This window comes from Palaemon carinicauda, chromosome 25 (genome assembly GCF_036898095.1).
Source record: "Palaemon carinicauda isolate YSFRI2023 chromosome 25, ASM3689809v2, whole genome shotgun sequence".
Classification (NCBI taxonomy): Eukaryota; Metazoa; Arthropoda; class Malacostraca; order Decapoda; family Palaemonidae; genus Palaemon; species Palaemon carinicauda.
The window spans coordinates 103,174,932-103,247,020 of record NC_090749.1 but is presented as its reverse complement, the minus strand read 5'-3'; the positions used below and the strand labels follow the sequence as shown (position 1 = coordinate 103,247,020).

General features: G+C 41.6%; 2 protein-coding genes across 7 annotated transcripts in view; both read left to right on the top strand.

The window, feature by feature from the left end:
• Positions 1 to 23,647: 23,647 nt before the first annotated feature.
• LOC137618777 (zinc finger protein 675-like) lies at positions 23,648 to 51,953 on the top strand. 3 transcript variants are annotated; one of them, XM_068348970.1, is made up of 4 exons: positions 23,648 to 23,807; positions 25,363 to 25,510; positions 44,249 to 44,391; positions 46,567 to 51,953. In XM_068348970.1, the coding sequence occupies exon 4, from the start codon at positions 46,740 to 46,742 to the stop codon at positions 48,126 to 48,128; it is 1,389 nt and encodes a 462-aa protein (XP_068205071.1). In that variant the 5' UTR covers positions 23,648 to 23,807; positions 25,363 to 25,510; positions 44,249 to 44,391; positions 46,567 to 46,739; the 3' UTR covers positions 48,129 to 51,953. The 3 variants fall into 3 exon arrangements, with proteins under 3 accessions (XP_068205071.1, XP_068205072.1, XP_068205073.1); XM_068348971.1 differs by having other exon boundaries at positions 25,363 to 25,522; XM_068348972.1 differs by lacking the exon at positions 23,648 to 23,807 and adding an exon at positions 24,495 to 24,633.
• An 8,836-nt stretch (positions 51,954 to 60,789) lies between these two features.
• LOC137618776 (zinc finger protein 25-like) overlaps positions 60,790 to 72,089 on the top strand; it is a 25,112-nt gene continuing 13,812 nt past the window's right edge. The window contains exons 1-3 of one of the 4 annotated variants that reach the window (XM_068348966.1): positions 60,790 to 60,906; positions 63,537 to 63,666; positions 68,405 to 68,535. The gene's annotated coding sequence lies outside the window, so the exon portion shown is untranslated. Of the gene's footprint in view, positions 60,907 to 63,536; positions 63,679 to 68,404; positions 68,536 to 72,089 lie in introns of all 4 variants that reach the window. The other 3 variants (XM_068348967.1, XM_068348968.1, XM_068348969.1) reach the window with 3 other exon arrangements.

Sequence of the window (72,089 nt, the reverse complement as noted above, 5' to 3'; positions counted from 1 at the left end):
AGATTGCGAGCGACTAAAAAACCCCTGTTTTCTGACTTCCCGCCAGACAAGATCATTGTTTACATTTCGTCGACTCTTCATCTTCGCTCGAGTTTGATTCAGGAATGGTGGGCTTCTGTGTGCCACGCTATCACACATTCTATCCTTTAATATCTGCAAGAAAAATACGTCTTGTATTGAGGTCTTCGTGTTGAAGAGAACGAGCGACCCACAGACAGGCAATCATATAAAAAAAAGATGATGGAATTTTCATCTTTTATGACTTGAACAAAGATTAATATACAAAACATTAATTGGAATTCTACTCGTAAAGCTTACAGGTTTGATTACATGTATATGAACTAGAGGAAAAGAGAGACTAGCTCTCTCTCTCTCTCTCTCTCTCTCTCTCTCTCTCTCTCTCTCTCTCTCTCTCTCTCTCTCCTCTCTCTCTCTCTCTCTCTCTCTCGAAAACCAATTTGAATAGTAGATTTACCTTCTTGCCAGCTAACCAATTAAGCATTTGAGACACCAAGTGGTTAAAAGCGAGCATACAGGGTCATCAGCTAGTCATGTCCTCCACACGCAAACCATTTCTTCTTTTTTTTTACGTAATATTTCCTAAATATTAAGGAGAGGGTGAGGTGGCAGAGTGGGCTACTAAATATTCTGTCATAGTGGGTTATCATGCAAAGTCCCGTGGGACCCGGCTGAAGTATAAAAACAAGGGTGAAGTGACCACACACACATTTACCTCTCTCTCTCTCTCTCTCTCTCTCTCTCTCTCTCTCTCTCTCTCTCTCCTCTCTCTCTCTCTCTCTCTCTCTCTCTCTCTCCGTAAACACCGATATAATTTGCAAAATCATTTTAAAGACGTTTTTCTTTGCGTGTTGCAAATATAGTCGTAAATATTGCAAAAAGGCGGTTTGAGTCATTTACCCTAGTGAGAGAGAGAGAGAGAGAGAGAGAGAGAGAGAGAGAGAGAGAGGAGAGAGAGAGAGAGAGAGAGAGAGATTGTACTCTTTTTCATATTTCCCATACGGATGATTTCTCATAAAAAAACTCAAAATAAACAACAACAACAACAACAATAATGATAATAATAATAATAATTAATATTATTATTTATAATTATAATTATTATTCATTCCGTTACTATAGTCAATTCTTTTTAGTGAGACAGATTTGCACCAACTCGCAGGGGTGCCCTTTTAGCTCGGAAAAGTTTCTTGATCGCTGATTAGTTGGACAAGATAATTCTAACCAATCAGATAGCAGGAAACCTTTCCGAGCTAAAAGGGCACCGCTGCAAGTCAGTGCAAATACGCCTCATTAAAAAAAATTGAGTGTAGCCCACTGCAGAACAAAGGCCTCAGACACGTCCTTCCACTTGTATCTGTTTATGGTCTTTCTATGCCAGTCAACATCCATGAATTTTCTTAGTCCGTCGTTCCAATCGTCTTCTCTTTCTTCCCCTGCTTCTTTTGCAATCTCTAGGGACCCATTCTGTTACTCTTAATGTCCATCTATTGTCCTTTCATTCTCGTTATATGTCCTGTCCATGTATATATATATATATATATATATATATATATATATATATATATATATATATATATATATATATATATTTTATTTTATATATTATATATATATATGTATATATATATTTTATATTTATACATATATATGTATATATATGTGTATATATATATAATATATAATATATATATATATATTTATATTATATATAATATATGTATATATATATTTATATATATATATATATAATATATATACACATACATATAATTTTTCGTTTTATTGAAATTAACCAAAATTAAATGAATTACCCGCACATCAATCGATGTATTTTTCAACCAAGGTCATCTCCGTGACCTCCCTTTGACCCGTGACCTTTAAATGAGGTTAAGAAACACACTGAAGTATATAAAAAACAGGCCAATTAAAAAAGATATTCCTTTTTAACTCTGCGATTACCTTGAGCTGACAAGATAAGAATCTATAGAAGGACTTAGATAAGGAGAGATAAAGGATGAATGGAGGAGAGAGGGTGATAAGAGATAAGAAACAATGAAATGGGAGAATTAGGATAAGAAAACAGAAGAGGGTTTGACATAGACTGGTGGAATGAAACGCAGCCATAACCGCTCAATAGATGGCGCTGATAGTCTATGTAAACAAACCCTTTCTCTAAGATACCATTATCTAAAATAAGATATCCACAAACACTAAGAAAAATGCGTCTAAAATACCGCGTCTCCATTTCGTCTTTTAGAACAACTTAAATTGTTTTCTCAGCCTCCATAAAGAAAATATTTAAGGAAATAATTCTCTTCCGAGAGTTTCTGTCTGTATCATTTCTCTTCCTTTCTCTCTATCTCTCGTCACGCTATCATTTAGCCAGTCATTAATCTCTCTCTCTCTCTCTCTCTCTCTCTCTGGTGGGTCCTTCCCATAATACCCCCAAAACTGTCAACAGTTGCCCAGTGCCCGGAAGACGCACTTCAATCCCTTACGTCATTTTAACTCTTTTGGGAGAAGGTGGGTCTCTCCTTTCAGAGAGAGAAGAGAGAGAGAGAGAGAGAGAGAGAGAGAGAGAGAGAGAGAGATTAACTCGTCGATGGTAAACCTATTACTCTTCTCTCTCTCTCTCTCTCTCTCTCTCTCTCTCTCTCTCTCTCTCTCTCTCTCTCTCTCTCCAAAACCGACTTATCGGGTATTCTTCTATTTCCTATCATTCCGTTCACTCTCTATCTATCTACGTATCTATCTAAGAGAGAGATAGATGGATTAAATGCCTTTCCTTTCTCTCTCTCTCTCTCTCTCTCTCTCTCTCTCTCTCTCTCTCTCTCTCTCTCTCTCTCTCTCTCTCTCTCTCTCTCCCCACCCAACTTCTAAGTATTTTTCTACCTGCTACCCACCCATATACCATCTATCTATTTATCTATCTCTCTATCTATCGAGTAAATCATGCGTGACTTCTAGCAATATCTAATTCCCTGACAATTCTCTACATACGCCAAATAGCAACATAAATTGCTCTCCAACATATGCAGGGCCGTGATTTACATAGATGAGATTATAGAACGAGGTTTATATATAGTTCTAGGACAGGAATTTTCTATTATCTGTTGATAGGTTAAGTCTTTTAAGGTCAATAAATGGATTTCTAGCAAAACTAACTCATAGAACTGAACGACTTAGAAAAGACAATGTTAGGATTATATAGGATCATATATATGTATATATTTCTTTCCTGACACGCTCAGGGAAGGCATACATATGATACATTTTGCACACTGTTAATGGAACCTCAGTTTATTAGACCAGGGTTCGATTCCCCGGCCGACCAGAAGCTATTATCTTTGAGTTGATTCCCCCCTTGGGTCTCTGGTCCCGAGGTAGAGAGAGAATCCAGATATTAGGAGGAGTATAATATATGGCTTATATATATATATATATATATATATATATATATATATATATATATATATATATATATATATATATATATATATATATATATATATATATATATATATATATATATATATATACAGTGAAGAACAAAATATGCATAGATTTATTGATTTGTACATATATAGATAATAATACATTCCAATTTCGACTTTTCAAGCCATTCATTAAAAATTAAATAATTATATAACAAATGACTTATTTATAATTTATCAATAAAATTATTTAGATATTGACAAAAAGGCTTAAGAATTAAGTCTTTGGAAAATTTCAAATTAGTCTCTGACGATTTTGAAATTAAATAGAAATTAGAAAATTAAATTTTTTTTCATCCTCATGAAATTCTTGTAAGTTTTCAAATGCTTCAGATATTCAGATATATAAATATAAATATATATATATATATATATATATATATATATATATATATATATGTGTGTGTGTGTGTGTGTGTGTATATATATAAATGAACTAAATATATGTATATATATATATGTGTGTGTGTGTGTATATATATGTGTGTGTGCATGTGTGTATATCTATAAATGAACTAAATATGTATGCATATATATATATATATATATATAATTTATATATGTATATATATACACAGTATATGCATATGCTACTGTATTTATGTATATATCTATGTATTTATATAAACTCTTATACACACAAACACATATATGCTGTATATATCCCATCTTCCCCTAACAGCACCCCCTTTTTATCCCTTCACTCTACCTGCCCCCACAAGGCTGCCACACCTCACAACTTTATAGAATAATCATCAATGATTTTATTTAATATGTTCATTCAATTATTCTAATTAATATTAATTATTATATAGTTTATTATATATATAAAATTAACCCATTAATTAACCAATAAATATAAAAAAATTAACTTAAAAAAAAACAAATGAATTTCTCGAAGCGCAAAGTTCAGACGATTGCATAAAAACGCTTTAGATAATAACCTCCTGGGGCTAGGGGGGGTGTGTAGGGGGAAGGGGGCAGCGCCCCCTTCCTGCCCTCTGCTTTAACCCCCCCGAGTAAATAATAATGAAGGGCCCAAGCTCAAGAAGGCGTCCTTACAGGTCCCAAAGCAATTGGAGCCCCTCGTCCTTATCTCAATTACTTCTTCTTCTTCAGCTACTCCCCCCTCGACGTCTCGAATTATATATAGATATATACTCCGACGGGAAGCGAAGACCCCCGGTTAAATGACTGTGATTAGCATTATTTGTGGCCAGATCATTTTGTAGTCTCTGGGTGTTATGATGAGAGAGAGAGAGAGAGAGAGAGAGACTTGCTTGCCTCCTTGCTTATTTCGTCTTAATTTCCCCTTGGCTCTAATTTCATTAAGCTAGCTTGGCCCCCCTCTTCTCTCTCTCTCTCTCTCTCTCTCTCTCTCTCTCTCTCTCTCTCTCTCTCTCTCTCTCTCTCTCTCTGTGGCAAAGGTTGAGAGTTTGTAGTAATTTGATTAACAAAATCTTTGAGAAAATCCTTTTAAAACTGGGTTCTTTCAATTTACAGATTTTGTGTAGGTGGTTACATGTTTTCATTTAATATGTATATATATATATATTTATATATATGCGTGTGTGTGTTTGTGTCTGTATATATGTATATATGCACACACGTTCAATTATCAAATTACTAATATTTTATAATATCGATTTTACTCTGTACTGAGAATATTATAAATGACTAGTTTTTTTTTTTTTTTTTTTTTTACCTAGGCTAGGATTCGAACCCATCCTATTTGAATCAATATAAAACTATCCCTATGCCATTGGTTCGAATCCTGACCTGAGGAGATGTGTGTGTGTTTGTGTGTTATCTTGTTGGTCATTTACGCTGAGTTCAGTCAAAACTATTTCTTCAAGAAATGATGTAAAAATCTATATACAAGATACCTGTCGCATCTTTTGTAGCAAATATAATTATTCTATTTGCGGTTTCAGTACCACTCTCGTATATAAGAAAATGAATGGGATTTTTTCCCTCCAGTTATAGTCCAACCTGGAGCTATTCAAAGGCCTTAATAATTCCTTAAACGTATCTTTTCAGCGAATTTACAGTTCTGACTGCAAGTGTTCCTCCTGGCATACTTTCCAACAAATATCTACAATACTATTTATATTTCCGCTAGATAACTTTGCGCATGTTTCCTACTTCTATAGATTCATCAGTTCATAGTATCCTATATTTCTAGAATATCTGATCTTGTAGAACATTCCCAATTCTTTGTAGCAGCTGGACGTTTTGATAAACGGAAATCCATCCTTGTACAGTTTGTCTCCCGTTTTATTATTGTGGATAGACATTTTATTATTATTATTAAATGCCAAGCTACAAGCTAGTTGGAAAAGCAGGATGCTATAAGCCCAGGGGCCCCAATAGGGAAAATACCCCAGTGAGGAAAAGAAATAAAGAAAAATAAAATATATTAGTATAGTAACAACATTGAAATGAATATTTCCTATAAAATTTATAAAAACTTTAACAACACAAGAGGAAGAGAAACTAGATAGAAATGTGCCAGAGTGTACCCTCAAGCAAGAGAACACTAACACAAGACAGTGGAATACCATGGTACAGAGGCTATGGCACTACCCAAGACTAGATTTTGAAACTAACAACATAGCAATGTATTGGTGCGATACTGTAACTACTTTGAAAATTTAAACTATTTACTAGATAGCATGGTAATCAGTTATGTAAGGGATTTCTAGTCGACTGCAGGACAGAGGCCTCAGACATGTCCATGGTCATGTATGGGGTTAGGCCATTTTCATCACCACGCTGGCCAGTACGGATTGGTGATGGTGGGAGACTTTAACTCACAACAAACCCACCTAGTATGGGTGGGTTTGTACAGCTTTGCTGATCATGGCAATACACAAACCCTCTCACCACGTTAAGGTATCACCTCTAAGGAAGGGATATATATATATATATATATATATATATATATATATATATATATATATATATATATATATATATATATATATATTTATATATATATATACCAAGGCACTTCCCCCAATTTTTTTTTGGGGGGGGGGGTTGCCGACATCAAACAAATGAAACAAAATAGGGGACCTCTCTTCTCTATATTCCTCCAAGCCTGACAAGGGACTCAACCGAGTTTGGCTGGTACTGCTAGGGGTGCCACAGCCCACCCTCCCCCGTTATCCACCACAGATGAAGCTTCATAACGCTGAATCCCCTACTGCTGCTACCTCCGCGGTCATCCAAGGCACCGTAGGAAGCAGCAGGGCCTACCAAAAACTGCGTCACAATCGCTCGCCATTCATTCCTATTTCTAGCACACTCTCTTGCCTCTCTTGCATCTATCCTCCTATCACCCAGAGCTTTCTTAACTCCATCCATCCACCCTTACCTTGGCCTTCCTCTTGTACTTCTCCCATTAACTCTTGCATTCATCACCTTCTTTAGCAGACAGCCATTTGCCATTCTTTCAACATGGCAAAACCACCTCAACACATTCATATCCACTCTAGCTGCTAACTCATTTCTTTCACCCGTTCTCACCCTCACTACTTCGTTCCTAACCCTATCTACTCGAGATACACCAGCCGTACTCCTTAGACACTTCATCTCAAACACACTCAATTTCTGTCTCTCCGTCACTTTCATTCCCCACAACTCCGATCCATACATCACAGTTGGTACAATCACTTTCTCATACAGAACTCTCTTTACATTCATGCCCAACCCTCTATTTTCTACTACTCCCTTAACTGCCCCCAACACTTTGCATCCTTCATTCACTCTCTGACATACATCTGCTTCCACTCCACCATTTGCTGCAACAACAGACCTCAAGTACTTAAACTGATCCACCTCCTCAAGTAACTCTCCATTCAACATGACATTCAACCTCGCACCTCCTTCCCTTCTCGTACATCTCATAACCTTACTCTTACCTACATTAACTCACAACTTCCTTCTCTCACACACCCTTCCAAATTCTGTCACTAATCGGCCAAGCTTCTCTTCCGTGTCTGCAACCAATGCAGTATCATCTGCAAACAACAACTGATTTACCTCCCATTCATGGTCATTCTCGTCTACCAGTTTCAATCCTCGTCCAAGCACTCGAGCATTCACCTCTCTCACCACTCCATCAACATACAATCTAAACAGCCATGGCGACATCACACATCCCTGTCTTAGCCCCACTCTCACCGGAAACCAATCGCTCACTTCATTTCCTATCTTAACACATGCTTTACTACCTTTGTAGAAACTTTTCACTGCTTGCAACAACCTTCCACCAACTCCATATAACCTCATCACATTCCACATTGCTTCCCTATCAACTCTATCATACGCTTTCTCCAGATCCATAAACGCAACACACCCCTCCTTACCTTTTGCTAAATATTTCTCGCATATCTGCCTAACTGTAAAAATCTGATTCATACAACCCCTACCTCTTCTAAAATCACCCTGTACTTCTAAGATTGCATTCTCTGTGTTATCCTTAATCCTATGAATCAGTACTCTACCATACACTTTTCCAACTACACTCAACAAACTAATACCCCTTGAATTACAATACTCACGCACATCTCCCTTACCTTTATATAGTGGTACAATACACGCACAAACCCAATCTACTGATACCGTTGACAACACAAAACACACATTAAACAATCTCACCAACCATTCAAGTACAGTCACACCCCCTTCCTTCAACATCTCAGCTCTCACACCATCCATACCAGACGCTTTTCCTACTCTCGTTTCATCTAGTGCTCTCCTCACTTGCTCTCTTTTAATCTCTCTCTCATTCTCATCTCCCATCACCGGCACCTCAACACCTGCAACAGCAATTATATCTGCCTCCCTATTATCCTCAACATTCAGTAAAATTTCAAAATATTCCGCCCACCTTTTCCTTGCCTATTCTCCTTTTAACAACCTTCCATTTCCATCTTTCACTGTCTCTTCAATTCTTGCGCCAGCCTTCCTTACTCTCTTCACTTCTTTCCAAAACTTCTTATTCTCTTCATATGAATGACCCAATCCCTATAGAGGGCCTGTTGATTTGAACTGGACTGGTTACAGTCAGCCTTCCCACCACTCCGCCCAACTATAAATATTTACCAACATCTACGGAGGTGAAGGAGAAAATGTTTGGCCTGCAACTTCACTCTAAATGACTATTGAGTAACTTTGGCACCTTCCTGAGGGGATATTTCATAACTTACTCCATTCCCCTCCCCCTAATTCCATGTGGTGTCTTGGTAAATGCAAGAATCTCAAAAATAGCAGCCAACCGTGGTGTTTGGGATGCCAGATTGGTTGTTTAGACTTCTCGATAACATACAGAAAGTTGGTATAAGCTGCCTGCTACTAGCAACTGTCTATAAAATGCGACCAGTAGGCCTGGTAAGGTCTCATTCGATTAGAGGAAGAAACTGCAAGGTATAGAATTAGATGGAGATAGTTGAGGCATCCGGCCGACCCTGCTATATAGCGGGACTGATAAGGTTGGTAGGAAGTCTGTTTTGAATCAGCTTGACCAATCCTAGGCGATGAATAAGGTGAGGGGAAGCTAAGTCACGAGAGGGTCCAACAGTCGATGTACGATCAAGAGTTTGGGTCATCGCGCGTTTGTTTTTCCTCGCCTGACTCAAACAGTGAATCCGTTTCCATCACAAAGTGATTTAGCAAAAGATTATAAAAACACAAATTGCTATGACTCATAATTTGTGAACTTAGGGGAATTTCACTGCCTCGGTATATTGTCTTTTTTTTATAAAAGACCGCTCATGAATGGCAGAGGCAATGGACAGTGACATTGCCCTATCAAGCAGGACAATGCCCTAGAGACTGACCATATATGCATATGATCAGCGCTCAAGCCAACTCTGCACCCAAGCTAGGACGAAGGAGGGTCAGGTAATGGGTGCTGATGACTCAGGAGATAGATCTATGTGGTCACCGAAACGCCCCATCCTTAGCTCACAAGGACGGTGAGGTTGCAGCGAGACTCAAACCCCAGTCTGGCGATCACCAGTCATGGACGTTACCACATTGGCCACCACAACCCTTCATTGAGATCTGACTGTTTTGATATGATGTCTCTGAGGAGAGAACAACCTTCATGAAAAACTGGATCAAGTGGCATAGATCTTTGGTTGGATATCTTGGCAAATGTCCCAAGGACTCCTACTCCAATTCAGCCTCACTTAAAACCCTCTCGTACCAATTCTTAGACTTCTGGTCAGAGATGAACAGGTTAACAATAAGGTCGCTTCCCTGAAGCACGATAGCACATCTAATCTGACTCTAGAAAGGTTGCGGTGTCTTGCCACGGAGAAAGTACCCACGGCCCTAAATTGTCGACAAGGAATGATTTGGTGAGCCATATCGTGACACATCAAGCAGAAGTAGCAGCACCACATTTGAATTCTTATCATACTCCTGGCGACATCAAATATCATCAATTACGATGTTCTGCGTTGAATATGTAATGCATCTCTCAAGGGAATTGAACTATTGTTGTTATTGTTATTGTTACTTGCTAAGTTAAAACCCTAGTTGGAAAAGCAGGTGTTATAAGCCCTATAAGGGCTCCAACAGGGAAAATACCCTAGTGAAGAAAGTAAATTAGGAACACCTAAAAGAGAAGTTTAAGAACAATAATAACATTAAAGTAAATCTTTCCTGTATAAACTATAAAAACTTGAAAATAACAAAAGGAAGAGAAACAAGATAGAATAGTGTGCCCGAGTGTACCCTCAAGTAAGAGAACTCTAACCCAAGACAGTTGATGACCATGGTACAGAGGCTATAGCACTAACCAATTAAGACTGGAGAACAATGGTTTGATTGTTGGGTGTCTTTCTCCTAGAAGAGCTGCTTACCATAGCTAAAAAGTCCCTTCTACCCTTACCCTTAAGAGGAAAGTAGCCACTGAACAATGGCAGTGCAGTAGTTAACCACTTGCTTGTTATCTTCGGATGATGCAGTAGTTTCTGGTATTGACTGGCGGGTTTGGTATTACGCATTTGTGAGAGGATTCTGTCTATTACATCCACTGGGGACAAGGAAGAGAGTAGACCACTTATAACCCTCTGCAGCCTTCAACTGTATTTAATTCAAGAAAGACGTCCGAATCTCCCATCGTAGGTGGTTCTACAAATCTAATACATAGTTTTCTCTACTTCTGAAGAAAGTAACTTTTTATAATTTATCTTTCGGTTACAACACTGTGACTTGGTATTCAATGACTCCTGTCATTTCTGTGAGCAAATGCTATAAAGTTCTATCAAGATTGAAAATGCCCGTGAAGCATTATATATATTTCTGAGGACACTTTCCAGCCTCAAGACATACTATGCACACCCTGGTCAGCCAAGATGGCTTTCAGAACAATATGTCCGTGTGAATTCTTCCAAATTATTAAAAAAGATTATCGGATATAAAGCCTTTGTAACTTTACTCATTTCAAGCATTTCGTAATACGGTTAATATGCCAACCTTTCCCACCATCGTTCCAGATTTAGAAGCATAAGATCAACAGTCATGAATAATTCTGGCCATCTTCCTCATTCGGAGGTTCTGAGGAATCCTGAGAAGTTATTCTTCCTGATATCAAGAGGCTTTTTATATCACCTGACGCAAGGCTCCGTTAACCGAACTCCACCGTTGGGGTTTCCTCAGTGTGAACAAATGCGAAAGATCCATTCTTCTCTCTGGTAGTTGCTGTCAGTAAAGGATTCATACACTCCCTTCTGATTCTTCCATCAGTGACCTACAAATCATCTGGTCTTATCCGTTCGTATGCAGATGATTCTGCTCGTCAAAAATCAACCGTTGACTCCTCCAGAAATCCAGACATACACACACAACATCATATTTCGAAGCAGATCGCTCGTCAATCCCTTACACACGCTGCATAACACAACTGCGCCATTTCTGTGCTCCCACACTTTTCGCGCCTCTTCTGCCAATGCTGACGACGTTACCCCAGTCTTCCTCTTCTCCATTCTCTCCAAATGACCAAGCCATCTTAAAGCACCATGATCCATTTTTTGCCTAAGTTTATGCAAGCCTTTAAACACATTTTTCGTAACCGTCCAAATCTCTACCTCCCATTCGTTAACCACCACTCGAAATCGCCTCTTCTGCCAATGCTGACGACGTTACCCCAGTCTTCCTCTTCTCCATTCTCTCCAAATGACCAAGCCATCTTTAAGCACAATGATCCATCTTTGCCTGAGTTTATGCAAGCCTTTAAACACATTTTTTGTAACCGTCATAATCTCAACCTCCCATTCGTTAACCACCATAGGCTGCTCGAAATACACATCTTAACTGTTATAAGCATTTTTCTCCCATTTTTTATTCATTATCTATGTTTTATTTGTATAAAGGAGTACTGACTCAACCATCCTTTCATTCACTCGAACCTTTCTTTTTCTTTCATAGTAATGATGTTTTACTTAATATGTTTTCTTCAACTTTTTGATGAAGGTAGTAACGATGAATGTTTCCGATCAGGCTGCCTCCCTTGCTACATCTAGTCTATACCATTGTTCATTAAGCTTTACTCAAATACTAGTACAAAACATCATTCATGAAGATATATACTTCATCGTATGCTTTGATTTTACCCAATTACCTAATACTTGGTAACTATATACAATGAGCTCCTTCTTGAGAACACTTTCAGATTCTTTTACCAGTCACTGGAACTTTGCCTTACTGTCATCAGTAATGCTGTCCTATCTGAAAACATTAATGGACTTCTGAGCAGGCATAATAGTTTCCCAGTTGTACTTTTATGCCAAACGAGTCACTCACATTCCTCCAACTCGAGCTTTGCTTTTGTCATATCACTGATTGTTCTCAAAAAAATTACTTTCTGCTTATATATTATCAACATACTCAATGTTTCGTGTCTATCAGTTCAATCATAAGCCCTACGTAGGTCTGCGTACACCACATAAATTTCCTGTTTGTAGTGCTCTCGAACCACATACAAAGGTTTTTCATGACAACCGTTTGATATACGCACTCTCTCTCTTTTGCAAATCAAAATCCTCACGCCAATTCTCTTGTTACAAATGTTACTTTAGAATAAGGGATGTGAATGTCGAGAGAGTAGCTGAAGGGAAGACAGAACCTGATAAAGAAATACTGGATAATGCGTTAGTTTAAATTTGGAAATGCCTGCACGGGTGAAAGTTGAGAGCGTGATGCGGGCGATTTAGAAGAGTCAAAGAACAGAGAGCTATATGGTGTTGGCAGCAATATAGATAGGAATACAATTGAGATTCTGCTGAAAAGTGGCTATAGGGCGATTGATTGACTGACCAGGATGTGTATAATACGTCCCAAGGCTGGAAAGTGTCCTGCGCAATATACACACATTACTTCTAAAAGCAGTAACATCATATCCTCGATCCTAATTGGTTACAAGTAGTAAAACTAAACAATGTCAAGTCGTGTTTGCACAAGGATGATTTACCCACATGTAATGACCCTTCTTGTGCCCATTAGAGAGGAGAGGACAACGCCTCCAAAAGTATAGATGGAACGAATCTATAAGCGAACGGCACATCCCAATGTTCAGTACATACCCGCACATAGTCGTACATACGTGTTTGCGCGCGCCTCATTCGTGTGCATCCACGACGCACGTACCCGTGGTCGATTGTACGTACACGTAGATACACGTGTAGGATTGTAAGTACTGTACGTGTTTACACGCACCTCATTTATGAACATTCACGACATAGGAACACGCGCATAATCGTACGTACGTGTCTGTACACACCTCATTTATGCGCATTCACTGCCCGTAAGTACTCTCATTGACGAATGGCTCCCGACATCAATCACATTAGAAGCGCTTAAATAAAAAATGACGAATTGGCAACCTAAGAGATGCCATTCGTCACCTGACATTTCTCGACTGCCATTAAAGGAAGGTTATAGGTTTGAAGGACATTTATTAATAAGCTTCTCCCTAAATGTCGGCCATTAGGGAGCTATTCTGACAGCGTAAAAGGCTTTGGACGTTCTCAAATAATGATGATTCGAAAGTAAACAGGACATTTTTGTAAATATTATACCTCTGTGTAGGTCATCTATTATTATTGTTATTGTTGGTGTTGTTATTATTATTATTATTGTTGTTGTTATTATTTTTGTTATAATTTTAATTAATGATAATAGTAATAATAATGATATTGATAATGATATTTATGTTTTATAATAAATAAAATTGGTATTATCTTAATAAATTATTATTATCACTTTTATTTTTATTATCATTATTAATATTATTATTATTATCATTATTATTATTATCATTTTAATTTTATCATTACAAATATTTTAGTATCGTTATTATTTTTATTAATAACAATAGAAATAATAATAATAATAATAATAATAATAATAATAATAATAATAATAATAATAACAACAATAATAATAATCATAATAATAATAATAATAATAATAATCATAATGATAATAATAATAATGATTGTAAAATATAAATATCATTGATGGAAATCATTATTATTATTATAATTACTTTTATTATTATTATTATTATTATTATTATTATTATTTTCATTGATAATAACAGAAATAATAATGATAAGAATGATGATAATAATAATAATAATAATAATAATGATTTCCATCAATGATATTTATATCTTACAATCATTATTATTAATATTATCATTATGATTATTATTATGATTCTTATTATTATTATTATTATTATTATTATTATTATTATTATTATTATTATTATTATTATTATTATTATTATTATTATTTGGAAAAAGTGTGAAAGCTCCTGCTATTTTTAAATATAAAACGAATATAATTGTGGGTTTTAATACCCCGAGATCAACAGTTATTATTATTATTATTATTATTAGTAGTAGTAGTAGTAGTAGTAGTAGTAGTAGTAGTAGTATTGTTATTAATGAAAATAATTACGATAATGAAATACTTGTAATAATAAGATTAAAATAATAATAATAATAATAATAATAATAATTATAATATTCTTATAATTTCCATCAGTAATATTCATATTTTATAATCATTATCATTATTATCAACACAAGTTAATACCTACGTTATTAACCCGATGACAAAATGACGTATAGAAGTTAATGATCCAGAAAATTAACCTGAACAAAAGTTAATGAATCTCGGGTTAATGACACACGAAATCTCAATCGAGGCAAAGGTTAATGACAGAATAATTATAGATTAACGGACGAGTGTCAAGGCGTTAATGACAGATTGAATCAATGCAAAGGTTAATGAACCCCACTAATGACATTGTTAATGCATGACCTTCATGGTTAATTGTAATCACAAATTAGAATATAACTGGTTAATGATTGTGACAGAGGTTAAGGATCGTTTAGGTTAATTAGTGACCTTTTAAGGTCATGTTATTAACCGTAGTTGCAATTATGGTAAATACCCGATTTAGTTAATGACTTTGATTGAATGGTGAAAAATTTAAATGAAGAAATATTAACTCAAATGATTTTTCTTAGTAAAAAATAAAAAATTATCACCTTTTCATGACTAAATTTAAAATAGTGGTCGCTGTTTAGGGCTATATAGCCAGGTGTTGGTGCCTTGGGAGGCCAATCAAACCGTTTTATGAACGTAAATAAAAGTAATTACAATAATAATAATTTGAATCAAATAGTCATAAAAACAATATTAATAATGACTGACTTTCTGTTTTCTCAGTCTGAAAATCACTTCTATGTCATAAACACTTATCACAAGACGCACTAATCGCGGAGTTACAGCTCGGTTGAGCCAACTCCTCCGCTATGGAAACGAGTATGAAGCTGAAAGAGTTAATCCGGTCACCCTCCAAAAGTGTTTATTTACTTAAGAGCTAAAAGCTGGAAGGAAGGGGGGAGGAGGAGGGGTTGTATGAACCCCCCACTGAGAGGTAGGGGATCTGGGGGGGAGGAGGGGCTAATGGTCGTGGGGGAGGGGTTCCTCTAAGGGACTACGTACCTCTGGGCAGGCGCCTGGCGACGGACTTCACCCTCATCTCCTCCGGAGGTGGATATCCCCAGATGACGAGGAAGAGAGAGAGAGAGGGGGGAAGAGAGTGAGTGAGGGGGTAGCAGCAGCGGCAGTAGCAGCAGCAGCAGCAGCAGCGTCGGCGGAGAGAGGGAGAGTGTGAGAGTGAGAGGGGGGCCAGACAGAGACACAGAGAGAGAGAGGGAGACACACACACACACACTTTTGGTGAGACAGGAGCCACTGTCTCAAGACAGGAGTGCCACTACCATCATGAAACATCATTATGCCATCATGCGTCTCGCTTTAGGGAGGGGTTTCGGGGGGATAGGGGGAGAGAGGGGGAGCCTCTCCCCCCTCTCTCTGTGAGAGCAGCCAATCACGTCGCGGCAAAGATACCGAGGGTGATGTAACGCTGTTTGTCATTGGCTGGAGGAGATGTAAGCCACGCCTTTGGTGATGTAACGCTGCTTGTCATTGGCTGGAGGAGATGTAAGCCACGCCTTTGGTGATGTAACGCAGCTTGTCATTGGCTGGAAGAGATATAAGCCACGCCTTCGGGGAGGAGCTTCTATATTATTTTTTTATTTTTTACCTTCCCGCCCATCAAGACGATGACATTCTGAACAAAACCGCGGTGCTATGTGTGTGTGTGTAACTGCTGCTACTGCTGCTGTGTCCTGGGTGTATTGATCTGTTTAACACACACACACACACACACATTCCCTATTCTCCTTTGCCATCTTCTAGATAAGAGAAAGACATTATTAAAGAAATTTCTCTTCCACTTAATAATAACATTCATTTTTAGTTTGCAAAATTCTCCACTTCAATCTTTACTCATTTATCCTATATTTCCCTCTTTATCCAAATATTCATTCACTCATTTATTCATTATTCATCTCTCCGCTTATCCTTATCCTGTTTTTTTCAAACTATGTAATTATTACCTTAATTTGTCCTACATTTGCTGTGAAGCTTAAAAACTCTCTCTCTCTCTCTCTCTCTCTCTCTCTCTCTCTCTCTCTCTCTCTCTCTCTCTCTCTCTCTCTCTCTCTCTCAAATGTAGAAGATCTTATTATTATTATTATCTAAATATCTAGATGTTATTTTGTGACGGGTCGGATACACTAGTAATCATAATAATGATGATAAACAGAATATTTCATTAACATTTTTTTTTCTTTTTTTGCATCAGAAACACCACAACTGACATATATATATAGGACATATCAATTTTGACGTTGTTACTGTTTTTAGAATGATTTATTGTTAATTTATTCTCATCATTTATTTTTTTAATTTCCTTTCCTCACTGGGCTATTTTTCCCTATTGGAGCCCTTGGGCTTATAGCATCTTGCTTTTCCAACTAGGGTTGTAGCTTGGCTAGTAATAATAATGATAATAATAATAATATATATGTGTGTGTGTGTGTTCTGGCACCAGCCTCCCTAAAGGATATTTTATAACATAATTTGTTACAATTACTCATTATCTCCAGTTGCTCAAGAATGCCATCCCTCAGTAAGAAGTGCAGACGACTCCAGATTCCTTATCTCCTAAGTTATCTGCCATATTCCTCATTTCCATCCCCTGAATGTAGATCTGGGGTTGGTGAATCCCTTAATAGAGATTTAGCTAAAATTGATATAGGAATGTGACATCCAGTGTTCCACAGGGTAGTGTTCTTGGCCCATTACTTTTCATACTATATACACATGACATGTGGTTTGGCCTAGAAAACAAGCTTGTTGCATATGCAGATGATGCTACTCTCTTTGCATCATTTCCATCCCCTGAATGTAGATCTGGGGTTGGTGAATCCCTTAATAGAGATTTAGCTAAAATTGATATAGGAATGTGACATCCAGTGTTCCACAGGGTAGTGTTCTTGGCCCATTACTTTTCATACTATATACACATGACATGTGGTTTGGCCTAGAAAACAAGCTTGTTGCATATGCAGATGATGCTACTCTCTTTGCTTCAATTCCATCCCCTGAATGTAGATCTGGGGTTGGTGAATCCCTTAATAGAGATCTAGCTAAAATGAGTGTATGGTGCAAGTTATGGGGTATGAAGTTAAATCCTAACAAAACTCAAAGTATGATTGTAAGTAGGTCAAGGACGGTGGCTCCTCAACATCCGGATCTCAGTATTGATAATGTTTCTTTAAATTTGTATGACTCTTTCAAAATTTTAGAATTTTTTTTGTGATTCTTGATAGCAGATTTACTTTTGAGAAACATATAAGGTCTGTGTGTCTTCTTCAATTGCAGAAAAAATTGGCTTATTGAGAAAGTCTTACAAGATTTTCGGTGACCAATCTATTCTGAAGAAGTGTTTTAATTCTTTTATTCTACCTTGTTTTGAGTATTGTTCTCCTGTTTGGTCTTCAGCTGCTGATTCTCATCTTAATTTGTTGGACAGAAACTTACGGTCTATTAAATTTCTTATTCCTGATCTAGATATTAATCTTTGGCACCGTCGTTCAATTAATTCTTTGTGCATTTTTGCCTTAAAAACGGCTAAAAATGCTGGAATAAATGTTGCCAGGCATTTACCGTTTTAAAAACGGATATATTGACGTTAAAGAGTGATATCAAAGTAGGGTAAAATCACGGTCGCCTGTATTTTACTGAAATACGGCTGAAAACAGTATATTCTTACGGAGAATTTCCGATTAGAATTACAGTTTTTTTTTCAACAATCTTGCCTTCTCTCTCATAACCCTCAACTCTACACAGTATTTTAGAAGTTTTATCTTCCAGCTGTGACCAGACTGTGGAATGATCTTCCTAATCAGGTAATTGAATTTCTGGAACTTTAAAATGTTTTTTATGTTAACTAAGGTCACACAAGTCTCTTTTCATGTTCTATATAATGACATATATATTTCAACGTTGTCACTGATCTTAAAATATCATATTTTTCACTAATAACTTTTCGTATATAGTTTATTTATTTCCCTATTTCCTTTCTTCACTGGGCTATTTTCCCTGTTGGAGCTCTTGGGCTTATAGCATCCTGATTTTCCAATCAAGGCTGTATAGCTTAGCTACCGATAATAGCAGATATAAAAACACCACTCAGAAAGCGCAAACCTCCGCCAATGCAGGTCATTTCCCTCTATCATACTTACAAATTTTACCGAGACAACTAGAGACACCTAGTGGCAGACAGCAAAGGTATACCTTAAAGGTTAAAAGGCCGGTCATGAATGGCATAGGCGAGGGACAGTGACATTGCTCTATCAAGCAGGACAATGCCCTAGAGACTAACCATATTATATAATGATCAGCGCCTAACCCCCCTCTACACCCAAGCTAGGACCAAGGAGGGCCAGGCAGTAGTTGATGATTCAGGAGATAGACCTCTAGGCTCCCCCAAACTCCCCAATCTTTAGTTCACAAGGATGGTGAGGTTGCAGCGTCCAAAGAAACTAATGATTCTAAGCGGGACTCGAACCCCAGTCTGGCGACCTATTCCAAAGAATTGGTTCTTATCCCAGTGCTCACATAGTCCAGTGGTACTTGTTTGCCTAGCATTTGCGAGGCAGCAGATCGATCCCAGCCCAGGAATGTGAGTTTAAGCTGTTTATTTTGGAGACTTGGACTTACCTGGCTGACGTTCTCGTGAGTATCTATTCAGATGAAACTGGAACTGTACAAAAGAAAACAAAGGAAAGGAAAAAAACGGATTTTGAGCGAAGCGAAAAATCTATTTTTGTCGCCCTGATGGAAGGTTCCTTCAGTAGCTTCATATATACCCAAAGGAAGCTACTAAAGGAACCTTCCATCAGGACGACATGGCTTGAGCCCAAAAAAAGGTGTACTTGGAGCCAAATACTTAGAGCTGAGGTGCCGCTAGCGAAGAATGTACTTGGCTCACACACTTTATGGGGAATGTCAATATATTAACAAAGTTCCTACACTTCCGGACATTCCCATACACCCCAGGACTTTACCATAGGATAAGACAGCACAGCCATACGTTATGATATGGTCCAAAGGTTACTGTAGTCTTTTTTACATAATCTCCTCATCTTGGGTAGTGCCATAGCCTCTGTACCATGGTCTTCCACCGTCTTGGGGTAGAGTTCTCTTGCTTGAGGGTACACTCAGGCACACTGTTTGATCTTACATCTTATTTATCTTCCTCTTGTTCTGTTAAAGTTTTTATAGTTTATACAGTTATATTTATTTTAATATTGTTGCTCTTCTTAAAATATTTTATTTTTCCTTGTTTCCTTTCCTCAATGAGCTACTTTCCCTGTTGGAGCCCCTGGGCTTATAGCATCCTGCTTTTCCAACTAGGGTTGTAACTTAGCCAGTAATAATAATAATAATAATAATAATAATAATAATAATAATAATAATAATTCCTCAACATCTTTCACATATGATAATTTCCAAGTAATTTTTCTTTGGTTAAAAAGCCATCTCTTATTTTGTATCCCTTTTATTCAAAGTTATTTGGGGGAGCAGCCAGCCCAACACAACAGCATTTTCAAAACCAGATGAATAGGGAGAGTTCGTGTGAACAATCCCACCCTACTGTGAAAACGAATATGTCAAAGCCTAATATGGAATGAATGTAGTGTGGAATGGAATAATAGGGCTTTGGGGCGGTCCACTAATCTCGGTGGCCACGGTTGTAGTCTGGAGCCGATACAGGAACGGAGCCAATATGGGAAGCTGTAAGCCCAGGGGCTCCAACAGGGAAAATAGCCCATTGAGGAAAGGAAAAAAAAGGTAAAAAATATTTTAAGAAGAGTAACATTAGAATAAATATCTCCTATATAAACTATAAAAACTTTAACAAAACAAGAGGATGAGGAATAAGATAGAATAGTGAGCTCGAGTGTACCCTCAAGCAAGAGAACTCTATCCCCAAGATAGTGGAAGACCATGGTACAGAGGCTATGGCATTACCCAAATTTAAGTCCAGTAACCCCTTGAGTGAAGAAGAATTGTTTAGTAATCTCAGTCTTGTCAGGTGTACTAGGACAGAGGAGAATAAGTGAAGAATAGGCCAGATTATTCAGTGTGTGTGTGTGTCTGTGTGTGTGTAGGCAAAGACAGAATGAGCCGTAACCAGAGGGTGGGATCCAATGAAGTAGTGTCTGTCCAGTCAAAGGATCCAATAACTCTCTAGCGGTAGTATCGCAACAGGTAGCTGGTGATCCTGGCCAACCTAACAGTTTCAAGAATTCTCATCCTGTGCTCTGTCTATTAATGAACATTTTAATGGTAGAACAGTCCACAAGGACAACAAGAAAAAGCTGATTGTCAGTCATGATTATTTTGAAGTGTAAAACCTCTGAAGTAGTTATAGAATCTATATTTACTGACATCTAAAGCTTAAACATTTCTCATCTAGTCTACTGATGTACGTTTTAATAGAATACATTGGGTAAAATAGGCCTAAATATATAGGAAAATTATATTGAAGCTCATTTTTGTTAATATTATGGCCTCTTATCATCATCATCATCTCTTCCTATACGCCTATTGACGCAAAGGGCCTCAGTTAGGTTTCCCCAGTCGCCTCTATCCTGAGATTTTAAATCAATACCTCTCAATTCATCATCTACTTTGAGCTTCATAGTCCTCAGCCACGTAGGCGTGGGTCTTCCAGCTATTCCAGTGCCTAGTGGAGTTCAGCTGAACGTTTGGTGAACTAATCTCTCTTGAGGGAGTGCGAAGAGTATGCCCAAACCATCTCCATCTACCCCTCATCATGATCTCATCCACATATGGCACTCGAGTAATCTCTCTTATGGTGCCTGTTATAGTTAAACTAAAATATTCGACTCTGTGTGTGTCCTATGCCCAAATTATTATTGAACATTTCACTCAAATATAATGGGGACACAAGAAGATTTTGTTAATATAGCATATGGATAGTGTAACAGAATAAAGAAAAAAATTCTTTACGTTTTGAGCATAAATTTAACCTTAAAGTTTCCCCATATCTTATTCAGGATAAAGAATATTTTCCATGCACTAAATTATGAGTTACCTTAAAGGAAGATAACTATAATCTATACAGTACTGTGTATTCATATGCAATGTGATAGCCAGTCATATGAATTATTAATTTAACTTAAGTATCGTGTAATATCAGCTGTTGCAATTAGCATGTAAACACGTTTCTTTACAATTGAAGAAGTAAATGTGAGGTAATATATTATTATTATTATTATTATTATTATTATTATTATTATTATTATTATTATTATTATTATTATTATTATTATTATTATTATTAGCTAAGCTACAACCTTATTTGGAAAAGCAGGATGCTAAAAGCCCTGTAAGAACTCCAACATGGAAAAGTAGCCCAGTGAGGAAAGGAAATAAGGAAATGAATAAACTCCAAGAGAAGTAATTAACAATTAAAATGAATCTCATATATGAACTATAAAAACTTTAGTAAACAAGAGGAAGAGAAATACGATAGAACAGTGTGCCCGAGTGAACCCTCAAGCAAGAGAACTCTAACCTAAGACAGTGGAAGGCAATGGTACAGAGGCTATGGCACTACCCAAGACTAGAGAACAGTTTTGTTGCTTTAAGGGACATTGAAACCCGAAGGTACAGTGATCACGTGATATATTGCTGCAAAGCATTGCTTAATTGTTCTCTAGTCTTGGGTAGTGCCATAGCCTCTGTACCATGGTCTTCTTCCACTGTCTTGGGTTAGAGTTCTCTTGCTTGAGGGTACACTCGAGTACGCTATTCTATCTTATTTCTCTTCCTCTTGTTTTGTGAAAGTTTTTTATAGTTTATATAGGGAATATTTATTTTAATGTTACTGTTCCTGAAATATTTTTATTTTTTCCTTGTTTCCTTTCCTCACTGTGCTATTTTCCCTATTGGAGCCCCTGGGCTAATAGCATCCTGCTTTTCCAACTAAGGTTGTAGCTTAGCAAGTAATAATAATAATAATAATAATAATAATAATAATAATAATAATAATAATAATAATAATAATAATAATGGAGCCTTTGGGTTTATAGCATCCTGCTTTTCCAACTAAGGTTGTATATTAGCAATTAATAATAATAATAATAATAATAATAATAATAATAATACTTAAAAGGCTGTTTTAATGGTCCTACACAGCTGGGGAATCCTACTCTCTACAGGACCTCCACAGTCATTTTATTATGTTCGGTCGAAAGCACTGACCATTTTGCTCGTTTATTGCCAAATCCACATTATCGAAGCACTTAGAGAACAAGAAAGTCTTTAGTTTCCTCTTGAAAGCCTTAAATATCTTCAGTCTTTCGAATGTCTAGTGGGAGCTTATTGTATAGTCTCAGGGCTGCATATTTCAAGGCTCTAGAGCCTACATCTTGGTTGAGGACGTTCTTCAAGGTCTCATTTAGAGACTAATAGCCAGGCCTTCTCCATCATGAGGCTCAATACTACACAGTAGTCTAGAAGTTTTATTCCAGCTGTGGCCAAGTTGTGGAATGATCTTCCTAATCGGGTAGTTGAATCAGTAGAACTTTAAAAATTCAAACTTGCAGCAATTTTTTTTAATGTTGACTTAAATCTGTTTATAGTTTATGTAGGAAATATCTGTTTTAATGCTGTTTATGTTCTTAATATATTTCATTTTGATTGCTCATTACTTCCTATATCGATTATTGATTTCTTTATTTCCTTTCCTCACTGGGATATTTTCCCTCTTGGAGTCCTTTGGGCTTATAGCTTCCTGTTTTTCAACTAAGGTTGTAGCTAAGCTAATAATGATAATAATAATAATAATAATAATAATAATAATAATAATAATAATAATAATAATAATAATAATAATGATAATAAATTATCATCCAAAGTTTAATTTATCTCAAAAACTAAATATTAGCAAAGAAAGATAAAAGAAAATCTATCGAAGTCTGCCATGAAACTTTTCTTTGAAAAACGTTGAATCAAAACATTAGAATTTCACTGCCAGACGAACGACCAAAAGATTAGCTATTTAAAATCCTTATTCACAATATACTAGATTCAAAGGCTGTGATGAAATGAATATAATTATGTATAATTTACATTTTACATCCAAATAAATATAATTATAATGTCTTTATATGGAGATAAACGTATACCAAATGTAACTCTGTACGACATTTTTCCTTATCTCCTATCAATGTCATTCGTCTTAAACGTTTATGGAGTTCCTTTTACCATCTGATATTCATCCAAATTTAACGTTTATATCCCACCAAAGTAAGTTTATATCAATAATTAATCTCTATATGATTTTTTATAGTTAATCGATTTATAATTTCGAATATATGGATGGATGTAGTTCGTTGACATAGCCGATATCTTTCTTACTGTCAACTAGATTTTAATTATGGGGAAAACGTTCCTAAGTTATATATCATAATATTAATCCCACCTTAAGTCTTTGGGTAACCTGAAGATTGCGGCCACCTGTATGTATTATTATGTCTAACTTAGAATACTGCAGTGTAAGGGGTTAATGCCCCCCATTAGGTATGTAGGTAAGGACACGACTTGTAGGTTAGGTTAGGGGGGAAAGTTAAGGTCCAATTCGATTAACGTATGAGGAACTGGCTGCTGATATACAAAGGCTCCCCACAAAACATAAGGTCCACCTAACCTAACCTAGGAGCCCTATCGTTACCTACTAGCCAACGGGGAAGGGAGGTCCAACGCCCCCCCCCCCCATGATACTCCCTTAACGGAGGGAGGTAAAGGGGGGGGTAACCCAGTACCCTACTCTCACCAGCACTAGAAAACACGGCCACTTTTTATTTTAGCTCGGGGGAGTAAATATGTCTTACTCCTTTGCTAAAACGCCAAAATAAAAGATTTTTATTATTGAAATAACCTTATAGTGAAAAAATTTCCTTTTAATATTTTTCTTTTTAAGATGTGACTGCCCGTGGTATCCTTATGTATGTGGTTTTGTCCCAGTAATGAAGGGCACCATTGCGGCACCTTCATGTAAGCTGATGAGACGGATCCTCACGGTCTCTGCCCTGCATGTAGGGGTCACTCTTGCACGCAGGAGTCTCCTTGACAGGTTAGTCGGGAGTGGTCGCCCTCCCAGTGGTTGAGGTTTAGTATGCTTCTGTTGCTTCCCTCTAGAGAAGCATCAAGGAAAGGTTGCAGTAGGTCTTGTGGATGGGAGTGCAAAGGGAACAGACATCCTCCCCAGGGATTGATTACGATCTTCTCCCACAAAGATCGAAAGAGTCTCGTACGTGCTCAGCTGTTTTGACCTCAACTTCTGCTCGCCCCAATGTCTCAAGGTGGTTCATGGAATTGATCTTCTCAGCCAGAAGGAAGATGAAGTGAGCTGTCCGGAGGTCTGCCTCCAGACGTTGGACAACCTACCCTTACGAGGGTGAGTCGTTCTCCAATAGGTGTTGGGCAATCATCCCTGAGGAGGTAAAGATTCCCTTTCACCAGCTTCTGTTTAGCAAGCTCCTCATCTGCGAGGAGATTTGCCATTAGGAGCAAAAGGGGTTGATCGTCCCTCCCACCCGCAGGAGAGATGGCCTTCTCCTGAGTGGTCTGCCCCCCTCTGCTAACTAGCGGAGGGTAGTTAAACCTTGCAGAAGCTTTAATGGCTGGTTTCAGCTAGTGCTGAAATAATGCTCCTATGTGAAGAGCCTCGGGTTTGTATAGTTAGGAAAAATATAAATTATTTCAAATTTGCCATTTCAAATCCATTTGAACAATTATTTGACATCAATGTCATGTTTATGATTCAATGTTTGCAATCTGTAAAGATTTCTTTCTCTTCTAGGCAATGAATCGCAGCTGTCATCCTGAAATGAGTAATATGACTTCTTCACCCTAAGAAGATACCCAAAAGGAACAGTCCATATCCGAAGATATCCTTAAGACTTATTTAGACCCTGAGACCTACTTAGAAATCCCACTGGGCAAATACAGTGAGTAGCATTGTAAGTGTGAGTAGGTAACTGGTAGATTAATGATTTCAGGAGATCAATAACATTATACTTGTTCCGAATTTATATACAAACCCTTACGTTCTTTACAGCGGAGATATATTTCAGCGATATCGGAAACCAGCTATTAAGTTTATATGAGGTGTAATTGCCTTCCACTAGTTAGAAGACTCGGAGCAGGGTATAGATCAGCCACCCCGCTCACGCCTGCACTATTAACAAAACATCACTTATTTATTTTGGCTTGTTATTGTATAGACGTAGTCTTACTCTCCCGTCAAACCATTTTAACTGGCTAACGATTAAAAGCGACAGGTCTAAAAGTTTAAAAATAATTTTTTCTTTTCAGTTTGTGACCCCAGACTTCCCTTAGGTGCTGACTCCGTTGCTTCCCTTAGCGAAGAAACGGCGGCCAACACCAGGGAGTCTCTTCCGTTGTCACTTGCGGCAGCTCCTGCATTCCTTGAGGCTTTTGGGTCTCCCAGCTAAGGAAGGGTTTCCGAGGGTGCTATAGCTAACTGCAGCACTCTCTAATTTTGTTTACCTTCGTTCCTGCAGCTCCGGCGTAAGAACGAGAGTATTGGCAGACTGGTTCCCCTTGGGGTTTTCAGTCGAGGGAATCCCTATAGGGTGAACCCCGAAACTAGCTTCGGCTACATTTCACAGGTAGCTCTCGATGCGAACCATCAACTTGAAGCTGTCATCTCCAGTTGGGCAACTTCTTCTAAGGGAGAGTTACCCTCCACCAGCCACTGTCCAGCAATCTTCCTGCTTGCGGGGAGAGTTGCCGACAGTGGCAACAGGAGTTGGTCATCTTTCCCGCCTGCGGGAGGTATGGCCTTCGCCTGAGTAGTTTTCCCCGCAGGGATTCCTCTGAGGGGAATTGGATTCGTCCATGCTCCACTCTTGCTCTTCGATGCTTGGCGACTGCTTGCAGTTCCTCCTCGCAGTCGTACCCTCAGGGTACAAAAACGAGTCTCAAGAGTATTTTCCTTTTGGGGTCTTTGCTGCAGATGGTGATGCCAGCCGGCAAGCGGTCGGCGCCTTTCCCATCAACGAGTCTTGTAGGCTATAACTACTCTTGGTTATGGTCTACATTGTGCTCGTTGGGCACATCAAAGCTCTTTGAGCTTTGTGAGGCCAGGCCCTTCGGCACCTGCACCTCATGATTTCAACCTCCTACAAGGGAGAAACTGCCATTCTTCAATTTCAGCAGAGCCTTTTTTGTTCCCTTGAGAGGGGAGGACATAAGGCTACTCCCCAACCCTGGGGAGGTAGGATGAGCAGGAGTACTTCACAAAGACTTGAGTCTCGCAGAGATGTCATACGCAGCATTGTGCACCCATCCACTGAGCTCAAGCGAGGTGAGTGGGCAAGCTCCTCTGCCTGACGCTTGCTGTACCTTGGAGTGGAGAGACCCTGCTTGGTGTTGACCATAACAAAATACTTCTTGGCTTTGATCCAGGTCTTTCATAAGTCAAAATTTCCTTGATGGAACTGTCTCTCCTCTTACAGAGTGTCTAGCTCATTGGTCCCCAATCAAAAGTTGGACCACCTCCTCAGAGCATAGTTCTTCTACCACGCTCTCGTAAGGAGCTCTTCATACTGCTAGTCAGTCCTCAAATCATGACTTGACCATTAAGGTTTTTTCCTTCGCACTTTGGCCATTGTAATGAGAGCCAGTGAAAGACAGTGTCTCTTTAACGTCATAGCCCAGCCAGGAAATGGAGGTCAGGTAACACTCGACATCGTCCCTGTGATAGTTGTTGCGACTCAGAATCCGGCTGTAGCGGACCGTAGGTTCGTGCCCTTCTGGATTGAGAGTCTCTGTACTTTATCCATTGACCCAGATCAAGTGTCACTATGTGCGGTAAGAGCTCTGAGGCGGTATTTTAAACAATTGGCAGAAGCTCGCCCCCGCGTTAACGAGCTTTTTGTGATACGGGCAGGGTCTAGAGGAGGGTCGCCAAGAATACGATTTCCTCTTGGATTCGACATGTCATGGATCGGGCCTTGAATCTAGACTCTCCTCCACAAGATCGTAGACCCAGATTTCCTGATGTTAGGGGCATAAGTATGTCCCTAGCATTTTAAAAGAACTACTCTGTGGCGCAGGTACTTCAAGCGAGTGTTTTTAAGCGTCAAACGACCTTCAAAGCCCACTACTTGTAAAAAGTAACCCACAGGAACATGGATATTTTCTCCATAGGTCCTGTGGTGGCTGCACATGTTATTTAAGATCCCTCAACTCCCTTGCAGGACGAGTAGCAGTTGGTCAAGAGCAGATGTTACCCCCTGGAATTAGTCTGGGATGAATGATAGAGTAACTGGCCTCATCTGTCATTTTCCCCTTTCTTGGGGTACAGCAACTGTTGAACTCTGCAAGCTGGTTTCCTTTGCTCCCTTGCCTGCAGTTAAGAACCACATCCCTTATGTAACCTGAAATATATTTGTTACGTCCCCGTCCTTCCAGTCGAGCAATGTCTAGGTTAAGTAAGCAGAGTGTTTCACTCTAAGAATCCTTACCTGATCAAGTCACAGTGCTTAGTTGTCAAACACTCGTGCTGATTGTTCAGGCCGTCAACTCTCGTACATATTCGAGAGTTCTTGAAGTGTCAGGGTGCCTCTATTACGCTCGCACAAAGCACAGATTCACGCCCCGGGTCAAATTCCAAGCCTGTTGGGTTAGGACTTCCTCCTACCAAAGGGTGAGTTTCCACAGGAAAGAGCGAACTGGTTTGTATTAGGTGTTGGAACAACTGACAAATATGCAAATTGTATTTTTCAATATTAAACTTAGCCGGTGATTATATAAGCTGCAACTCTGTTGCTCGACAGAAATCTCTACGTTAAAAATCCGCCAGCGATCGCTATGCAGGTAGGGGGTGTACTACAACAGCGCCATCTGTCGTGCAGGTACTCAGTACTCAATGTAAACACAGAACTCAATTTTCTCTCTGTCGGGCTACCGGCAAGACCTACTAATTCGCTGTGCTAACTGGATTTGTTTTCACAACTATTGGTGAAGTACACTACAGTATTCTAGTTTTGAGCTTTCGCTATGCAGGTGTTTTATCTTCATCTCAAAACTTGAACTCGTTTTGGATAGAATTAATTATGGTGACAAAGATAGTATGGACTTTCTTTCACTTTTAAATGGCCGACCCTTCCCTTAGACGGAAGTATGTTTAGGCTTTTAGTAATTATATCACGTTATAGATTTTCCTCTATATATTTTATATCTCTCCGCCTTTATTAGGCCTCTTCGATTAACTTTCCATTTATTATAAACATATAAAAATAATTTTAATGTTTTGTTTATATAGAACTTTCCTGAGAGTAGGCGGTCCTAACTTGGAAACCGAAGTTAATCAACGTTGAGCCCTTTATATCGTAATTAGCTTTTATAGAGCTAAGGATTTAAAACTTTTTAAATGTAATATTTTATGAAAGATTTTCTTTGATAGTCTTCGTACTGTTTTCAAAGATGAACTAACGTTAAGTTTTTTATGCTACGCAGTTGTTGACGTTCAGGACGTTCAACATGCGCTCTATCGTTACGATAGAGAGAGAGTGTATCACGGTTTCACTTTGCAGTAAGAGTAAATCGATTCTGACGTTTTGTTCATTCTTTCTTAGCTTAAATGTTTTGAATTCTAATTTAAAGGAACTTTTTATTTTGAAAAATCTTTCAGTTTTTTCCTTTAGTCAAATAACATGTTTTTTTGACGATATATAATTGGGCTCTTCTCTTAGGTGCGAAATCAAGAGAGAAAGAGAGAGAGAGATAGAGACGGAGGGAGAGAGAGGAGAGTAAACGTTCCGTTCAAGCGGGTAACGTTGTTCTCGTGTTACTCTCGTCCCTAGTCTCTGTACGGGGAGGAAGGATAAAACGTTTTTAGTTTTTATTCTCGTCCCCAGGCTATGTGCGGTGAGAGATTGAAAACGTAGTTATATGAACTAGTGTTTAGTCTCTTTCCCAGCCACTGATTTTTCTTTTTATCTTAAAATATGTTTTCTGTTTTTTGCTGGTATTATGAGCTTGCATTATACGACTAATTTCGCAATTACTACCTTTTAATGAAGGGTAGAATTGCGTGTTTCAGGTAGAAATAAGTGCAAAACAGAAAATCGAAGTGATAAAGTGATATACGCAAAGTGTTACAGTGTTGCGTCCGAGGCGCAAAGTGTTACAGTGTTGCGTCCGAGGGTTCGTCTGTTCGTGCCTGTCGTCCTCCCAGTCCGGGACCTCTTGCAAGCTCCCAAGCCCAGGGGAGAAGCAATGTCGTACGACCAAAGGGTTCGAGAGGGTTTAATCAGCGAACAGACGTTCCCTCCGTGGTTTCGGGCGTATCTACCCAAGATCGCCCCACCCACACAAAGACGAGAGAGCCCATTTATTCCTCGTCTGCGGAAGAGGTTTCTCGTAAGAAACCATGGACCAAGGTCTCGCGGCTTCTTAAGCGCAAGTCGGTCCCTTCCGCGCAAGTCCAACGGCCCAGTTGTAGCCACTGGGTCAGTTCGGACTCGCTGCAGTCTTCCGACGACTGCTCACCTCCTAAGAGAGGCAAAGCGGTACCGCATCAGGCAGTCACACCGTCTGTTGCCGCACCTGCTCCTGTAGACCCTAAGTGGTCTTTGCTGCAGACCATGCAGTCTCAGTTAACGTCATTGATGCAGGACTTTCGTGCGGAGAAGGTTGACACTGCACCAACCTCTAGCCTACAACCAACCACGGTTGTGCGTCCTGTGGACGCTGAGGCGACCTTCTGCCGCACTCCAGCTGAGAGAGTCCCGCCACCCATGCGTTCCAGTGTACCCTGCCAGCCGCATGTTGACGTTCAGCGACGCACGGAACCTTCCGTTGCCTTTCGCGAGGTACAACAACAGTCTAAGTTGTTTTGTTTTGACGCGGTGCGTCAACCTCCGCATTCTAGAGTTGTTTTGACTGCTCAGTCTAGGCAGTCAAAGCAGTCTCGAGTGGACGCTGTACGTCCTCACGCACCTGTTATGGTTGACAGTTCAGTTGTTGACAGTTCACAGACTGTCAAGCAGTTACATGACGTTGTGTTCTGGTCCGCTACTAATGCACCAGTGAGAGACTCAGCTTTTATCGGACAAGGTTCCTGAAGATGAGGAAGTTGCTGTTCTCCCTCCTACTGATATTCCCTTGAGGACTCTGTCAGATGGAGAGGAGCCTTAAGCTGCATAGCCTCCTATGGACTTTAATTAAATCATGATGATTTTTTTAAGGATCTTCGTCCGGATCTTGTAACTGCTGCTCCTCGTTCGCCTAAACGTCAGAACTTACACTAGGCCTAGCTACTTCGAAGCCGTTGTTTTTAAGCTAGTGCTCTCTCGCTCTCCTAGAGAGCGTTACGTTGGCTAGGCGACTGGTTTTTTCACCAGGAGGAGTTTGGGGGATACAGCCTTTGCTTTCCCTTCTTTTAAACTGGTTTATAGAGCGAGAGTCTGATATGACACGAGAGAAGTTCTCGGCTTGGGAGTTCATGCCTCTGCCCAGATAGACTTCTCAATTCTGGTAGACTCTCCCTGGCGCCTAGCCAGGAGACGCTCCAAGTTGTTTACAGGTCAACTTCTCAGCTGTTGTCGAGCCTTTGAAGTTTTGCTGTACTATTATGTCACGCATAACAAGGCTTTCAGGGATGGTAAACGGTTCCGCCTCAGTCGCTAACCCCGTCTGTTGCCACACCTGCTCCCGTAGACCCTAATTGGGCTTTGCTGCAAGACATGCAGTCCAAGCTTGCGTCCTTGATAGAGGACTTAATTGCGGAGAAGAACCTTCTGGCCAACAACCTTCCAACCGGTCGGTTGTGCGCCCTGTTGACGCTGAGGTAACCTACTCGCGTCTGCCAGTTGAGGTGGTTCCTCCACCGATGCGACCCAGTGTGGGTTGCCAGCCGCACGTTGACGTTAAGCGACGCTCGGAGGTGGTTGTTGACGTTCAGGACGTTCAACAACCAGTAGAGGTGACTTGTTGTGACGCAGTGCGTCAACCTCAGCAACCCGGTAGGGTGTTGACTGCACAACCCAGACGGTCTAGACAGTTTCGGGTTGACGCTGTACTTCCTCGCGCACCCATGGTTGTTGACAGTTCACAGACTGTGCAGCAGTTCCATGATTTTGCGTCCGGCTCCGTCACGCATCCACCAGTGCGACGGGATTCAGCGAGTCAGACGTTGCCCACTCCGTTGCCGTTTCCTCATCAGTTTCGGATGAGGAACCCTCTGATGAGGACGTTGCTGAACAAGACGATCAGCCCCCAGCCCTGCTATCCATCCAGAAGATGCTGAAGAAGGAACGCTGCTCAGTCAGGCTGTGGATGAGTCTGGTAGGGACGCTGTCATCCGTGGATCAATTTGTGTCACTAGGAAGACTACACCTCCGTCCTCTTCTATACCATCTAGCTTTTCACTGGAAAAAGGACAAGACGCTAGAAGCGGTCTCGATCCGAGTTTCCGAAAAGATAAAGTCTTGTCTGACTTGGTGAAAGGACTATATCAACCTAAGAGAGGGTCTTCCCCTGACTGTTCAGACTCCCAACCACGTTCTCTTCTCGGACGCATCGGACGTAGGCTGGGGTGCGACATTAGACGGTCGGGAATGCTCGGGATTATGGAACTCGAATCAAAGGACAATGCATTTCAACTGCAAGGAGCTACTGGCAGTACGTCTGGCCTGGAAAAGCTTCAGGTCTCTCCTTCAAGGCAAAGTGGTGGAGGTGAACTCGGACAACACCACGGCTTTGGCGTACATCTCCAAGCAAGGAGGGACCTACTCTCTGACGTTGTACGAGATCGCAAGGGACCTCCTCACCTGGTCAAAAGGTCTAGACATATCACTAGTAACGAGGTTCATCCAAGGCAACTTGAATGTCATGGCAGATTGTCTCAGTCGGAAGGGACAAATAATTCCAACAGAATGGACCCTCCACAAGGATGTATGCAAGAGACTTTGGGCCACCTGAGGCCAGCCAACCATAGATCTCTTCGCAACCTCGATGACCAAGAGGCTCCCAATATTTTGCTCACCAATCCCGGACCCAGTAGCAGTTCATATAGATGCCTTTCTCCTAGATTGGTCACATCTAGATCTATATGCATTCCCTCCGTTCAAGATTGTCAACAAGGTACTGCAGAAGTTCGCCTCTCACGAAGGGACAAGGTTGACGCTAGTTGCTTCCCTCTGGCCCGCGAGAGAATGGTTCACCGAGGTACTTCGATGGCTAGTAGACGTTCCCAGAACACTTCCTCTAAGGGTGGACCTTCTACGTCAGCCACACGTAAAGAAGGTACACCAAGGCCTCCACGCTCTTCGTCTGACTGCCTTCAGACTATCGAAAGACTCTCGAGAGCTAGAGGTTTTTCGAAGGAGGCAGCCAGAGCGATTGCTAGAGCAAGGAGAACATCCACCCTTAGAGTCTACCAATCGAAGTGGGAAATCTTCCGAAACTGGTGCAAGTCAGTATCCGTTTCCTCGACCAGTACCTCTGTAACTCAAATAGCTGACTTCCTCTTATATCTGAGGAAAGAACGATCTCTTTCAGCTCCCACTATCAAGGGTTACAGAAGCATGTTGGCATCAGTCTTCCGTCACAGAGGCTTAGATCTTTCCAACAATAAAGATCTACAGGACCTCCTTAAGTCTTTTGAGACCACGAAGGAGCGTCGTTTGGTTACACCTGGTTGGAATTTAGACGTGGTACTAAGATTCCTTATGTCAGACAGGTTCGAACCGCTACAATCAGCCTCCCTGAAAGATCTCACCTTAAAGACTCTTTTCCTGGTATGCTTAGCCACAGCTAAAAGAGTCAGTGAGATTCATGCCTTCAGCAAGAACATCGGATTCTCATCCGAAACGGCTACATGTTCTACAACTTGGTTTTCTAGCCAAAAACGAGCTGCCTTCTCGGCCTTGGCCAATATCGTACGATATTCCAAACTTATCGTATGGTTGGAAATGAACTAGAAAGAGTCTTATGCCCTGTAAGAGCTCTTAAGTTCTATTTAAAACGAACTAAACCTTTACGAGGCCCGTCTGAAGCTTTATGGTGTTCAGTTAAGAAACCATCTTTGCCTATGTCAAAGAATGCTTTATCCTATTTTATCAGACTGTTAATACGAGAAGCTCATTCCCATCTGAATGAGGAAGACCAAGCTTTGCTGAAGGTAAGGACACACGAAGTTAGAGCTGTCGCAACTTCCGTGGCCTTTAAACAAAATAGATCTCTGCAAAGTATAATCGACGCAACCTATTGGAAAAGCAAGTCAGTGTTCGCGTCTTTTTTATCTTAAGAATGTCCAGTCTCTTTACGAGAACTGCTACACTCTGGGACCATTCGTAGCAACGAGTGCAGTAGTGGGTGAGGGCTCAACCACTACAATTCCCTAATTCCATAACCTTTTTAATCTTTCTCTTGAAATGTTTTATTATTGTTTTTGGGTTGTCCGGAAGGCTAAGAAGCCTTTCGCATCCTGGTTGATTTGGCGGGTGGTCAAAGTCATTTCTTGAGAAGCGCCTAGATTAGAGGTTTTGATGAGGTCCTGTTGTATGGGTTGCAACCCTTGATACTTCAGCTCCTAGGGGTCGCTCAGCATCCTAAGAGGATCGCGAGGCTCCTTAAGGAAGACGTACTTAAAAAGGCAGAGTAATTGTTTAAGTCGACTTCCTTACCAGGTACTTATTTATTTTATGTTTGTTATTTTGAATAACTGCTAAAATGAAATAAAAAATCCTTAGCTCATAATAATGTAAACAATTATTGCTGGTCTCTACCCACCCCCCTGGGTGTGATTCAGCTTATATAATCACCGGCTAAGTTTAATATTGAAAAATGTTATTTTTATAATAAAATAAATTTTTGAATATACTTACCCGGTGATTATATATTAAAGGACCCTCCCTTCCTCCCCAATAGAGACCCAGTGGACCGAGGAGAAAATTGAGTTCTGTGTTTACATTGAGTACTGAGTACCTGCACGACAGATGGCGCTGTTGAAGTACACCCCCTACCTGCATAGCGATCGCTGGCGGATTTTTTTACGTAGAGTTTTCTGTCGAGCAACAGAGTTGCAGCTTATATAATCACCGGGTAAGTATATTCAAAAATTTATTTTATTATAAAAAAGGGATTTTGACGAAGGAAAAATCTATTTCTGGGAAGAGGCCTGTGACGCCCGGTGAGAAAGGTCCTTCCTTATACCTTTCCTAATATAAATCTTCCAAATATACTAGAGAAAGATAAAAGCATGGAATGCAGAGGTTACAACCCTCGCGCGAACACCTTGTAGGTGTCGTGTATTAAACAAAGGCGTGTGTAAACCACTATTCACAGGTTGTCTTCCATTTAGATAATCCCTTCATCAATGGGGAGGGCCGTGACAGGCCCTAGATAACATGGTTGAACTCCCCAACGACACCTACCACGCGCGCCCTCTAGGACATCCTTCTGCAAGAACATATGGCTTGGCAAGGAAAAAAGAGGGGTGGGGTCCGTATCAAATAACCGGGAAGGGTTTCACCGGGCGTCACAGGCCTCTTCCCAGAAATAGATTTTTCCTTCGTCAAAATCCCTTTTCTGGGGCGGCCTGTGACGGCCGGTGAGAATGTACCAGAGAATGCCTTCCAAGCCCAATAAATTAATAACATAATAAGGAGAAAACAAACACCATGTAAGGCAATAATATAATACTGTAAGTAAACATAAATCATAAACTAGCCATAGGCATAGGGGATGTAATGCTAAAATAATATGAGGACCAGGGATCACCTGAGTGTCCCGTCGTGAAAGGTATCAACCTTACATGTCTAAGCATATCTAAACTTTACAGGAATGGTAATTACAATAACAGTTAAATCATAACAATTAAACATGGAAAAATAACTTAGGGCTAACGAACCACCCAGGAGAGTGGCGACGTGGTGTGAGAGGTGGTCAGGAGGGAGGAGAGAAGAGATGGAATAAAGAAATAATCAGAGATTAATGGGGGGAGATAAGACTCCCCGCTGCAACCGTAGGGTATTTAAGGGCCTGTAAGTTCTTTAAATAGTGGCGTTTGAAAACCATAGGAGATTTCCAACCCGTGTATTTTTTAAGGTCATCAAAGTCCATGTTCTGGAAGTAATTGATAGAGGTAGCTATTGACCGTATATCATGAGCATGGGGAAATGATTCCGGGTTAGCATGTTTAATGAAGTAGAGGATTTGTTGTCTGATACCTTGAATGGTCAAAGTACCACCTTGTTCCCTGATAAATAAGGGGCCAGACGAGCGGGTGGCAGATCTAGCTAAAAAGGTCCTGAGAGTAGTGACTGGACACAGCGAAGGATCCTGGGGAAGAGAGATGATCTTCCAAGGGGACCACCTATTTTGCGGGTCCTCATTTTTAGCTAGGAAAGCTCTGTCTGGGGTAAGCAGTACTTCGCCTGTAGGGAGGAAATCTATGTTTTCCGGGTTACGTGAGAGCGCTGCTAGTTCTGAGATTCTAGCACCTGAGGCCATAGCTGATAGAAATAACGTCTTCCTAAGCAGAGTGATATAAGAGCAGGACTCGTTGTCAGTGTCCGACGCGAGTTTGAGGACATTGTTCAGAGACCAAGAGACTTTTTGCGGCCGATCCAACGGCCGAAGCCTAGCACATGCTTTTGGAATAGATGAGAAATAGGAATCAGCTAGGTTAATGTTAAACCCAACCAGGAATATCTTCTTCAAAGCTGACTTGATGGTAGTTATAGTGCTAGCTGCCAAGCCCTTGTCAAATAAGAACCTAAAGAACGAGATGGCTAAATTCGGAGTCATACGAGTGTGGTCTGAATTCTTTAGGAAACCTGCTAATTTCTTAACAGCCGAATCATATTGACGAATTGTCGAGTCCCTTTTGTCCGCTTCGATGAAGAGAACGTTTTCCGGGTCAATGTTTGCGTCTTTATGAGCTGCAAACTTCATGAAGTCCACAAAGTTAGGGTTTTGGCTATCCTTGAGGAATCTGACACAGTCTGTGTTTGAATTACTTGGGTTAGTTTGGGGAATGGAATCCGGAAGGGTCGGAGTTTCAGCTCGAGGAGGAGAGAAAACCAACTGCTCTTTGGCCAGTGAGGTGCTACTAAGGCCACTGTCCCCCGGAAGGAGCGTATTTTGTGCAATACTTTCATTAGAAGATTCACTGGTGGAAATAGGTAAATCTTCCTCCAATGGTTCCAATCCAGGGTTAATGCGTCTATGGCATAAGCCTGAGGGTCCATGTTTGGTGTCACATAACAAGGAAGTTTGTGATTCATCTGAGTTGCGAATAGATCTACCTGAAGGCCCGGAACCAGCCTGAGTATCCACCGGAATGAAATTATGTCCAGAGACCATTCTGATTCCAGTGGTTTTGTCCTGGATAGTGAGTCCGCTATCACATTCTGGACTCCCGCTAGGTGGGTTGCTGACAGGAACCAGTTCTTTTCTGCTGCCAAGGTGAAGATAGCGACCAGGATCTGATTCAGGTTGGGCGACTTGGATCCTCCTCTGTTGATGCAGTGTACTACGGCTGTGCTGTCTGACACTACTATGATGTGGGTCGACCTCGGAGGAGAGAGCCTCTTCAGGGTCAAGAACACTGCCATGGCTTCGAGAACATTGATGTGGAAGTGTTTCATGGCGGGTGACCAAGAGCCCTGAAACATCTGACGTTCGTAGTAACCCCCCCATCCACTCAGAGACGCGTCTGTATGAATTGTCACTTGTGGGGGTGGGAATTGAAGAGGAACCGATTTGGAAAGGTTCTTCGGTTCGGACCATGGCTGTAATCTCATTTTCAAGACAGAGGGGATTTTCGAGACCTTGTCTCTTAAAGGTACTGTGGCTCTCTTTCTCCAAACTCGATTGATGTCTTTGAGTTTGGCTTTCAATAGGCGATCTGTTACTGAAGCGAATTGAAGAAGGCCGAGGATTCTTTCTAAGGCTCTTCTGGACACCTGTCTGTGTTTTAGAAAATTCTTGACCTTGGAAGCTATTTCTCTTACCTTTTTGGGAGGTAGAACCAGCTTGTGCCGTGCAAGGTCCCACTGTATGCCTAACCATTCGAAGCGGTCTGATGGAAGTAGGCGGGATTTTTGGAGATTGACCCGAAATCCCAGGTTGGCGAGAAAACGAAGTACTTTCTTCGTAGCTCTGTTGCACTCCAGGGCTGACCGAGCCCAAATAAGCCAATCGTCCAGATAAGCAACGATCTGAATCCCTTGGTTCCTGAGTTGTTCTAGCACTGTCTCTCCCAGTTTCGTGAATATCCTGGGTGCAATGTTGAGGCCGAAGGGCATGACTTTGAATGCAAAGGCTTTCCTGCCTAGACGGAAACCTAGGTAAGGAGAGAAGTTTCGAGCTATTGGTACGTGATAATAGGCGTCGGTAAGATCGATAGAGGTGGTGACGGCCCCACGGGGAAGCAGGGTACGTACCTGAGAGATGGTCAACATCCGGAACTTGTCGCAGAGGATGTAAGAATTTAGCTTTGACAAGTCCAGGACCACTCTCAATGCCGACGAGCCTTTCTTCGGAACTGTGAACAGGCGGCCTTGGAACTTCAGCGATCGAACCCGTTTGATTGCTTTTTTCTGTAGTAACTCGGTGGTGTACTCTCTCAGAATGGTTGTGGGTCTCTGGAAGAAGGTCACTGGTGGAGGAGGAGAACCTTGTGACCATTTCCACCCCAAGCCTTTGGAGACTATGCTGTGAGCCCACGGACTGAAGGTCCAACGGTCTCGAAAGTGGTAAAGTCTCCCCCCTACCGGAACTATATCATTGCGAGGGAGTGAATCTAGGTTCTTTCCCTCCTCGAGAACCCCTTGTCCTAGGTCCGCCTCGTTGACGGAACTGTCCTCTAGCCCTGTAGCTACCTCTTTGGTGTCCACGAAAGGGACCTGAGGGTCCGTAGCTAGGGTTGTATGCGGGTGAGGGCATCCAAACGGGGTTGGGTTGGGTACCTGGGGGAGCAGTGAGGTAGACCACCTGTTGAGGGTGTTTCGGCTGTAGAGGAGACGAAGCAGTGGGAGACTGTGAAGACGAGTGGGCAATCGGCGATTGTTGGTAGTGACCTCGGCTCGTCTTGTAAGGGGCAAACCTCTGTTTCTTCCTGAAGAAGGTTTGTTTTTTACCTTCAACCCTCTTTTTGCCAGTGAGGCCCCACCTCACTTGCAAATTTTTATTTGCTCTCGCAAGCGTCTTGTAGTACCTTGTTCACCTCCTCCTGAGGAAAAAGGTTCTTACCCCAGCAGGGGGAAGCTATCAGCCTATTCGGTTCATGCCTGATCGTGGCCTCAGAAAGAACGTGCTTCCTGCAACTAACCCGAGCCGAACAAAACTCGTGTAAGTCGATTTGGAAGGACAGAGACAGGTTCTTTGTGAATACCCGGAACATGGTCTCGGTCGGATAAAGTGAGGTTAGGGACTCCACGGAGGTAATGGAGTGGAGAGACCTAGCCAACCTATTCCGTGCCTCAAACTCAGTCTTGAGAAGAATATCTGGTAATTTAGGAAGCTTCTCGGAGAACAGATTAGAGGCACAGTCTGGGTCTAACTTCCCTACTGTGAAAGTAGCGGGGGCATCATCCCAGATAGTAACGGTACTCGGAATGAGCATGGAGGAGGGATCGGTCTCTTTAAGAACCGGCATGGCAGAACCTTCTTTGATAGCCTGAAAAGTAAGAGCTGCCACTTTATCTGTAATAGGCAAGGTAATAACTGGAGAAGCTGTAAATATGGTGTAGGCTCCTTTGTGTGGGGTGAGCTTGGAATTAGTGCAACCCCAGTCTGACAACGTCCTGGCCCAGAAAGCTTGGGCCTGCTCTTTAGGGAATATTACCGTTTCCTTCGGTACCTTGTCTAACCTAACCAAGGCATGTTCTTTCAATCGGACGAAGCCGTTGAATGGGAATTCTAGTCCCGGAGGGTAAAATTCTAAGTCCTCTAGAGGACGGGTGCCTATGCCCTCTAGAGTTATGGCACCATCAATATATGGAGCATGTAAGGCAAACCTCCAAGGGTTGTTTTTCTCGAAGGGAGGTAACTTCGATGCGTCCGGGGCTGAAGGAGGGGGCATCTGAGTTCCGGAACGGATGAGACTTGCCACCATATCTTTGAGCTCCGTCATAGCTCCTCGGTCTGCCCTAGACTGTTGAAGATATTGTTGTATCTGTTCTTTCACAATATCCCTGACCATGGCGGCGGATAAAGGGGGCTCCCGAGCCTGATCCTCTATCGAAGCCCTGGACTTAGTAGACTTTGACTTCTTGGGAGTCACGGTTTTAGGTATAGCAATATGAACATCAGGATCCTTTGAGGGTCCCGGAACCGGTGACACTGATAATGGCAAAGCTGAAGGCTTAAAGGTACGTAGTGGCTTCACCTTGGGTCGTACAGGAACGGAGGGACCTCGAGGAGAAGCCGTAGGTTTATCAAAGCCGTGAAAGGAAGTAGTAGAGGAAGGAGTGTGGGGTGAAAGGGGGTCCACCAACTCAACACCACCTACCTGCTCATCCATGGGTTCCTCGTCCAGACCTAGGTAGGGCTCGGCCTCCGTCACTAAAACTTCTTCCTCAGTTAGAATGGTTGCTCTAACCACTTCAATTAACGGGGCCGCTGTCTCCGGTGGAACTGCTGCAGTAGTAGAGCCTGGGAATAGGCGAGAAGCCATGTCTCCATCAAGGAGATAGGGTGCGCCAGCAGGCGCATTCCTCCCAAACCCTGACACCCAAGGCCGGAGAGTAGCTCTCGCCTCCCTGAGAGATTCATCATCAGCCTGAAAGAGGAGAGAGGGAATTAATGATGAAGCCAAAACTGAAGTCAATATATAAAGAGCAATTAATTCTTCGCAAAGGATATTAACAGGGACACTAGAACCAACTTACCTCCTCGCTCAGGAGTAGGGCTGACAGCTCATAGCAGAGCGTGCATGACTCCGGAAACCATATCGTATAGGGGGCTTGTCCCGGTTCCCGAGAGAAGGATATGGCGCAATGGGCATGGGCCCGGCATAGATCATGGCCCATGGGATCAGTAAAGGCAGCGGAGCAGCCCCTGGCAGTGCAGCGGACTTTCTGTAAAAAGAAAGAAGACATAAGTCTGGATGTTCCTTGAGATTCTTGTCATTGACTTATGAATCAGAAACACTTAAATCTTAATTAATGTGTGAGTATGGTAGTAGCTAACACCTTAATAAATTAAGAAATTATAATAGAAACCAGTAACCACGTAGCATGAATCTCTAAACTTCATCGGTATCACACTGTTAACTCCGGTTCTGGACTCCTGCTTGATCTCTGTTTTTACCGGAGGTCCGGTAGCAAAGGCCCGTCATCGTGATATCGTGACCGTCTCCGGTACGATAACATTAACCCCAATGAATGAGTTATCTCCAGTGAAGCCGGAGATACGATGAAAACGGGGGCCTTAACGGTGTAATTGTGATCAAACATGACAAAGGTTCGTGTGTAAAAGGCTTCCGCCGGAGTCCGAGTGCCGGATTTCACCGTTGCACTCCAAAAATCTGCTCCGGAACGATAACTAGTTCTCACCCAATGAGTATCCATTATAGCGGAGCATAACTCAAGGCGGAGCTAAGGGTGTCGGTATAAAACGACCCCAATTAATGACTCATACACTAACGTACCTAATAATAGTGTTAGCTATATTAACAGTAACCACATCAATAAATCGTTTATAATATTAAACGTACTATCATCAATTCTGATACTGAGAGGAGGCCTGAATAACCCGTGATCGTATAAAAACGGAGAACGGGAAATTCACCTCTCTTACTCAAAGAAAACGAGAGAAAGGATAACTCATACCTGTAGAACAGGAAACGAGCACTCTATGCTTTCACTCTCAAGGTTACATATTAAAAATTAACATCACACAATAAATAAGAAAATTAATAAAATTGATTGCTTTTCTTAGTAATAGTAATAACGAAGAATAACGACAACGTAACAAATAAACAAGGATATAGTCTAAAACGAACCCTCCAGGGTACAAATTAACAGACTAAATCGCTAAGCTTTAAATCGTTACTATGCTTTAAAACGCTATCTTAAATCGCTATTCTTCGTAGGTCCAAATTGGAATTGCAAGCAAATAAATACCATAGTAAAAATTAATAATAATTAATGATAACATAAAAGGCCATAAAACGTAAGTGATATAACCTAGCTGACAGAGTACCAGATGGGCAAAAATAACTAGAAAATTTACCGAAGCGAACATACCCAAAATGGCTGCCGATACCTCGGCAGGACAATCGCTTCCAAAACTAAAAACCACCATAATGGAAATAGAACAAATGCCCGGTACTGCCAAAAGCTGCCAAAACAAACTATGGTACTTAACATTGGTAAGGGTGAAGTAACAACGTCAGTCATGTTGAAATAACGAGAAACTCTTCGAAAAAACACTGTGCCCAAAAAAATCTCTGCTTGCTGCAAGTCCAATTACAGAAGGAAGTCCTAGAGGGCGCGCGTGGTAGGTGTCGTTGGGGAGTTCAACCATGTTATCTAGGGCCTGTCACGGCCCTCCCCATTGATGAAGGGATTATCTAAATGGAAGACAACCTGTGAATAGTGGTTTACACACGCCTTTGTTTAATACACGACACCTACAAGGTGTTCGCGCGAGGGTTGTAACCTCTGCATTCCATGCTTTTATCTTTCTCTAGTATATTTGGAAGATTTATATTAGGAAAGGTATAAGGAAGGACCTTTCTCACCGGCCGTCACAGGCCGCCCCAGAAATAACATTTTTCTAGCCAAATAACGAGCTGCCTTCTCGGCCTTGGCCAATATCGTTCGATATTCCAAACTTATCGTATGGTTGGAAATGAACTAGAAAGAGTCTTATGCCCTGTAAGAGCTCTTAAGTTCTATTTAAAACGAACTAAACCTTTACGAGGCCCGTCTGAAGCTTTATGGTGTTCAGTTAAGAAACCATCTTTGCCTATGTCAAAGAATGCTTTATCCTATTTTATCAGACTGTTAATACGAGAAGCTCATTCCCATCTGAATGAGGAAGACCAAGCTTTGCTGAAGGTAAGGACACACGAAGTTAGAGCTGTCGCAACTTCCGTGGCCTTTAAACAAAATAGATCTCTGCAAAGTATAATCGACGCAACCTATTGGAAAAGCAAGTCAGTGTTCGCGTCTTTTTATCTTAAGAATGTCCAGTCTCTTTACGAGAACTGCTACACTCTGGGACCATTCGTAGCAACGAGTGCAGTAGTGGGTGAGGGCTCAACCACTACAATTCCCTAATTCCATAACCTTTTTAATCTTTCTCTTGAAATGTTTTTTATTGTTTTTGGGTTGTCCGGAAGGCTAAGAAGCCTTTCGCATCCTGGTTGATTTGGCGGGTGGTCAAATTCTTTTCTTGAGAAGCGCCTAGATTAGAGGTTTTGATGAGGTCCTGTAGTATGGGTTGCAACCCTTGATACTTCAGCTCCTAGGGGTCGCTCAGCATCCTAAGAGGATCGCGAGGCTCCGTAAGGAAGACGTACTTAAAAAGGCAGAGTAATTGTTCAAGTCGACTTCCTTACCAGGTACTTATTTATTTTATGTTTGTTATTTTGAATAACTGCTAAAATGAAATAAAAAATCCTTAGCTCATAATAATGTAAACAATTATTGCTGGTCTCTACCCACCCCCCTGGGTGTGAATCAGCTTATATAATCACCGGCTAAGTTTAATATTGAAAAATGTTATTTTTATAATAAAATAAATTTTTGAATATACTTACCCGGTGATTATATATTAAAGGACCCTCCCTTCCTCCCCAATAGAGACCCAGTGGACCGAGGAGAAAATTGAGTTTTGTGTTTACATTGAGTACTGAGTACCTGCACGATAGATGGCGCTGTTGTAGTACACCCCCTACCTGCATAGCGATCGCTGGCGGATTTTTAACGTAGAGTTTTCTGTCGAGCAACAGAGTTGCAGCTTATATAATCACCGGGTAAGTATATTCAAAAATTTATTTTATTATTAAAATAACATTTTTCCCGACTATACAAACCTTGGGCTCTTCACTCATACTTGGCCTGCCAACACCTGTCCCCCTGTAATGCCTGCCGGCTATAAAAAATGACGTCATATAACCGGTGTATATGTGTGTGAGCGGAGGGCTGTTATACATATATACATATACCAAGGGACTTCCCCCAATTTTGGGGGGTAGCCGACATCAACAAATGAAACAAAACAAAAAAGGGGACCTCTACTCTACGTTCCTCCAGCCTAACAAGGGACTCAACCGAGTTCTGCTGGTACTGCTAGGGTGCCACAGCCCACCCTCCCACATTATCCACCACAGATGAAGCTTCATAATGCTGAATCCCCTACTGCTGCTACCTCCGCGGTCATCTAAGGCATTGGAGGCAGCAGCAGGGCCTACCGGAACTGCGTCACAATCGCTCGCTGTTCATTCCTATTTCTAGCACGCTCTCTTGCCTCTCTCAGGGCTGTTATACCTCGCTAAAATGTTTTATGGCTAGTTTCAGCTTTTGCCCAAGTATATATCCATAGTGAAGAGCTCAGGGTTTATAGTTAGGAAAAATACATATTGCAATACTTCCAGATTTGTCATTTCAAATCTAATTGAACCAGTTCTAATGTGAATGTAATGTTTATGATTCAATGTATACAATCTATGTCATGATTTGTATCTCTTCTAGGTATGCATGGCAGCTGTCATTGTGAAATGAGTGATATGACTTCTTTATCTTGCGAAGATACCCAAAAGGAACAGTATGTATCCCAAGATATCCAAGAGACTTAGACTCTGAGACTTTCTCAGAAATCCCACTGGGAAAATACAGTGAGTAGTATTATAATTGTGTTAAGTAAATGATAGATTAATGATCAGCTTATTTGTTCCCCAAGCTAACAAACCTTCCGTTGTTTACTGGATATTCTTTCAGCAAAGCTGGAAGGTAGCCAGCCAATTAGACTTTATGGTGCAAGTTGGCAACCCTACCCAGACAGTGGGTAAGGGGTGGCTAGAAGTACCAGCCTCCTGTATACTGTATATACTCACAGAATGGTGAACTAGTCTCTCTTTCTCTTTGGCTTGTAGAGAGCGGTTGTTTCCTCTCTCTCCTCCTCAAGGTTGCCATAAAAATTGATGAACATCGCTGTTTACGCTCATTTTACACTGACTCTCATTTTCAGGTGTGATTGTGCTTATTTACACTCCTTTGCGAACATGCCCTGGTTGCGAGGATCGCCCTTGTGGGGCCTTCGTGTCATCGATGGAGACCGACCCACATTCTTTGTGTCCGACCTGTAGGGGGCATAGTTGCTAACAAGACTCACCTTGTGACGAGTGCAGGAAGTGGTCTGCCTCCTAGTGGAAGAAATTTGGGTGGTGCAGGAACAAGAAGGCTAGGCAGGATTGCTCTCAGAGTCTAACTCAGAGGTGAAGTAATCGCAAGTTTCCTCTTCTTCACGGTCTCCTACTCCTAAAACTCTTTCCGAAGTTCCTCCTCGACTTTCTTCTTCCGGGGAACAACCGGGTAGGCTAACCTCCTCCTTACTGCTGTTGCAGACGATCTCCAGGTGGAGATCGCAGGGACGAGACTCATCACCTTGTCTTCCTGATCAGTTATGTCATTCTCGACAATCCAATTATGAGCTCAGAATTTCTTCTGATCAACGATCGCAGGGAAGAAACTCATCGACTTGTCTTCCTGGTCAGCCACCCTTAGGATGTCGTTCGCGATAATCCAAAGATGAAATAAGAGATCTAAGGTTATCACAATCTCGGCGCTCTTCTTCCCGAAAGCGTTTGGCGATGATTCCCACTAAGACTACCCCTAGCGGTAGGCCATTTACCTTCCCTGAAGGGTTTAACCCCCCAAATAAGTTTGCGTATGTTCCTATACCTCCCGACCGGCCCCTTAGAACAATCAAGGAAAATCTCTCCATGCTGCAGTGGCTCTCTCCTGAGGTGCCTCGGGCATCTGAACATCCAATTCATAGACGTTCTCCACCTCCTGGTCTTCCAAAGGAAACATTGGACCTTTCAAAAGGAGGAAAGCTTCCTTCTTGGTATGATACCCTGTTATCAGACCTCCAAAAGTTCTTCAATTTGGCCTTTCCACCTAGGCCTCTTCCTTCTCAAGTCAGGAATACCCCCGAATTTCGTTGGAAAGTTCATCGTCAGTTTTCCCTCACATTGACGGTCACTTAGACCCCAGGAGGACTTTAGTTCGGAGTAGCATCTCCATGGCACAGAGTCTTACATCCAAACCCAGTGCTAAAGGTAAGATGCCTTCTGTTTCGGATCCATGTCTGCAACGACTTCCTCTAACTCCATCTCGGGATGTTCACAGGCTAACCTCTAAAAGAAGAGGAGGATGGCAGTATATACTCCTCCTCGTGCGGATCTTGTTCAACCCCGCACAAGCAGAGATCCAAGGGAGATTCCCGTCAAACCTCCTGTCCCTAAGTCTGGCGTTTCGAAGGAACCGCAAGCCCTTCCTAGGACTTCGATCGTGAATAAGCATTATCCTCCTCGGAAAGAGTCAAAGGACTTGAAAACAGTTTCCAAGAATGCTAAGATAAGGAGTTGGAGGCAGGATCCCCTTGGTTGGGTCCTTCTCGTGATACCGTTGACAACTTTGACCTACCCCAGGCTTCTATGGATGATGATGATGATGGACATGGGCGAAGAATTCCTTCCAAGAGCATCTAGTCCTAGCTTCCATTCAGAACAGGAGTGAAAGGACTCTGAGCACTCTTTCTGGCAGGTCTTACCCTGGATGAGATCATTCAACAAGTTGTCGGATCCTGATATGACCTCCCAGGAGGGCAAAGAAATGGTCCTAGACCAGATCTCCCTAATTAAAGAACTCTGGTTTGTATGGCCTGGAAAAATTAGGAATTAGTTTTGAAATTTAGTAATTAGTTTAAAAAGTTGTCAATTTACTTCAGAAAACTCCAACATTATCATCTTGTCCTTCTCCACTGATAATTTTTTCTATTCTTTCAGATGTTTTATCCCAAAGGAAATAAACATCCAACTCTTGTGACAAGATTGTGTAAACTACTGAATATATGTAGGACAGGACTGGGTAAAGGAAGAAGGGTCTGTGTTGGTTCATGCTGTAGGAACTTTAGCATAAACTATATTTTTATAAACCGTTGAAGATAACATCGAAGAGGATGTCATCTTGTGATACGGAGAAGATGAGGAACTCCAAATCATCAGAATTTTCAATAAAAAGCGAAATGGAAGATTCGTTTTCAGATATTTCAGTCAAGTGGGAAAATGATGATGACTCTCTTTTCATGGATCCAGACATGGAATTCAAAGCAGAGCCAGAAATATTCGAGTCAAGCGAAGGCGAGATAAAATACTCTTTCAATTCTAATGCGTCAATGAACGAGGAGGATTTACAAATCAGCAAAAGGGAAGTCAATCAAGAGGAGAAGAGTGTAGAGACAGGTGTGGAAGATGAATGTAGCATACAGTTTGGATCCTGTAGGAAAGAGGACAAAGGAGAGGGAAGAAGAAAGGGGAAAGAATGTTTACAGAAAGAAGAGCAGATCAAAAACAGGAACTGTGAAAAACCTCTTTGTCAGGGAAACGATTCCAAAACTCACACTGATGATGATACGAGAGAGAAGTCATTTGTGGGTGGGAATTATGAAAAACAATTTTGTGGAGTAGTTAAACCTAACATTCACAAGCTAATTCACACTGGAGACCAGTTCAGATGCAGAGAATGTGACAAAACATTTTCTAATGAAGTTGATCTTGAAGCACATTATGAAACGCACACTTGCAGGAGGTCGTTCAAGTGTAGTGAATGTGGCAAAGTGTTTTTTTGGAAAAGTGTCCTCATGAGACATTTAAGAAATCACACTGGGGAGAAACCTTTCAAGTGCAGTGTTTGCGACAGAGCATTTTCTCAGAAAGGTAATCTTATAGACCATCATAAAGTTCATACCGGGGAGAAACCTTTCAAGTGTAGTGTCTGTGACAAAGCCTATTCTAAGAGAGGTTCTCTCACAGAGCATCGTAAAATTCACACTGGAAAAAAACCCTTCAAATGCAGTGTCTGCGACAAAGCATTTTATAGGAGTAGTGTTTTGACAGTCCATTATAGAATTCATACTGGGGAGAAGTATAAGTGCAATGATTGCGACAAAGCATTTTCCGATAAAGCTAAACTCGCAATCCATTGTAAAATTCACACCGGTGAGAAGCCATTCAAGTGTAGCGATTGTGACAAAGCGTTTTCTGAGCGAATTCGTCTCACAGATCATTATAGAATTCACACTGGGGAGAGGCCTTTTAAGTGCAGCGTCTGCGATAAAGCATTCCCTCGTAGAAGCGCTCTAAGAACTCATTATAGAGTTCACACCGGGGAGAAGCCATTCAAGTGTAGTGGCTGCGATAAAGCATTTTCTCAAAAAACTGCTCTTATTAACCATTATACAACTCACACTGGGGCAAAGCTATACAGGTGCAGTGTCTGCGACAAAGCGTTTGCCAGGAAATCTGGTCTTTCAAATCATTTGAAGATTTGTGCCGGGGAAAATTTGTGAGGAATTGGGGAAGTCGTGTACTTTTGAAAAGATGAGAATGCTGTTACAAAGCGATGAAATTTCCGTACTATCTAGATTGTAGTTGTACTCTCTCTTGTTAGTTTAAGCCACTAGAATTGAGTAGTTGCTTTGCAAATGATTCTTTATGCGACATTTACGAACAAGTTGAAGGAAATCTTGATCAAGCAAGAGAGACATGTCTGATTGAATGAGATCTTCTGTCTTTCCTTGGTGATGTTCAGCTCCTTGTGGTGTTGTCATTTCTTAGCTAGTTATGCACTTCATTGTACTGTACCTGTGACTCGCTAATTATTCACTTCCTTTCTTGCGAAGGAACATCTGACAGTTAGAAACCTGGAGAGTATTTGGACGACAGAAAATAAGTTTTTTATTTGCATTTGTCTGCCGATCTGTTATGCTGTATGTGCTGGAGGAGGGACATGATTACTGTGGTGCATCTTTCTTTAATGATCTGGGGACTAAGGGAAATTTCACTTAATTGATGTATTATTATGCTGAAATTGTTTTGTATTTTAACCTCTATTATTGGTTTGTTCCTACACGATGTACAAACCTTCGATCTTTGATATGATTGTGACTTCAGGTAATAGTGGTAGTAGTAGCTGGCAATAATTGTGTTAGAGTTTCTGTTTTACCTGCCTTTATCAAATGCACTTGTTCCTGTCATGGGGCACATCTGTTATTGTCCTATCCCTCTTGTGTATGGCCGACAACTAGAACCTGAGGAAGGTTTCCCTTCTATATAACTAGTGCTCCGTTGGCAAACAATCACCGAGTGTAAGAGGGAGAGACACAGTCCCCCTTCTTCTTTTTCTTCCTCTTCCCTTCACCATCTGCCAATCCTTGAGGGCTATAACGATGTATCACCTGGCTGTTGTGTTTGTTTAATACTGCCATGGAAGATGTTACTGAATCACAGGATGACTGATTAGTCTGACTCTCGGTCATAGTCTGTACCAAACCCTTCCCTCTGGAAGGTGTTGGGGTACAAGGGCACCCATCCCTACTTCCAGTGATGCTCCCCAGGTACTTTGGTGATCTTCTCTTCCTGCTCATGCGAACTAGCAGATGACCACAAGCTGCCCTGAGGAGTTTTCAGGAGATGTTTGACTTCCCAGATAAGGTTTCTGGTTTCCAAAGCAATGAACTCCTTCCCCTCGCGTACACATGAAGAAGGCAGTGTGTTGATCCTGGTCTCCACAAAACTGCTATCATAGCTACAAGACCACACTTTATTTGACGACAATCTGCAAGATGAAGGTCACAAATATGATCACCTTTTGATCCCTCTTCACATGCATGATCTAGAATTTATATAAATCACTTGCTTGAGGGTACACTCGGACACACTATTCTATCTTACTTCTCTTCCTCTTGTTTTTGTTAAAATTTTTATAGTTTATGTAGGAAATAATTATTTTGGTGTTGTTACTGTTCTTGAAATATTTTATTCTTGCTTCTTTCCTTTCCTTACTGGGCTATTTTCCCTGTTGGAACCCCTGGGCATATAGCATCCTGCTTTTCCAACTAGGGTTGTAGCTTAGCAATTAATAATAACAGTAATAATATCCCCACTCGCATGAGAACGCCACAAACACGATCGTCTACGCTCACAATTATCCGTGAGTGGCATCATCACGCACTAAGGGTCCACGTGCTACGCTCCTATGCACATCACTTGGTTGCAATCTTTGCAATTTTGTTGTGAATCGGTAACCAGTGCAGCGTTGTCTGCTCATTAACTCTTCTCTTCAATCTTTACTGCTGCATTTTGATTTCTTCATCTTCTATCTACTCGTATCTTAAACATTTTTAATAGCTCTCCCTGCTTGAACTTATCAAAAGAAATTTTTGGCGTTATGGAATGTCCTTAGATCCTCTGTTCTTTATCTGAAACCCTTCACCTAAAAAAAAACAGATGCAGGAATTGTTCACCCTTTATCCATAGTCTAAATAGCTTTCCTCCTCTCTTTAAGAGAGAACATGTTTGTTTACAGTACGCAAAAGTGCCCACCTCCTTACGGATGGCCTCCAAGAAAAGACCTCAGCGTTTGCTATGATGATTCTCTCCTGCCGTGCATGCAGTTGACCACCTGTACCTTTTGCTTCATTCCCCAATCCCGCGTATTGTATCTTCAGACATTTGATAACCTTTTTTTCCTCCTCCTCACATTCGTATCTCAAATCCAAACACAAGTCAAAGAAAGCCCATTAGGTTCATGTATAAGTAGAGAGACAAACTTCATGGGAAGAATATATTCCAAACACGGGATATCAGTAGAATAAATATCCATGTGTCCCTTTGCTGATGAGAGCCCCTCTTTAGGTTGTATCTCTTGTTTCCATATTTTTCTTCCTACCTTCAATTTCATGGTGCAAATTTGGGTCTCCCCCCTTTCCTTCTAATGCTAAAAGGCCTCCCTGGTCCCAGACTTTGGTAGTCAAGCCGTCATCATTGAGAAAATTAAGAGGGGCCTTATATTCACGAGATTATTTTTCAGGAATTTTTTAGCCCACATGCCATGTCCTCCATCAATTCCAATATGTTTTTTCTAAGACGTTGGATCTCATGATTACTATAAATTCTTTTTTTTAGAATACCAATCTTATGTTACTGCTTTAACGGGATTTAGTTTCGGCTCTCCATAGGTTCAACATAATTCCAAATTCTTACATACATACATATACCAAAGGCACTTCCCCCAATTTTGGGGGTTAGCCGACATCAACAAATGAAACAAAAACAAAAAAGGGGACCTCTACTCTCTACATTCCTCCTAGCCTAACAAGGGACTCAACCGAGTTCAGCTGGTACTGCTAGGGTGCCACAGCCCACCCTCCCCCGTTATCCACCACAGATGAAGCTTCATAATGCTGAATTCCCTACTGCTGCTACCTCCACGGTCATCTAAGGCATCGGAGGAAGCAGCAGGGCCTACCGGAACTGCGTCACAATCGCTCGCCATTCATTCCTATTTCTAGCACGCTCTCTTGCCTTGCTCACATCTATCCTCCTATTCCAAATTCTTAGTAGCATTTAATTATGCCAACTTTATTTTTTTTGTAAAATGTAATTTTGGCTTTTCACTCCTAACAGAAACTAATTGCCAGTACATCTTTCCCTTTCCACAGATTCTTTCATTAAACTCACATCAGGATTTCTGTTCAAAGCTCCAGAAAGATACAGACAAGCCAGTAATTCCTCGAGTCCCCACCACTGGCGTCTTTTGTTGCTCATTCATCCCCTGTGTTTCCCAATACTGAATTTCCTCGAACATTAAAATACTTTTGATATTCTAACATTGTTTTGTGGACGGAGTAATAAGATTAGTCTATTGAATGCACATATTGTGTATTTCGTCAGCATTATTTCATACCTTCTAAATTAATCAATTATCTTTCCTGCCAACTCGAACCATCTTTGACTGGCTCTCTGACAATCTTGGGACCGACTGTGCCAAAACTAGTGGTGAAAAACACACTATCTTGCCTCTTGTGCATTGATAATGGGTCGAACTTTGGGTGCTAATTTTCTTACCTGATTTATGTCCTTGCTAATAGAAAGGTTCCTTTTCAATTTGAATTCTTAGGGAAAGTTCAGAATTCATAAGTACAAAAAATTGCCTCATTTAGAAGTTCTTCCTAAATGAATATTTTTGTCGGTTGGACTATAAAGAAAAGGGAATGTTTTTGTGTCTAAAATTTGAAATTGGCTAAATATTTTTTCTTATTTGTGTCTGCTTATTAGTATGTAATAAAGTGTATATTGTACTAGTCTTTACTTATAGCAAATAATTGTTAATCTGAGATATATTTTTCACACGATTTTTATAATTGAATAAATTATTTCTATAAAAATGTCCATATTTCTTTTACACTTTACCTACATTTACACTTCTGCATTATTAGATGGACAGGTCTCAATACAGAAAGTATTTAGAATTTGAGATATTTTCTTCTAAATATTGATCATTGGAAGTTACCTATTGAGTATTCAAAGAAGAGCATAAGCCATGGAGCTCAGAACTCACGTGGGCAAGTGGGTGAAAGTTAGATTGTATTACAAGTAATTCATAATAATGTAGGGGATGTGGTTATACTGTTTACTCCATATTTTCAAACAATTTAGGTGATTTGTTGACACTGTTTACTCCAAGAAATTAAAGTATTTTAAACACAAGACTTACCTGGTGGTTATATACATAGCTTACGTCCCTGACGTCACGGCAGAAAATTCAAAACTTGCGCCAATCGCCGATTGGATAGCCAAGTGTGCTACATGCGCGCCTCTAGCGAGGTACCTAGAAACCATTCCATTGGTATCCATATCTTCCATGCCGGCGCTAGTGGTAACATTGGTTGGATATTCTCCTCGCTCTTAAGCAGAATTCCAACTATATTGGCTGTCTCTAACCCTCCACCAAAGGTGTTAATCAGCTATATATATAACCACCAGGTAAGTCTTGTGTTTAAAAATTTTATTTTCATTATGAAATAAATTTTTGAACATACTTACCTGGTGGTTATATATAATTAAAGTCCCCCCCCTCCTCCCCTCTTGAGTCTGAGGCATGGAAGATATGGATACCGATGGAATGGTTTCTAGGTACCTCGCTAGAGGCGCGCAGGTAGCACACCTGGCTATCCAATCGTCGATTGGCGCGAGTTTTGAATTTTCTGCCGTGACGTCAGGGACGTAAGCTATATATATAACCACCAAGTAAGTACTGTATGTTCAAAAATTTATTTTATAATGAAAATAACATTTGTAGTATTGTTTACATGAGTAACCTGATCGTACTGAAGGTGGATTGTGAAAATAGACAATTTTTCACTTTAAATCAAATGTGGGAAACTTAGTCTTTAAGTTATATGGAGTAATTACAGCAAGGAATTTTTCAATGAAAATTGTCTTTGATGAGGTCTAGCAAGATTGTACTCCCAATGATAAAAATTTTCAAACCTTTAATAATTTTTCCAATTTTTTTTTCATTTTTTTTGTCAGCATTTTAAAAAACGGATTTTGAGCAAAGCGAAAAATCTATTTTTGGGTGATATGGCCATGTCGTCCAGATGGAAGGTACCTTTAGGCAGCTTTCTAAGGGATATTTAGCTACAGTGATACTCCCAGAGAATTAACCATAGGTCTCCAGAATTCTAACTCCTGGCGCGAGTATCCTTAATATAACTTTTAAGGATATCCTATAAAATCAGGGGACGTATTTCTTGATACAACACATGGCAATCTTCACCCCGAATAGATTTTACTCTGAGGAGGAAGAGTGGCGAAATTAAGGGGAGCCATTATCAAGGTTACCCGGTGGATCCCCTCCCAGTACTACTATGGCGTATTATTCCTTGATCCATTTAAGCAGGAAAAGCCGCAGATAGAGTAATTTCGGGTGGGGTCTTTCATTACTTACTTTTATACTCCTTTTGAAAGAAGGGAGGGTCCATCAGGACGACATGGCCTTATCACCCAAAAATAGATTTTTCGCTTTGCTCAAAATCTGTTTTTTGGGCTCAGCCATGTCCTGATGGAAGTTTACCAGAGAATTACTTGAAAGTACTATATCTGTGGATTTGTATAAGTGCCTTTACTTTGAATGAGTTCCTTATATGGTCTCCCAGACCTTATATATATAGGACATTACCGTTATTTATCATATCCACTAAGCTTGGAACTAGCTTGGGGCTTCCTGCCCCCTGCAGGGAAATTGTCGACTTCGACTATAAGGTATCAAAGTTTGTCATTCTGTCGGAACAAGGTGGAACTTGTAGAGATTACCAGGTTCTTCTTTCAGAGATTTTACTCGCAAGAATTTTATTTTAGGATAAAATAAAAGGCTCTGGACAGTTTTATTCATATTCATTAAGGGCAAATAAGACGCAGATACATTTGTATGTCCTTTTTTATTTTTATAGACAAAATATGAAAAATGTAAAATGTATCGTTAGAAAGAATCTAGCCTTCATATCTACACCTCTTGGTATATATATTTTTAACCTGTAAGGGAAGAAATACATATATTAGTTCATTAGTAAATGCCACTCTATATTGTGAAATTAACTGTTTGATTTCACTTAGATGTCGGATACATTTCAATACTGTGTACAAATGTTCACACGGCACTGGTGTTATTGGTTAGATTCTACACCTATATAGAACAGTTCAAAAATCACCATAGTGATTTTCACTAAAAGGTATTACACTCGAAGGTGCTAATACCTGTTCACCCAATACACCATTAAGTCCCAAAACAGTCCACTGTTCATCGCAGCACTAGACAACAGGTTTTATAACCCTACCTGCTGCCACCACAAAGTGTTTTATTTCATGCACTTGCTTCGTATAATGTTTATAGAAGACTCTGGATGATTTCCAACCCGTATATGAGCGCAGTCTATTAAAGTCCATGTGTTGAAAGAAGTTCAACGAGGAAGCAACTTTTCTAGGATCGTGACTGGTGGGTGTACTGTCAGGATCCGCTCTGTGAATAAAGTAGGTGAGTTTTGCCCTCAGTTGTTTCAGGGATAAGTTTGATCCTGAGGTTTTGCCTTTGAAGAGCTGTCCCTCCTTGAAGTCTGAAGTTCTTCGAAGATAGACCTTGAGACACTCTACTGGACATAGAGAGACATCTTCCTTCAGAGGGCAGATTTTCCAAGGACCCCACCTTTTGGTGGGTAGCTCGTTTTTGTGGCGAGAAAGGTAGGATCGGGAAAGAGATTCAGTTCTCCCTCTTCTGTGAACTGAATATGGCCCTCGTCTCTTGATAGGGCTACTATTTCACTAACTCTAGCCCCGGAGGCTATAGCGAACATGAATATCGCTTTCTGTGTTAGATCCTTTAGGGTACAATCTTCATTGTTCAAATTCGAAGCATAGTGCAAGACTTTGTCCAAGGACCATGATATAAGCTTTGGAGGGATTGCTGGTTTGAGTCTAGCGCATGCTTTCGGAATCTTATTAAAGATTTCATTTGACAGGTCCACCTGGAAGGCATAAAGAAGAGGTCTAGTCAAAGCTGACTTACACGCAGTTATTGTGGTAGAAGCTAGGCCTTGTTCATGAAGGTAGATGAAGAAGGAAAGGCAGAAGTCTATTGAAATTTCTGACGGTTTCATTGTCTTCACAAAGGAAACCCACTTCTTCCAAGACGATTCGTATTGTCTTTTGGTTGACTTTGCCTTGTATTCTTCTATAAAGTCGATGTTGTCTTTTAAGATCCTTAACATTCTCTTAAGGATATCGCATAAATCAGGGGACGTATATCTTGATACGACACATAGCGATCTTCACCCAGAATAGCATTTTCACTTCGAGGGGGAAGAATGGCAATTTTGGAAGGGGAGCCGTTATCAAGGTTACCCTATTTTCCATACTACTATTGAGTATCAAGATGGCGCCATATTGAAGATGGCAGGCATTCCTAATATTGTAGCGAATTCGCACGGTGGTGTTCCCTGTTGATCTAACTTTTTCGATCAATTCTGCGAGGATTATTATGCAATCTACAACTTCTTTCGCCTCTGGAAAGTTGAGTATTGATTCTTTACAATGTATATATTTTAGCTCCTGTTTCACAGTGAAATTAGAGTAATTTATTGTGCTTAGGAGCTAGGCCTGTTACCGGAGGCGCCATGGGCGCTGTCGTTCGTTAGGCATGTGTTATTTAGTTAGTAGAACTACTATCCCGGTTGAAATAGCATTAATTAATTATGAAAGCTATTTAGGCATAATTTTACTTGTAAAGATATTTATGGTATGCATAATTTTCCTCTTTCTGTCGATCGTATTCATTAAGAGTTTCGGTGATTTAGGTAAGCGAGTTCTCGTCTTGCCTAGGTAACCTAACCTAGGCCATGTAGTATACTTTCAGACATTTCCCCGTTTACCCTCGTGTATCATTTTATCAATTCAGGCGGAGATAGATATCTCCTAGAATTATTATATACAGTAAACCGATACAGTACTTGTCTCCAGTGGAGATTTAAGGGTAATCCCTCCATCCCTCTGAGTGTAGCCTTAGGCTACAACCCTAGTTAGTCTTGCCTTCGAGTAGACTCTCAGGCTTGACTGGACTAGTGTTTTCTGTCTCTTCCCTTGGCCGGCAGATAGCAGGCTTTGGGTTTCGGTCAGAACCTCTGGCGTCTGTGCGTACGGCCTGGCTCATTCCCAAGAGTATGCATCAGGAGTAGGAAGGTCTCGACATCTGCATTGGCTAGGTTTTCAGGTTTTAGTTTGATTTTGGAGTGTCCTTCTCCCAGAAGAGCTGCTTCCCATATCTAAAGAGTCTCTTCTACCTTTACCAAGTGGAAAGTAGTCACTCAACAATTACAGTGCAGTAGTTAACCCCTTGAGTGAAGGAGAAATTTTCTGTTATTCTAGTGTTGTCAGGTGTATGAGGAAAGAGAAGTGTAAAGAATGTATATGTGTGGTCGGTAAATGTAGTGTTGGTAATCTTTAGCTTGATGTTTTTCTTTTTCAAGTCCCAATGCATTTTATCTCGTGAGGTTTTCAGTTGTTAATGATTCCATTTCAGCAACTGAAATTATTGACTATAATCAATTCTTCAACTTCCGGTATATCTTGATCATAATGTCACTAAAATGTTCTCCTCAGCTTTGTACTTCTTTTAATGTTATTATTGATGAATCCCTTGTATTCCCAGGTACTTTTTACGTATTCTTTTCCCCCATGGGGATATTTCATCAAAAGTTCCGAAGGCTATCGTAAAACAAATGCCATTTTTTGAATACATTTCTTTATATTTTTCTCCAGATATTCTGTCTTGTCTCTTCTTACGGTTCATTTGACTTCACTTTTTACTCTTTCATTCTTATCCAATTCTACTTTTATTTCTCTGTTTCCTCTGTGAAGTTCTATAATTACTTTTACCTCTTGTATCATCATTACTGTATCATATGTCCCGTTCAAAGTCTCCGTCTTGCTACCTCACATCCCAGTGTTTCTTTTCTAGCAGACTGACTTTTATTCTAAACACTAGACCAACCCTTTTTAGGCATGACTGGATGCTTCGTCTTTGGGAAGCTTTTTATTTCCAGTCTTGCTTGCCCTTAGATTGGCGCCCTTATAAAGAAGGGGACCAAGGGCTTTTGCACGAAGGACAATCTTGTGAAAGTGGCATATCAGATCAGGAACACAAAGGACGGACAGGATGATGATTTGATGACAGCTTGACGACCGAGGCTGGAGTCAGAGTTGAGGGTGCCGCAAAACAGACAAGACCTCCCTAAACCTGGTTCCTCTTCGGTCCTAGAGATAATGATTTTTTTTCTTTTTGCAGGTCCGAACCAGACTTCCTAGTTAGAGAGCAACTACTGTATATCCAGTCTAGATAATGTCTTTAACTTTATTGATGGATGTTCTTAATGTCTTTAGTGGGTCACCACTCATTTTTGGTGGATGAAGATCTTGGGCCCAGTTATCAACTGAGTATGGTTATAAGTAAGATGAGGTATCTGTTCTATTAAAAGCTATTCAATTTCATCTTTATGAGATAGATTCCTGTATCTATATAAAAAAGGTTAACACAAGTTTTTCATAGTTTATTTCTCTTAATTCTTATTTTTCATTTTAATTTATAGTTTATTCTTTATGTTTACTTGGCTACTTTTCCCATTTGGACTTTTAGACATGTAGCATTCAGCTTTTCCAGTTAAAGCTACAACTTGTCATGGAATGAATGCAATATAATATAGATATTCTATTAAGATCTTAGAATACAGGGTAGTTTTAGAAGAGGTAGGGGTTGTATGAATCATATTTTTACAGTAAGGCAGATATGCGAGAAATGTTTAGCAAAAGGTAAGGAGGTGTATGTTGCGTTTATGGATCTGGAGAAAGCGTATGATAGAATTGATAGGGAAGCAATGTGGAATGTGATGAGGTTATATGGAGTTGGTGGAAGGTTGTTGCAAGCAGTGAAAAGTTTCTACAAAGGTAGTAAAGCATGTGTTAGGATGGGAAATAAAGTGAGCGATTGGTTTCCGGTGAGAGTAGGGCTGAGACAGGGATGTGTGATGTCACTGTGGTTGTTTAACTTATATGTTGATGGAGTGGTAAGAGAGGTGAATGCTCGAGTGCTTGGACGAGGATTAAAACTGGTAGACGAGAATGCCCATGAATGGGAGATAAATCAGTTGTTGTTTGCGGATGATACTGTACTGGTTGCAGACACGGAAGAGAAGCTTGGCCGATTAGTAACAGAATTTGGAAGGGTGTGTGAGAGAAGGAAGTTGAGAGTTAATGTGGGTAAGAGTAAGGTTATGAGATGTACGAGAAGGGAAGGTGGTGCGAGGTTGAATGTCATGTTGAACGGAGAGTTACTTGAGGAGGTGGATCAGTTTAAGTACTTGGGGTCTGTTGTTGCAGCAAATGGTGGAGTGGAAGCAGATGCATGTGAGAGAGTGAATGAAGGATGCAAATTGTTGGGGGCAGTTAAGGGAGTAGTAAAAAATAGAGGGTTGGGCATGAATGTAAAGAGAGTTCTGTATGAGAAAGTGATTGTACCAAGTGTGATGTATGGATCTGAGTTGTGGGGAATGAAAGTGACGGAGAGACAGAAATTGAATGTGTTTGAGGTGAAGTGTCAAAGGAGTATGGCTGGTGTATCTCGAGTAGATAGGGTTAGGAACGAAGTGGTGAGGGTGAGAACGGGTGTAAGAAATGAGTTAGCAGCTAGAGTGGATATGAATGTGTTGAGGTGGTTTGGCCATATTGAGAGAATGGAAAATGGCTGTCTGCTAAAGAAGGTGATGAATGCAAGAGTTGATGGGAGAAGTACAAGAGGAAGGCCAAGGTTTGGGTGGATGGATGGAGTGGAGGAAGCTCTGGGTGATAGGAGGATAGGTGTGAGAGAGGCAAGAGAGCGTGCTAGAAATAGGAATGAATGGTGAGCGATTGTGACGCAGTTCCGGTATGCCCTGCTGCTTCCTCCGGTGCCTTATATGACCGCCAAGGTAGCAGCAGTAGGGGATTCAGCATTATGAAGCTTCATCTGTGGTGGATAATGTGGGAGGGTGGGCTGTGCCACCCTAGCAGTACCAGCCGAACTCACTTGAGTCCCTTGTCAGGCTGGGAGGAATGTAGAGAGGAGAGATAACCTTTTTTGTTTAATTTGTTTGATGTTGGCTACCACCTAAAATTGGGGGAAGTCCCTTGGTATATGTATGTATTAAGATTTAGTTCATAAAACCAATTACTACTATTTGCAACCGTTTCTGTGATTTTCATCGTTATTCATTCTCGGAAGATAAAGTATTTTCTTTTGGGCTACCAGCGCAAGAGCCTGTGTCGCACATAATACTAAAGCCTTAAAACATAAGCTAGTTACAACTCAAAGAGGTATGGAGAGAATAATGATGGGAATAACACAAAGAGAGAGAGATGAAGAGCAACATGGATACGAGAGCAAACTAGAGTAGAAGATACTCTAACAACATGTAAGAGAAAGAAATGGACATACATGGACAGGACATAAAGTGAGAATGACAGACAATTCATGGACATTAAGAGTAACAGAATGGGTCCCTAGAGATTGCAAAAGAAGCAGGGTAAGGAAGAGAAGACAATGGATTGACGAACTAAGAAAGATTACAGATATAGATTGACATAGAAAGACCATAAACAGATGCAAGTGGAAGGACGTGTTTGAGGCCTTTGTGCTGCAGTGGACTAGTAATAGCTGATGATGATGATAGCTAAAATATGTTATAAGATTCCATTGACAATTGGTTAATTGATTATTGAAAATAATAATTTAATTGATAGTATTAATAAAAGATTTTGATATCGGTACTCACTGGACAATTTAAAATCACAGAAAATCTGGGGTAATCCCATTCTGGTATTTTTTTTTATGACAGCTAAACCACCCCCCCCCCCCGCAAATTGGGGGAAATACCATGGTAGATAGATTGTATGATAGGTACTTCTCTGGAGAGAGAGAGAGAGAGAGAGAGAGAGAGAGAGAGAGAGAGAGAGAGAGAGAGAGAGAGAGAGAGAGAGAGAGAGAGAGATTTGATGCCAGAAACCTCAAATCAATCTCTCTCTCTCTCTCTCTCTCTCTCTCTCTCTCTCTCTCTCTCTCTCTCTCTCTCTCTCTCTCTCTCTCTCTCTCTCTCTCTCTCTCTCTCTCTCTCTGTAAGAAATATTTCTGAATATTTTGGTCATATTCTTTTTTTTTGTATTGGAAAATTATATTATCCTGAGGTAAAATAAGAAAAAAAATATACATTTTTTACAGTTCAAATAATAAAACTCCACCTCTTATCTTCGTAGGGAAAAACACCCAAACTACTTGTATAAAACGTTAATGATGATGATGATAATAACAATGATAATATAAAGATTTAATATAGCTCAAATAAAATCAAAATTGAAAAAGAAAATCTACCGAAGTCTGCCATGAAACGTTTTCTTTGAAAGACGTTCAATCAAAACATTAGAAATTCACTGCCAGACGAACGACCAAAAGATTAGCTTTTTAAAATCCTTATTCACAATATACTAGATTCAAATGCTGTGATGAAATGAATATAATTATGTATAATTTACATTTTACATCCAAATAAATATAATTATAAAGTATTTATTTGTAGATAAACGTATACCAAATGTGACTCTGTACGACATTTTTCCTTATCTCCAAGCAATGTCATTCGTCTTAAACGTTTATGGAGTTCCTTTTATCATCTAATATTCACCCAAATTCAACGTTTATATCCCACTAAAGTAAGTTTATATCAATAACCAATCACTTTATGATTATTTATAGTTAATTATTTATATATTCGAATATAGGGGTCAATGTAGTTAGATATCTTTGGGGGTGAATGTATTTCGATGGCACAATTGATATGTTTCTTATTACTTGGTAAATAGATTTTATTAATGGAGAAAACGTTCTTTAGAATCGTCTGATATAACTTAATATGGATCTATTATCACAATTTACTCCTTTACATGGTGATACTCACAATGTCCCATCGAACTACAAAGGCCCCTATTTCCGAAATATTTATTGTTTCCTTGTCATGAGTGGAGCCGGTTGGGAAACAAATACAGGGTTAAGACTCAGTCTTAGGGTAACCTGAGGATATGGTGGTCTTAGGGGGTCGCAGTAGGTAATTAAGTAAGGATACACCACTTAGGTTAGGTTAGGTTGAGAACCTTAGGGTAGGTGGTATTTTAATTTGAAATTATAAAAGGGAAACAAACTCACACCACCAAACCTAAGTGTCCCCACCTAACCTAACCTAGGAGCCGTGTCCTTACATACTTGCCTGGGGGCGAGGGCCGACGGCCCTTATGATATTCCCATAGCCTTCCGTATCCTTAAGAACTGGCTTCACTCCTAGTAGGGAAACACTTAATCATACAGGGGTGTTTCGTAAATCGTAAAACTGCTTCATAATATCGTTTGTTCCGGAACTATATACAAACCTTACGCTCTTTACATAGGGATATTATTTCGGTGATAGCTGAACCCAGCCGTTGAGGTTTTTGCAAGGTGTAACTACTCTCCGCTAGTTAGCGGAGGGAGGTAGTTAGGTAACCCACTGCTCCGCTCACAACAACACTAGTAAACACTGCCACTTTTTATTTCGGTTTGGTGGAGTACAGACATCTTGCTCTTCGCTTAAACCCCAAAATAAAAGATTTCTATTATTGAACTGACCTAAAAGCAAGAAAATTTCCTTTTAATCTTTTTCAGGTGTGACTGTCCATGGGATCTGTATCAACCGTGTGTCACACGATCATACATAAATTATTTTGTATATATTATGCTTGTATCTGCGCTCTTCCCTCGCACTAAAAAGAACCAGAATAAACATTTCTGCGTTTTTTTTTAGTGCGAGGGAAGAGCGCAGATACAAGCATAATATATACAAAATAATTTATGTACGATCGTGTGACACATTATTGGTACAGATCTTTAGTCATGCGGTTTTGCCCTGGTAATGAAGGGCGCCATTGCGGCTCCTTCATGTAAGCTGAGGAGACGGATCCTCACAGTCTCTGTCCTGCGTGCAGGGGTCACTATTGGGTGCAGGAGTCTCTTGGACAGGTGTGTTGGGATCAGTCGCCTTCCCAGTTGTTGAGGTTTAGTAGGCGACGGAAGGAGAAGGCGAAGAGGGATCGTCTGACCAGGAAAGAAACCACGCCATCGATCTCCGTCGACGCAGCCTCTCCATGATGACTCTGCTTGTTCGACTTCCACTGTGAGTTGGAGGTGTACTGTGCAAGTAGCGCTCTTTTAACTCCGGGACTACCTTGCGTAGTAGGGGCCTCTGTTGCTTTCGGCTAGGGAAGCAGCAAGGAAAGGTTGCAGGTGGTCTTGCGGATGGGAGTGCAACGGAAGCAGATATTCTCCACAGAGGTTGATTCTTATCTTCTCCCCTGAGATTCCGTATGTCGAAGATCGAAAAAGTCTCGTACATGCTCAGCCGTCTTGACCTCAACTTCTTCTCGCCCCAACATCTCAACTACTGTTCATGGAGTTGATCTTTCAGCTGAGTTTGCTCAGCCGGAAGAAAGATGAAGTGAGCTGTCCAGCGGTCTGCCTCAAGGTGTTGGACAACCTCCCCTTACGAGGGAGAGTTATTCTCCACCAGGTGTGGGGTGATCATCCCTGACGAGGTAAAGATTCCCTTCACCAGCTTCTGTTCAGCAAGCTCCTCGCCTACGAGGAGATTTGCCGTCTGGAGCAAAAGGGGTTGATCGTCCCTCCCACCCGCAGGAGAGATGGCCTGCTCCTGAGTGTTCTCCCCCACCCCCCAGGGTTTCCACTGAAGTGCATTGAATTCTTCCATGCCCCGCTCTAGCCCCTTGGTTTCTGGGCCTTGTCTAGACAGCGAAGCAGTGGCTCTCAGGATCAAACACCCGTTTCCTGGCAGTTCCTTCCCTCAGCATTCCTACCATCCAGCTGGAATTCTCCCAAGGAAGTGAAGGCCCATCTGATCCCAGACGTAGTAGCAAGGCTAGGCAGCCACCTCCTCTAGCACCTCTCTAGCCTCAGGTGTCTTCTATGCTCTTTACACATACTGATCCCAGCATCACCTTCCCCCAGAAGTCCTCCTGCAATTGCACAGTGACGGTTGTTTACTAGTGTTCCTGTGAACTCTGTGGTTTGTTTACCCCGGCTACCCCCTCCGCTAACTAGCAGAGGGTAGTTACAACTCACAAAAGCTTTAATGGATCAACTAACGTCAAAATAATACCATTTAAAGAGCCTCAGGTTTGTATAAAGAAAAATTGAAATTCATATTTGTCATTTCAAATCCAATTGAACAAGTCTTTAACATCAATGTAAAGTTTATGATTCAATGTATACAATCTGTAATGATTTTTTTCTCTTCTAGGTAATGAAAGGCACTTCTTATCTTGAAATGAATTATATGACTTCTTTATCATGTGAAGATACCCAAAAGGAACAGTTTGCATCCCAAGGTATCCCTGAGACTTACTTAGAAATTCCACTGGGCAAATAGAGTGAGTAGCATTGTAAGTAATTGTAGGTGACTGATAGTTTAATGATTAGCTTATATTCCAAGAAATTTCAGGAGATCAATAACATTATACTTGTTCTGAAATGCTCTTTACATTGGAGAGATATTTCAGTGATAGCTGAAACAAGCCGTTAAAGTTTTTTATGAGGTGTAATAACCTTCCGCTAGTTAGTGGAAGGGGAGCGGGGTGTAGACCAACCATCTAACAAACCGTCACTGTTTTATTCGGCTCGGTAGAGTAATGATATACAGTAGTCTTGCTCTCCTGTCAAACCCTTTTAAGCTTGACAGTGAGGCACTTTTTGACAGAATGCCCCACTTTTAGGACCTCAAGAAATAGATATCTGTTTGAGGCTTAAGGTGAGGATGGCAGGTTCATCCCCGCCAAGATTCTCGAACATGGTGTGACGTACCGTGCTAGCGGTATTTTTAGATTTATTTCAGAAGCAGGTCTTCTGAAAGCTATTCAACTTTTATAAGGACATCTTTACTGCTATTGTTTAAGATTGACTTTCCTTTTAGTCTTTATTTATAACAAATGATATCAACGTCAATGACCTTGGGTGTCAGGGTGCCAGAAAACTCTCAATCAATCAATCAATTAATCCTTTAGGGGCGGACTCCATCATTTCCCTTAGCTAAGGAACGGCGGCCACCACCGAGGGAGTCTCTTCCTTCCTTCCTTGTAACTTTTTGGTTTCCCTGCTAAGGAATGGTTTCCGAGGGTGCTACAGTTAGCTACAGCGCCCTCTGCATCTGCTCATCTTTGTTGTAATGGTTTGCGGACTGCAGCCAGACGCAGCATCCAGACTACCTAGCGTCAGAATGCCGACCCGCACTACACAAAAATGCTGTGGAATTCCCCAGAGATCAAGGCGAAAGGAAAAAACGAAAAATGAAATGGCCTTTGGGCACCACCCCTTGATTTTATTCTGGGCAGGGGGACAGTGAGAACCTTAGAATTTCCCTATCACTTTATTGTCAGTATGCCAACTCCAATTTGTAGCCTAAACTTCACAAAATTACCTAAATAAATACTGAATAGCTCAAATCTTAAGTAAGATTTTGAAAAGAAATTAATAACAGATCAAATGTGGCTGAGGAAAGAAATCTTATGAAAGGAAACATATACAAATAAAAGTTATCTATTTCAAAATTAAATATCATGGCATCGTTCCTGCAGCTCCGGCGTAGGAACAAGAGCAGTGGCAGACTGGTTCCCTTCAGGGTTTCCAGTTGGGGGATCCCTTTGGGGTGAACCCAGAAACTAGCTTCGGCTGTTTTACAAGCAGCTCTAGATGCTTACCTTCAACTTGAGCTCAGTTGGTTGACAGGAAGCTGAGTGCACTGCCCGGAGGTCCGCCTCCAGGTGTTGAACAACTTTCCCTTCAGAGGGAGAGTTACCCTCCACCAGCCACTGTCCAGCAATCTTCCCACTTGCGGGATGAACAGCCAAGGGAGAGACGGCTTTCACCAGAGTGATTTCCTCCTGGGGATTCATGTGGCGGGAATTGGATTCGTCCATGCCCCACTCCTGCTCTTTGGAGCTTGGCGACGGAGTTAGGCAACTGCTTGTAGTTCCTCCTCCTCGCCATCGTACCCTTAGGGTACAAAACGAGTTTTGTGAGTATTTTCCCTTCATGGTCTTTGCCGCAGATGATAAGGCCTGCCAACCGCTTGCGGTCGCCGCCACTCCCATTGAAGGGTCTCGTAGGTTATAACTTCAGAATTAGGATCAAGAAAGCTCTTGGAGCTTTGTGAGGCCGGGCCCTTCGGCACCTGCGCCTCATAGTTTCAACCTCTTACAAGGGAGAAACTCATGTTCATCGAGTTCAGCACAGCCTTTTTTGTTTCTTTTGCGAGGGGCGGACGTAAGGCTACTTGCCAACCCTCTGTGGGGGGTAGGACAAGTATGAGTACTTCCCAAATACCTTAGTCTTGCAGAGAAGTCATGTGCAACACTGCGCACCCATCCACTGAGCTCTAGCGAGGTGGATGGCCTAACTCTTTTGTCTGACAAAGGTCTGCGAACAACCCAGGTTGCTCGCTATAGTACCCATTGTGAGTTTGGGAGACCCTACTCGCAAGTACTGGCGAGCATTAAAAGAACGCTGGCTAGCATTAGCGAATGCTACCAATTACTGGGGAGGAGAGAGTTGACTCTCACCTGTAAGAATGGGTACAAGTAGTGCGAGTAAGTACGTGCCACCAAAGTAGAACGCACTTGAGGCAACAGTAAGCTGAAGTTCTTCGTGCTGGGGAGGAAGGTTTCCCAAATTCACAATGGGTGCTATGACGAGCAACCTGGGTTGTTCGCAGTGTTCACAGACCTACGTCAGGTAGAAGAGCTCGCTGCCCACTCACCTCGGTAGAGCTCAGGGGATGGGTGGACAGCGCTGCGCCTGACTCCTCTGCGAGACTAAGGTCTTTGCGAAGTACTCATGCTTCTCCTAATCCCCACAGGGCAATTTGGCTGTCTCTGTTACAATTTCCTGTTTGACAGTGGATTGAAAATGCATCTTAATCTTGCCTTTCAGAAGAAGTTTCGTGCTATGAATCATTAGCAACTGATCTCTTGCTGGACAACGATAGCTAGGGAGATTCACTGTAATTCCATCTACCGTTAGAGAGTACTGGCTACTCTGGTGTTACTGATCCGTATCCATACTTACACGATCAACTCCTATTGGAGTGAAGGCTGTTGGAGGACAGGATTCACCTTGTCCCCAAAGAACAGTTGCTTGCAACTGATAGCGTAACTCGACAGCAGTCGACTTGAGATGTTTACTTGCTAAACAATCTCTCGGCCCCTTGTGCTCAACCGATGAGAATTGATCTTTCGCTTGAGTGTCAAGGTTCCTTGTTCCTCTCAGTTGAACTTAACAACCTTTCAGGGTGGAGCAACAGACAATCTCGGGGCAGGAATGGCTACCCTAATGAGTAGTTGGCTGACCAGGTAGCCCAGAGCCCATCCTAGTTTTTGATAGTTTGGAAGGGAAGACTATTTTCCTCAAAGAAAGGTTGCTGGTATAACCTGTATCCTGCAGCCTTACTTGCCTTTTACAAGCAAATTTCTCCTTCTGTAGAAGCACATAATGCTACTCACCAAACTTCTGCGGGAGACAGGTTGTAGAAGAGTGCTTTGGGCCATACTGTATCGCTTTGTCGCGTGTGATCACAGACCTGAGTCCCGCGAGGAAGTCTTGTGCAGCATTGTGCACCCATTCACTGAGAACTAACGAGGTGGGCGGAGGAGCTCCTCCGCCTGAGGGAGGTCTGCGTGCGATCTAGGTCTCTCGCTAACCTCATAGCCGGTTTGTAAGAGCCTACTCTCCCATATCTCATGCTTTGGCATCGCATTCACCACGTGCGCACAACCTTGTTAGCACGCACTCACTCACCACCGCAGATTACTGTAGCAGTGAGACCGGAGACGCAGGTACCCGCCACCTTACCTGAGAATGCCTATATAGTACAGGTGCTCGCCAGTCCTCGCCTCACATTTCTATTGCCAATATTTGCCTTGCTATAGGGGATCTCCGCGTTGGAGACGCACCCCACTCTACCTGTTCAGTAGTGGGGCAGGGCACATTGATTTGAGATTCATGCGTAGAGCGTACGTGTCTCTTTATGGAGAACTAATTTATCTAGGAATGAAGATCAATACCAGACTAGGCAAAGTCTTTACGTACAAATAAAGAATAAAGAGGATGAAATAGGCATCGCACCCGATTTCTGTCACAGGCTACTTTACCAGCATAGCAGTGGCAAAGGCGACTGGGGCATCTGGCCTCCTTGGAGAAAATGGTGCCCAACAGCCACCTGTGCATTTGCTCTTTACAGTGGAAACTGAAGACCTCTTGGTCTCAGTATTTAGACCCTTCGAACATCCTGGTTCCAATATGGTCAGAGCAAAAGAGAGACCCGAGCTGGTGGGTGTCCGACTTCAATCTGCTCATGGGAGTAGACCCTCTGTCTCCTCCCTTGGAATTGATGGTCTTCATTGAGGCCTCAAAAGAAGGTGATTAGGTGGGGCTCACCTGTGGCACCACACAGCCTCCGGGCTCTGGTCCGAGTCTGAGCGACAGTGCCACATAAAACCTCCTGGAAATAAGGGCAACATTCCTAGCCCTCAAGCAATTCCATCAGCTCTATTCAGGACACTCCGTGGCGCGGGGAAAGCGACAACACCACAGTAGTGGCGTGCATAAACAACCAAGGAGGTACTTCTGACAGTCCCTCTGCCGGAGATGGGTCAGATGACAAGAGTCAGTTGGCACGTTCTTCCATCCTTCTAAGAGGTAATTCAAACCCTATAAATAGCGATGGTTTGTTTATAGTTACGGAACATATGACAAATTTGGAATTAATTTGTATTCTTCCTAATGACAAAAACTTACAGCTATTTATACAGATTGGCCCACCAGCACCTATCCCCCAAGAAAGTCCTGCCTTCATGCTGTGCGTGATCAGCCTAGGTGTGTGATTGAGCAGGGTAGCCGGCTATCCCCCCACCCCTCCTGCTAACTAGCAGTTGAGGTAGTTATCCCTCGCTAAAAGTCTTATGACTCGTCTTTCAGCTACGCCAAAAGTAATATTCCCTATGAATCGCTCAAGGTTTTTATCATTAAGAAAAATACAAATTAATTCCAAATTTGTCATATTTCTCTATGTACTGTTTGCAATCTTGAGCCCTTTAACACCTCCACCACCCGTTTCAGTTCCAAGCCAAAGATCAAGAGCGAAGAGTCTTTGACAGAAAAGTGGTCATGGCAACTGTGTGCTCTCACATGCACTATGAACCTGAATAGTGAATCAGTGGCCCTGGCAGCACTGCTGAAGACATACTCAGGTTTGTATAGACTTTGGGATAAATAAGAAACAGAATTAAAATGGTAAATTGTTCCGTACACTAAATACGAAACCCTTCGCTCTTTATTGGGGAATATACTTATATACTTTCGACAAAGTAGGAAGACTAGCTGTAAGGCTTTTAGGGAGATCTAACTACCCCACCGCTAGTTAGCGGAGGTGTAGGGGTTAGTACCGGCTACCCCTCTCATACACATACCTGTGCTCTCGTCACTTTTGCTTTTGGCTCTGATGAGTGAGGATGTTCTGTTCTCTCACCCCCGTTACCAACTGGCCTTTGAGTTTTCTCGTTCGGGAGTCTTCCTGCATCCTGTCTCCCTGCTTGTTGGACTAATGGTATCGAGGGTCGGGAATAACCATCCTTCCAGAGGGGGAGATCGGTAGACTGCCAAGGAGGTTAATGATATTTTGCTTCTTCGGGGTTTTCCTCAAAGGCGAAGAAACTCTGACTTCCTTGTCGTCGACGATCCCTCCTCTCTGAGTCTGCTCGCTTGTACTCCTCCGGAGGACGGTCGAGTAAGAGTGGTGGTCCCTCTAGAGGTACTACATCGATAGAGTGTGCGACCCCTGGATGACCCGCAGGTGCGGACATCGTCGCTTTCCTGAGCGAAGTGGCGGCGTGCACCACTGGGAAAGTCTCTCCCGTTGCCGTAAGTCCTGCCTTCCTTGGGGTTTTCGAGTCTCATCGCTAACGAATGGTTTGCCGAGAGTCTTCAGTTAAGGATTAACCTCTGTCATCCTTTCGGAGAATCTGGAGGTGATGCATCAACAGAGCAGTAGCCCTCGTCAGAGTCTCCCTTGTTCCTCCTAATGCTGGAGTAGGAGGGTGACCCAGTAACTATGGAAGAAGTTTTATCGTCAAAGCAGTCTTATCATCGTAGGCAGCTCTTGGTGCTTACCTTCAACTTGATCTCAGCTCGTTGACGGGAAGCAGAAAATGCTGCCGGAAGGTCTGCCTCCAGGTGCTGGACAGCATCCCTTCCGAGGCAAAGTTAACATCCACCAAGTGTTGGGCAACTTTGCCTTTCGAGGAATACAGTAGTTTCCCTCCACCATCTATGGACAGCAATCTTCCCAATTGCGGGAAGAATTGCCGACAGCAGCTACAGTGGCTGGTCGCATTTCCCGCCTGGGGGAGAGGCTGCCTTCCCTCCATACCCTCAGGATACAAAACGAGTCTCACTTGCAACCTGCGGCAGGACCTCTTGCGGTCGCCATCTTCCATCTGTTGCTTTCAAGGGTTCCGGCCCCTTGAAGGCAACAGCTCAGTGGATCAGGGAGTCTTGCAAAGCAGACCTCCATGACTCCACTGCTGCCTGCACGACTCGGCAAAGCCATCCATACTAGTCACGGCCCTTCATAATAGGTTGGTTTGCTGTGAGTGATTAGGCGAAAGTCTTTCAACATCACCTGCGCTACTTCGGCAGCGCAGAGCGCAGAACTGCATGCTACTGTTGCCGCAAGTCGCGCTACTTGGTTAGGGTGCAGGGCCTCACCACTACATACAATTGGGGTAGTTTAGTGCACACTCATATTTACATGCCTAACCCAACACTCGCCAACTGTACAAAAGGCGCAGCACACTCGCCATCTTACCTTTTTAATATCTCACTCGCCCACATGAAAATTGTTAGTTAGCACACAAGTACAGGTACAGTGAGAAGGGCACAAATCTCCCTATATGATACACCATGTTAGGAATTCGTCATCCCACTTGAGAAAGTTGTAACTATATGAGCTTTAGCTCCCCATACAGTACAGTACAGCTATACAAAAGAGAGATATCGTGCTCAGACATTTAAGTGGCCTGTGCGTGTGGATATGCAAGTTTCCACATTGGCGCAAGTGTTCTCGTCAGCGCTCACAAACGTTTGACATGTACGAACATTCGCCTAACTACTGCTACTACTTTTAGTGTATTACCGGGTCATGTACATTGACGATCAGTCACCACCTCTTCTCCCGGTCTTTAACTATTTAGGTCACTTGATTTGGTATATAGTTACCTACAAGTTGACATCTTCATATAAATGGTAAATGGATGACATGAGGTACGTTTATTGCACATGCGCGCTAGCCCATATGCTGCCAGACCTCACCAGGAAGGTGGAAACATAGAATTGTACATCGAGTCTCAGACGAAACTCTCAGGGTTTATTTCCGCAATTGGGAACGACTGCTGACCGCTTGTGGACACCGCATGCCACCATTGTGCCTTCACTCTTGTTAGACATAGTCCTACCTAACGATTGTCACATATACGAATGCTTTCCGACCGCTTGCATCTGCCGCATCCCTTCGTGGTTCGGAATGAGGCTCAGGAAACATAATCCTTCGTGGTTATTATCTCGAACCTCTGCTCTCTACGGGTTAGAGAACTCGTCATAACACTCGCATGCTTTAGATCTCCGATCCTTTATGATCTCGGCCTTTCCGTCATGCCCTCAAAGAACAACAGTCTCGCAAGACATAACCCTTCGAGGTTATTCTTTTAACCCTCTATTTCTCAGGTCATGGAATCATCTTATGCTTACGTTTCCGAACGATAGCAAACAAGCATTCGCTTACAAGTAAACTTGTTCCACCCAAGGCTGAGCAGGACCTTACTACTGGTAGAGATCTGATCGCTTAGCTATATGCTCACGAACATTTTTAAAGTGCACAACGCCACAGGTGATCTATTCAGGGGCACAGAAGAGGCACGTTGGCTTCTTAAGAGTTTGACCTTGGTCTTCCTCCCGGAAACTGAAGGTATTGTGCACTGACAGAGTCTCTTGTCTCCTTCGGGGCTTGGCAAGAGCAGCCTCGATTTAGTACTCCTCGGAGTTCTCCGACGGGAAGGTTAGATGTGGCTAACCCAGAGCTTAACCTCGGTCTTCCTCGTCAGTACGCTGACAACGATGCTCTCCCTCAACCCGAGTTAACTCAACCGGAGGAGGGAGTGATAAGTCCGAAGCATCGTCCTGCTTTACTCAAGGGGGAGCATCTTTCTTGCCCGTGAGTTAAGTCTTCTCCTGAGTGATCTCCTCCACACGGGACGACTAGAAGGGTCTTGGATTCATCCAGACTTTCTCTAGCCCCTCGGAGGGCTGTTTGTCGGAACAAGACGACAAAGGCAGCACGTAGGCAGTCAGACCCGAGGACTTCATGATCACACTGGATTTAAAGGATGCTTACTTCTAGATTCCAGTCCATCCGTCTTCAAGGAAGTATTTAAGAATCATCATAGACGATCAGCAATACCAGTTTAAGGAGCTTTATTTCGACCTGTCCACAGCACCTCGGGTTTTAACAAGGTTTTCCCCCCTAACGTCAACCTGGACTCACAAGAACGGCATTTGTCTCTTAAGGCACTTGGACGACTGGCTAATTCTAGCAGATTCAGTGGCAACCCTTCTTCAACACCGAGACAGAATTCTCAAGATTTGCCGCGATCTGGGGTTTGTAGTAAATCTTGAGAAGCATCCCTACTACCAACGCAGCGCTGAAACCTCCTGGAAATGAGGGCAGCCCTTCTGGCCTTCCAACAGTTTC

Excerpts from the sequence above, each read along its gene's own strand:
- LOC137618777 (XM_068348970.1), top strand. The coding sequence starts at position 46,740 with ATGTCATCTTGTGATACGGAGAAGATGAGGAACTCCAAATCATCAGAA.